The following is a 72,089-nucleotide window of genomic DNA, read 5'->3' as shown; positions in this document are numbered from 1 at the left end:
TGGTACCTCACCCAGGAGAGCATGATATTCAATAACTTTTTAAAAACCACCATGTTGGGTTTAAAAGGAGACCACAGAAGAAAGGAAAAAGCTTTTCTTTATCTCACAAGGAGCCCTATGTTTATATTTTGCCCTGGACCCTACATTTTATGTAGCTGGCCCTGACTGGAGGTTTCCAGAGCTAACAAAGGAAGACCACAGACGAAGGGCAATGAGAGAGGACTACAGAGAGGGGACATCAGTGGGACTCGAGGGCAGGAAGGACGGGAAGGATGTATGGATTGACAGCAGGGGATGATGGGCTTTGCATTTGGAGTGGTGGCCAAGGAAAAGATTGTGAGAGAGAAGGAAATTACCCTGTCAAAGATCCAAACGGAACGCTGACAGAAGTTCGAGTGAGAGGGCACTGAACTCGAGCGCTTACCTTTATTGCTTATGGCCTCTGCTCAGGACGCCAATCAGAACATTAGGAGGGTTTCATAAGTTGGTTCAATAAATCCTTTCCCAGCGGCTACCGACACAAACCACTTCAAATTTAAAAGAGGTCCTCCTGCTGAATACAGTGGTACACCGTGGGGGAGGTGGAGGCCAAGGGAAGGCAGGAGGGGCAGGATTTGAGTCTCACTGCACAGAGCTGGATGTAGCCAAAACCTATTGAGCTTACAAAGGAAAAATGAAAGGCTTGGAGACCTGGCTTTTTCAGTTGCCAATTTTTACCCCGATCATAGACCCTAATTTCTTCGAGCTTTACCTGTAAAATGGGGATGGTGATCATTCTTGCTTTCTAACTCCCTGAGTTTGTTAAAAGTGTCAAAATATATTTTTTTAAAAATGTGAAATTCCCTTGCAAGCAGCTACATAAATATTAATTGGTACTTTAAGTCTATATTCTTTTTTTTTTTTCTTTAGGTGGATTATTGTTTCCTCCAAATTACTCTGTGACAGCATTTAGGAGAGAGAAACCTGAGTCCTGCTTCATTGCTGTCAGCCTCACATCTCTGGAAGATTCAAGCCTTAGGGTGGAGCTCTGAAGATTTTAAGTACAAACAAAGCTAAAGTAAAAGGGGAGGTTCCAAAGCCGTGGAAAGCAAAGTCCATAGAAACAAATGTTATGTGTGAATGGATGAAAGTCTTAGAAGATATATATTAGATTAAAAAGGTGGGAAGAAAAAGAAAAGGTCTTATCTTTCTGAATTTAGGGTACTTTTTACTCTATACCATTTATCTACGTCAAGGGAGTCTCTTTTTCTGAATTATTGTCTCTTTTTCTTTTCCATATATTATGGAAGCGTCTAAAATGTAAGTGGGCTTAGCACCACTTACCCTCTTTTCCTTATTTATCAGTGAAATAGCCACAAAAGAGCAATTGTGGGCAGTGTGGATAAAACCCATTAATAATCTAAACAGATCTACGAACCATCGCATTCAATAATAATGTCAGGGTTTTAGAAAAGGACTTAACGATGGTCCAGAAATTAACACTTCAGTAAAATGTTTCAGTCACCTCTTAATAAATCAACATCTTAGCTTAATTCAAACAAATGTTTTTGAAACCTCTTTTCTCAAACAGTTATTTAAAATTGTAAAGTAGATAATGTCCATCTCTTCAATTTTGTTAGATTTTGGAGACAGAATTTAAAATCATAATGTGTCCCAAACTGCATTTTTTTTTCCCCTTCTGGGAAGATTAAAATAGTGAGTAAGGTGTAAACATTAGGTGCGGACACTAGCTCATCCCTCAGGTGGTGGTGCTGGCATCGCTTCTTTGGAAAGATCGCCACCTAGGGGAAATTATGAGTCAAAGCAACATCTACAATGCACCACACAAGCCGCGTAATACCTAATGACATATATAAGAGGAAAAGCATGTATTTCAGTGAATGAGGTGCGCCGCCTAGGAAACACAGATGAAGTCGCGTGCCTAGTATGTGTGTTTTTGCACGATTTATTTAATTTTGTTCCTAAGTACCATTAAAACTGCATATACCTTTTTTTTTTATGCATTAGGGCTTGACTTCTAATTTTTTTCCTCCATATCTGGAAATACTTTTAGAAAATAGAGAGCCTGATATTTGACCTTTGCGGAAGATTCTTCAATTTAAAATAATCAGTCATTTCATTAGTACCCCGAAAATGTTTAAAAGCCCCACATACTAAGGAATTCTATCTCAATTAAGTCTTAGAAATTAACAAAAAACAAGGTTCCTTAAACCCCTTTGTTTCTGAGCATTTTTGACTAGGTTCTCAATCACAGCAAGTAGGATAGGAGATAGTGTAGTTGGTTGATTTGGATAGAAATGGGCTAATTTTCTTTGCTTCAGTTTCTGGATGGTTTTCGATCACAGACATTTCCAAAAGCATATTTAACATGAAATATAATCCAAGCAGTAATCTTGCTGTGCTATGTAACAAGTATGCAAACTTGAAAGAAAGCAACAGATTTTTTAAATATTTTATTTATTTATTTGACCCACAGAGATCACAAGTAGGCAGAGAGGCAGGCAGAGGGAGGGAGAGAGGAGGAAGCAGGCTCCCTGCTGAGCAGAGAGCCTGATCTGGGGTTCGATCCCAGGACTCTGGGATCGTGACCTGAGCCAAAGGCAGAGGCTTTAACCCACTGAGCCACCCAGGCACCCCAAAAGCAACAGATCTTTAAGTTAGGTTTAAATGGATAATTTAGCAGCTATGAGAAACGTATATCCTGTTTTGTTTTGTTTTGTTTTGTTTTTAAGGAAAAGCTGCCAATCTCAAAAGTTAACTCTTAAAAAAGTCCCTAAAAATGATTTTACATTAAATCATGTTCCGAAGATAACAACTTTTGGTTGATTGGATTCTTCCGGGTTATCAATTTTCAATGTGTCTAGACTTACGGTGTAGGTAAGAGTCTAAATAGGTAAAAGGCAACTCCTGGGTTATTTGAAGAAGTTGTATTGTCCTGTGTTTACCCTCATTAGATCTGTTTTCATACTGTTTGCCTATTAACTCATCAGTCTTCCTCAAGAAATGATAAGCCCCTTGGAGGCAGAGACTATCTTTTACATGCAGTCATTTCTAGAATGCCATTTGATTAGTGTCTGTTCTGATTAACTGATACCCATACTACCTACTGGTGGTTAAATATTTTGGATACAACCCTTAGATTTACCTATAGCACTAGAGTAGTCCCTAACATTTTAGGAAGTACACAAAACACAATGGGTGAGCGAATGAATGAATGGCTTCCCAAAATGGACCTACCTTCTGTGTTTTTTTTTTTTTTTGAGGGGGTTCCTTTTTTTTTTTTTTTAATATAGTGCCTTGTTTCTTTTTTTTTTAATTTAAATATTTTTTTAAACATACAATATATTTTTATCCCCAGGGGTACAGGTCTGTGAATCGCCAGGTTTACACATTTCATAGCACTCACCATAGCACATACCCTCCCCAATGTCCATAAGTGTACGTTAATTGAATGTATCACTCTCCCCCACATGCAAATACTCCTTGATTAAGTCAATCTACTGTAGAAGGTATGATTAATATTTGTAAGGCAAAGGCAGACATAAATTATTCTTATCCTTTTTTAGATGATCACTAGCCTCTATAGCCTGCTATAAAGCATTTTATAGGTAATCAATCAGTAATGGCACACCAAAGGGAAAGTGTCGTATGAAATTATAAATGTGTATATAAGTATTTATAAATATATATATTTGTACATGTGCATATAAATATAGTCTTAGGAGTAAGTAGCATATTTGGAATGGGAATAGAAAAAAATTCTTGGGGAGCTTGGGTAGCTCAGTCAGTTAAGCATCTGACTCTTGGTCGCAGCTCCAGGCTTGATCTCAGAGTTATGGGTTCAAACCTCACATTGAGCTCCACGCTGGGTGTGGAGCCTACTTAAAAAAAAAAAATTCTTAGGTGCATTAACATGAATAAGTTGTTAATCTACCTGGATAAGTAAACTGGACATCTGTTCATTGCCTAATGAAATTATTTAAATGACCTGACAGCCCGTGTGTAAGATATGTAATAGATGTTCAATTTAGTGAGTTCTGATTCTCTTCTGCTTGCAAAGTAGCTGTGTTCTGAGTCTAAACTTTAGCATCCTATAGTTTTCGTATAAAAATGGCTAAGAATAATTAACCTAAATGATGAAAATGCTGCATTCTTTTTTTTATAAAGATATATATTTTTTAATTTTTATTTTTTATAAACATATAATATATTTTTATCCCCAGGGGTACAGGTCTGTGAATCACCAGGTTTATACACTTCACAGCACTCACCTTAACACATACCCTCCCCAATGTCCATAACCCCACCCCCCTTCTCCCAAACCCCCTCCCCCCAGCAACCCTCAGTTTGTTTTGTGAGATTACGAGTCACTTATGGTTTGTCTCCCTCCCAATCCCATCTTGTTTCATTTATTCTTCTCCTACCCCCTTAACCCCCCATGTTGCATCTCCACTTCCTCATATCAGGGAGATCATATGATAGTTGTCTTTCTCCGATTGACTTATTTCACTAAGCATGATACCCTCTAGTTCCATCCATGTCATCGCAAATGGCAAGATTTCATTTCTTTTGATGGCTGCATAGTATTCCATTGTGTATATATACCACTTCTTCTTTATCCATTCATCTGTTGATGGACATCTAGGTTCTTTCCATAGTTTGGCTATTGTAGACATTGCTGCTATAAACATTCGGGTGCACGTGCCCCTTTGGATCACTACGTTTGTATCTTTAGGGTAAATACCCAGTAGTGCAATTGCTGGGTCATAGGGTAGCTCTATTTTCAACATTTTGAGGAACCTCCATGCTGTTTTCCAGAGTGGTTGCACCAGCTTACATTCCCACCAACAGTGTAGGAGGGTTCCCCTTTCTCCGCATCCTTGCCAGCATCTGTCATTTCCTGACTTGTTAATTTTAGCCATTCTGACTGGTGTGAGGTGATATCTCATTGTGGTTTTGGTTTATATTTCCCTGATGCCGAGTGATGTGGAGCATTTTTTCATGTGTCTGTTGGCCATCTGGATGTCTTCTTTGCAGAAATGTCTGTTCATATCTTCTGCCCATTTCTTGATTGGATTATTTGTTCTTTGGGTGTTGAGTTTGCTAAGTTCTTTATAGATTTTGGACACTAGCCCTTTATCTGATATGTCGTTTGCAAATATCTTCTCCCATTCTGTCAGTTGTCTTTTGGTTTTGTTAACTGTTTCCTTTGCTATGCAAAAGAAAATGCTGCATTCTAAAACACACTTGACCTCAAGGATTTTAGTAAAATCCTTGTGAATCTGTCTGGTGTATATAATCTAGACTTATCAGCTTTCTCCCTCCAGCCCCCATCAGCAAGGCATCACCACGTATAATCCCCCTCAAATCTTACCTCTCTTCTGTTTGCACAGACCTTCTTTTCTTCTAAGTCAACAGCTTTGCTAAGCGGGACAAACTAATCCATGCTAATATATTCATTCCGTATTATTCATTGTCAACTCTCTCCTGATAAGTGCAGAATGTAAAAGTTGATTTATAAAGAAAAAAAATCATCTCAAACTGAAGGAGTGGTGAGGTTTAAGGAAGGGTGTTTAAGCTAAAGAAAACATAATTATGACATTGACTGATAGAAACTATTTTGGAAAAAGAATTTTGAAGCACAGTCAAATTGAAATTCCCTGTCTGTTGCCTTACTTAGGGCCTGGTCTGATGGTAATGAGTAGCAGAGGAGTTGTGACACTTCACATAGTATTATTCCTAGCTAAGTCCTTATTTTCTGTGACGTTTCATCCACATTTCCCATTTCAATTCTTGCCTCCTCTAATTCCTGATACTCTCTCCTTACGGTGAACATTTCTCAGCTTTTACACTTGGACTCTTCATTATACGCAAAGCTTTCAACTGACCTCCTGACATTGGCTACGGCTTTTATTTTTTATACTGTGTTTTGTATTTCCCCCCTACCAGTGACAGCCCTCGCATTCTTACCCCGCCAGCCGCTGACAACTTTCCATTCCCACCCACTTCCATTAGTGACAGCTGATTCCTCATTTAGAGAATTAAGAATTCTGCCATCAGAATGTGCTTTCTACTTTCACCTTAGAAGAAAGGGGAAAGGGGCCAGGAAACTGCTCTAATGATGTGAATATTCCAACACGGTTTGGCACTCTGCTGCTTGTCTCTCTTTAAAAACATCTCATCCCATAAATAATTTATCACAGAACCTCTGGACATCAATTACAGAGACTCAGCGTTTTTTCAGGGCAGGATTACAATATTGCAGTGTGACTGCCAGAGTTTGACTTTGGATATTTATTCCGAAGGATGTCCTTGAATCATCAGAACTGAAATTGAAATTTCATCATACTCAACCCCCCCGCCTTCCCCATTTCATGGAGCAGAGCAGTGACACAAGAAAAACAGTGCGGGGCTTCCAACTTCAGTCGTCTGTTAGCTTTGCCCCCCAGACTACGATGGTTCCCCGTTCAGGAGCAGCCTGCTTCAGCTTCCTCGCTGTGCTAAACTAATTGGGCGTGTGGTCCTGACACCAGATAAGGACTAAGCCAGCGCTTCTTTACAAGTGGCATAGAATTAGTGTTTGTTTGTTTGTTTTTTAAAGATTTTATTTATTTATTTGACAGACAGAGATCATAATTAGGCAGAGAGGCAGGCAGAGAGAGGAAAGGAAGCAGGCTCCCCGCTGAGAAGAGAGCCCCATGCAGGGCTTGATCCCAGGACCCTTGGATCATGACCTGAGCAGAAGGCAGAGGCTTTAACCCACTGAGCCATCCAGGCACCCTTAGTGTTTGTTTTTTTAAAAATATTTATTTATTTGAGAGAAACAGACCGAGATAGCAAGGGAGCATGAAGGGGGAAGGGAGGGAGAAGCAGGCTCCCCGCCAAGCAGGGAGCCTGATGTGAGGCTTGATCTCAGGACCCCAGGATCCTGACCTGAGCAGATGTAAAACTGTTTTGAGCCACCCAGGCTGCCCTAAATGAAGTGTTGAAATTTCCAAACCAGGTACTTTAAACTGCAGAATTATGAGACGCTTCAAATGTAGTTGCAGGTGCACTTTAAGAGAATTGTTGCTGTGAATGTTATCAAGGTGGTTCCCATTCATGATTCTGTGGCCTGACAAGCTAGAGCCATGAGCTTCCTTGTTACATTAAAGGACTTTGTGTTCAGTTCCTATGAGGATCTATCTGTCCACAAGGACCTGCCCATCGGATGACGCGGAGCTCCGGGTGCAAGAGATGATCTCCAGGCTTCCTGCTGAAAATGGTTTTATTACACACATCATGAATAAGTCGCTATGCTTCCCTATGAGGACTACCTAATCACCAGAGATCATTTCATAGATTTCGTTTTATTTTTTTCATAGTATTAAAAACATGCCTGGAGGGCTTCCTATATACAAGAATCTGCACTGAAAATAGAAAATCAATTCTTTGCCCTGGTGGGGAGGGGGATTCCCTAGGCAGAAGAGAACTATAGAAGACTAACTATAACTTTAAGATGGTAATAGAATTATCAGTGAAGAGAGTATGAAGGAAGTAGAAAGCAGGAGTACCTGCTCTTCGTGGAGGTGCTCTGGGCATTACATAATGAATGCATTACTATGGAAGCTGCGAATGTGGAAATGGCTTCTCAGGCTAAGGCAGAGCCAATCCTTAACACTGAGTTATGCTCCCAGTACAAGTGGTGAAGCAGCTGGAAAGAACTGGAAATGGGACAATAATAAAAATATTAATTATACTCTGGATGCTGGAAAAAGAGCAGGTTTGTCTCTTTCCCTAATAAGTTGTACTCTAATTATTGTCTGTGATCATTAATAAATTAAGTGATGCTCAAGTCCCAGGAGGGAACGGACTATCACAAGTCTTTCACTTATAACTAGGCCAAAATAACACTGTACGTCAGCTAATAGAACTTAAAAAAAAAAACTTTAAACTTCTTATATATATATAAATATAAAACTAGGCCAATGGACACATACGCTTATTTTTATTTCTCGGGATTAAGGTATTAAGAATTGTTTACTTCAGCAATTTGGATTTATAATTTAAGCATAAAGGTCAATTCCAGGGGCGCCTTCATGGCTCAGTTGGTTAAGCAACTGCCTTCAGCTCAGGTCATGATCCCAGGATCCTGGGATAGAGCCTCGTGTCAGGCTCCTAGCTCAGCAGGGAGCCTGCTTCCCCCTCTTCCTCTGCCTCCTACTCCACCTGCTTGTGCTCTCTCTGTGTCAAATAAATAAAATTAAAAAAAAAAAACTAACCTAAAAAAAAGAAAAAGATAAAGATCAATTCCAAATTTGTTGTCTTTTCTGCTGTGTATTAAAATCAAAACAAACTGCTACATAAAATAGTGTTAAATGTCAAAGGGAGGGCACCTGGGTGGCTCAGTCAGTTAAGTGTCTGTTTTCAGCTCAGGTTATGATCCCAGGGTCCTGGGATCAAGCCCCACATCAGGCTCCCTGCTCACTGGGGAGGCTGCTTCTCCCTCTCTCTCTGCCTGCTACTTGCCTGCTTGTGCTCTCTCTCTCTCTGCCAAATAAATAAATAAAATCTTTAAAAAAGTGTCAAAAGGAATTCAAAATAGATTGTAATAATACATTTAGATAAAATTTTTTTATCACTATCAGATAATAATCCATGGGAATCCAAGAGTGTTGTGGGTCTGTTTTCCTTCTTTTACAAACTTTGATAGTTTATATTTATGGCTTAGTTTCATGAGTGAGTCATACGACTCACGACTCACTTAGTCGTGAGACTAAGTCATACTTGGTGACATATTCAAATAAGTTATACAAATATCTTAATATGGTGCTTCGTGCCAACATCTCTTCTCTATGTATTAATATATACGTGTCCCCCCAAAATGCATCTGTAAACACAACAGAAACACCCTGATCATTAGTTCACATCTAGAAGCATTTTCCTTGCCACTAGGTGGCGCCAACATATTAATAGTAGGAAGAACATATGTTCTGAAAGAAGGCAAAACAGAGTAAAGAAAAGAAAGTTTAACTTGTTTTTGTATTTAAATATTTGTCCTGCTATATACTTTGAGGTGATGAGTTTATTGCAGGGAATAGTGTGGAATTCACCAGTTTTTTAAGAAAAGGAAAGTATGCTTTATTTTTATTTTTTAAAAAAGATCTATTTTTAGTTATTTTAGAGAGAAAGAGAGCACGAGCAAGGGGAGGGGCAGTGGGAGAGGGAAGAGTGGAGAGTGGAGCCCGATGTGGGGCTTGATTTCATGACCCTGAGATCATGATCTGAGCCCAAATGAAGAGTTGGTCGCCTAACCTGCTGAGCCACCCAGAGTCCCCTGATATTTTTTTTAATTTTAAGGAATAAATAAAAGATGAACATTGACTTTGGAAAGTCCACGGGGGGTGAGAGAATGTAGATCCACTCAGTCCTGACCTCAGCTTGCCATTTTTTATTATCTCCCAGGGAATGTTACAATCGAAAGAAAGTTACAATAGCAAAAAAATACAATTATATTTAGCAGCATTATAATTTCGCTTTTGGTAGTGCTATTAATGGTAAGTATCATATAAAGTCTAATAGTGGTTTTGGTGAGAACTGGTAAATTAAATTAACCCCAGTAAAAAGCCTTGAATTACTAGAACTAAAAGTAACATGCTAAAAAATCTAAATCTATTTATAGGAGAGAATCCCCAAAATTTCATGATAACAGAAGTATCAAGCATTATAAAAAGTTCAAATGCCACATGAAAACAACAGAAGATGCTAATATTAATAGCTAAAGACAGAACCTTCAATAATGTCGTAGTATGATGAATGATACCCAGGGATCTTAGAGCCCTACAAAATTACCTACCATTCTGGGGCGCCTGGGTGGCTCAGTGGGTTAAAGCCTCTGCCTTCGGCTCAGGTCATGATTCCAGGGTCCTGGGATGGAGCCCTGCATTGGGCTTTCTGCTCAGCAGGGAGCCTGCTTCCTCCTCTCTCTCTGCCTGCCTCTCTGTCTACTTGTGATCTCTGTCTGTCTAATAAATAAATAAAATCTTTAAAAAAAAACTACCTACCATTCTTGTGAATATTTTCCTAACATAAAATTTTGATTGTAATTTAATTATAGGTGAGAAGCAGCACAACATCTAAAACTATAAATTAGCCCAATCAGGTGTTTTGTTTCTCATCAACTATGTGTATATTGACACATATATAAAATTATTAACAGTTTCTAAGATTGTCATCATATGACTTATATAAACTATTAAAGTACCACTAAGAATTATAATTGAGACAGGGTATCGGTATCGGTATCTCTTCCTTAGGTAGGTACCATTATTACCAACCCTGCACTGAAGAGACTCTAATCCTTTCTCCTATCCTTCAAACTCAGGTCAAGCTTATAAAAGGAAATTTTGTTCCCACACAGGCCGTCTTAAATAAGATAATGGGGAGAGATGTTGCAATAATAAAATGGGCCCATAACTTTAAACTCAGAACAGAGGACTTGGGTCCTGAAACAACTACTTTGAATTTCAGGTCCTTCGTCTGTATTAGGGAAATTAAGCATTAGTTCCCAGTGTGGCTATATGCTTAAATGCGATAATGCATGTTAAGAATCTTGCATATGCTTACATGGTTTTTGAAGTATTAAGATTTCTGTTCTGAATAGCTGACGTGTTCCATGCAGGTATTTAATATTTATTGGACTCTCCACTGTCTTTAGGCTTAGCGTAAGATAGAACCTTCTTTAAGCATTACATCAAAACACAGGTTGAAAAGACGCATTGGCTGTATGAAAAAGAATGAGCCTGACTTGAGTGGATAATTCTTGGTACTAGCTATTAAAGTATTAATGTCAGCCATAAGAAAGAAAGAGACATCACTGAGCTGGCATTAGGGGGGAGATGATAAAGAACAGAAGTTCCAGCTGTGGAGATTTAACTGATTTTCATAGCCCCGCCCAATGGCAAGTGCAGCTCAAAGAAATGTATCTGATTAGTTATCCACGGGGGAAATGAGACAGTTAATGTGTGACTTCAGTATTTATCTTGTGAGACTTTACATTTATAGTTGCTCCGATTACTTAACAAGTGACTTCTAGACAACCCATAATATGTCAGTGGTCTCATCTGAACCTGAACGTTTATTCTGATAACCAGTAGTTATTGAGTATCGCTGTCCTGAGTGTTTGAGTATTGACCCACGTCCTCTTCAAAATCTCATTCAATCTCATGAGGTAGGGGAAGGATACTACAGGGGAAGAAAACCAGAAGCCAGAATTTCAGGAACATGCCTAAGGTCACACAAGTAGGAAATGATAGAAGTTTCGGAGCCCCAGACTGCGATCTTGATCATTGGCTTCCCATGAGGGTTCTGCGATGGCACAAACCCCTCCACCGCAGAACTTCTAGGTCCCTCATGAGCATGCATAGCACTTAAAGGTCTTGCTATGGAGCAGATTCCAACTCAATAGGTGTGGGTGGAGGCTGATTGGTGGAGGTTAGCTCTAACAAGATCTCGGGTGATTCCAATACCCTGTGGTCCATGGACTACACTTTCAATATCCAGGCACCAGACCACTACATCTACACACTGCTTTAGCAGGAGCCCAAGCCAAATGTCTAGGGCAAGTTGGTTCATGCTTAGTTTAGTGCTCACAACTAAAATATCTAGATATCTCAGTCCAACAGAATTGCCATGAGATGACGTTTCCTGAGCCTCGTTAATGAACCTGAGCTGATCTAATGTTCAGAAATTGACATGATCTTGATTACAAGGTGTGCTTTAGCATATAATGATTAACAGTGATAGACAGTCTATACTGCACTTATTTATTTATTTTTTAAGATTTTATTTGTCAGAGAGAGAGACAGAGCACAAGCAGAGGGAGCAACAAGCAGGAGGAGGAGTAGACTCTCCGCTGAAAAAGGAGACTGATGTGGGACTCCATCCCAGGACGCTGGGATCATGACCTGAGCCGAAGGCAGAATCTTAACCCACTGAGCCCCCAGTCTCTATACTGCACTTCTTAAATATTGGGTTATTTAGTCTTCAAGGTAGGTCTGAGTGGTAATGGAGTATGACAGGTATTTTTGAGGAAAGAAACCCAAGGCAAGTGATGACTGCCATGAGTCTCTTTTGCAGCTATGACCACACAAAGATGCCCAAATTCTTCTCTTCTGTCAGCTGATCTTGATGTTTGGCTATGTTCCATTAACTGATTAAAAGTAAATAGATGCAAAAATAAATAAAAAGCAAAGAGACGCAAAATGATAGAACTGAAACAGGTAAGATGCAGCCACATCCTGATTTTGCTTTAAATACACAGATAACCAAGGCCGAAGGAATTTGAAAGCATCAAGGGTAATTTTCTATGGTTATTACATTAATAAAAACCTATCTAATACAAACAGCAAAGCTGTATATATAATTTTATTATGCTGCTAAAATCAAAACTTAGTCTTATTCACTCCCAGGCCCTGAGGCCACCTGTGAGATAATTGTACCATTTTTTCCCCAGACTCTCCAGGTTTGGTGTGGCAGGCAGGAAACTGGTTATTTCACCTCTTGTGTCTATTTTAATGGAACTAAATATGTGGGAATTCCTTTTTTTCATATGTAGATACTAAAAGTTTTATGAAACCATACTCAGAATTCAGAGTTGATCTCTAAATGTCAAATGGTAAACTATCCTTAGAAGACTAATATTTTCACAGAAAAAAAAATCCTTTTGAGTTACTGTGGAGACAATGAAGATAAATCAAGAAATGTTGTCAGTCACTAGGAAAGGAAAATTACCAAAGTCTCTATATTTAAAAACACTCGAGGAGAGACAGCAAAACTTACCAAACCTGGGCTTTCCAAACATATTTGTGATTTATAATGTTATTTTTCTCCTCATTGACAAAGGAAAGAATACCTCCGTTCTTGACAGAAATGGCTACATGGCCCCTCTTTATCACACTGTGTTCACTCATCAAGCTTGAACTGACTTTAAGAATAATAGGCTTATGGGGTGCCTGGGCAGCTCAGTGCTGCCTTCAGCTCAGGTCATGATCTCAGGGTCCTGGGATCGAGCCCTGCATAGGGCTTTCTGCTTGGTGGGAGTTTGCTTCTCCTTCTCCTCCCCATCCATGCTCTCTTTCGCTATCTCTGTCTCTCTTGAATAACTTAAATCTTTTTTAAAAATTAAAAAAATAATGAGCTTACTTTGAAAAATCATGTTTTCTTCAAGTGTACACTTACGGCTCAAACTAAAGACTGGGTTTATTCTGAGTTCATACCAATACTCCTGAATGATCCACTTGTACTGAACGTTCTGTGCAGAGATTCTCCATGGGAATACTCCAAGCGTACTAAGCAACAATCCCTAGGACCCTGTCATTAGATGGTCGTGGGTGGGAAGGTGTCTGAAAGTGTTGATGGGTGCACTGGGACGACTATCCTCCCCCACCCCAACATTATTTATTTCATATTGAAGGGACCATCACAATATCTGGCTAATAAAACAAAGTTCAGACAGAATTATCAGGGACTAAATCATTTTCTTCCTTCATTAAGTTTTGCCGGTATCTTTCAGAAGATAGAGGTAGCACAGAAATGAACAGATAATAGAGCTTTGGCCTACCTGCTTCACTTTCATCAGCTGCTCCTCCGGGACACTGGTAGTTCCCTCCTCAGTTCCTTAAAGACACCAAGCTCCTCCCAGCTCTTGGCCTCCAGATTCGTGCACGGTTCCCTCCGCCCACAGTTAATATCCCCAGCTTTACTCTTGGGTTTCTTTGTGATTTATGCTTTCATAGTGATGCATTTCCTTGGCATTGCTTGCACTGACTAATTTGTCTACCTCATTTAACGTGTCTTTTCTACTAAACTATAAGCAACGTGAGAGTAGGAATTTTGTTTTTTCACCACTGTATCCTTATCACAATTCACAATGCTTGGCCCCTAGTAGTGCAGTAACTATTTGTTGAAGAATGGGGTTGGGGAAGTAGAGGAAATTGCTGAGGCACTGCTCAGGTTTATATCCTTTACAAGGGCTAGCGAAGAATGCCTTGTGCCTGTGGAGGCAATTAATGTGTTAAATCTTTTGAAGGCAAAAGTAGAATCTTTCGTAATAAACTGAGAATTGTCTGATGTGATTAGGAAGAAATTAAATCCTAAATGAAAGCCTAAATCCTTAATGAGAACACACTTACGACTTAGTGAATATTTGAATGTCTTGGATAAAGTATTTATGAGCTATGATTTGCTGGGATTTGTGGACCAGTCCCAAGAGCGGGCCTCTTGGCTCCCCCCTACATATATACACTAGAATAGTGAGAGTACTATGGAAACCTAGCTGTACAGGTCACTCAAATTGCCTCTCGTAGAAAGTCATGATCTTTTAGAGTATTATTAAATATTTGGTTATCCACTGCTGTAGTTTGGAGTGTACAGCACCATTTTAAAATTCCTACAATGTGTTAGTTGTTGCTTCTGTCCATCCTGTTGACCACGGAAGTATTGCTGAAGAGATTTCTGGTGTTTAAATTATAATAAGTGAAAAACAGAGTACTTTCATTTAACACTTTAATTTTTATTTCTTTTTATTTTCCAAGAGCTTAAGCTGATTCCCCCCAAAGCTGCAGTACCCTGGGATATAAGAGTAAAAGGCAACATCCAGGTAAGATACCACCATACGGTCTCCACCAAATAAATACTAAAATGTGGCTCAAACTATACTTAGAAGTACAGTTGGTCAAAAAAGGTAATTTCTGAGAAAGCAGGTTTAAATTCTTCATCTAGGGATATTCTGGAAATATGCTATGGATGGAACTTTTTATTAAGTTATGAGAATTAAAGGCCCAGGAGGAAATGTAGTATTACTTCCTAAAAATGTCTGAATAAAAGCTATTACTTCGAATAATGTGTTCATAGATAATTGTTTAGACATTAAAAACAAGCTCACACAGGCTTGCACTTACACATCTTTTTTTTTACTCTCCTTTATGAAGGAAGACAAACCGGGAAAGAAATAAGATATTCCACCCCCAAAAGGCCAGTAATCCTTAAAAAAAAAATCCACTGTGCAAAAACTATTTTTATGGTTCCTGTGAACTTATGACAAGGAATATATCCAGGAACAAGGCTTTGAAATCTAAGCTATGTTCCATTGTTTGCAGTTACCTTGGATTTTAACTAGATGTACAAGTTGACTTCTGACCATGGGGAATCCTCTCCATGCATGGATTTATGGATTGTTGAGGCCATGGCAGATAACCAGTTCCACAGAAGCAACTTCATGCTCTTCTGAGGAAGATCCATAGCACTGTGGAACAAGGAATATAAGTGAGCGATGCCACAAGAGACTGCAAATGGGGTTATCAAAATACAACCAGCAAAAATGAACTCTGAAGGTGGAGAATCTACAAGGAAAAATACTTCTCAGTGGTTTCACTCTTATGTGAAGAGCACTGACATTCAGTAGCCATGGCATGTACTTCTTAAGCATGTAAACAGCCAACCTATCTGTGGATTCCAAGCTCATTAAGTAGACAGTTGAATAAATTTGTAAAAAAAAAAAAAAAAAAAAAGAAAAAAAAAGAAAAAAAAAAAAAAAAAAAAATAAGCAATGCCAAAATGAAAAAAAAAAAAAAAAAAAAAAGTCTCCGGTGTCTAGAGGGGGAAAACACCAAATGAAACTATTCAAACTGCAGTAATAAAATATTTGGCCTTTAATCATGTCCAAATAAATTGCATTTGAAAGCTCCCCCTCCCCCACCCGTAGTCATAAAGAAACACACCAATTTTTCAACATTTTATAATGGCCAAAGAAGGGGTTTACATAGGTATGTTTATTAGTGGAACTCACTTTTTAATTAGTTTTTAATAGGTTGCTAATCCATTTTAGCCTTAAATCAGTTCCATCCCATTCTCAATCCCTTTCCTGAGGTCTAACAGTTAATGTCGTCTACCATGAGGAGAGCTTCCTGGGGCACTTTGGGAATCATCTGCTTGGGGCTTAAATAAGTACAGTTTATAAAGTTCTCTCTCTCTTCCTCAGCCCCCACTAGGAATGAAAAAGGCATTTCTAGAGGTAAAGGATTCTCTTCCTCTCTCGGCTCCTCTTCCTCCACCCCCTCCTCTTCCTCTTCTATATCCTCCTCTTCCTCTTCTTCCTCATCCTCCTCTTCCTCTTCTTCCTCTTCCTCCTCTTCGTCCTCCTCCCCTTCCTCCGCGCAGTCAGCGTCTTCGACCTCCTCTTCATCTCCGGCCTCGGCCTCCTCCTCCTCCTCGCTCTCCTCCTCCCTCCCGTCACACTCCTCGTCACACTCCTCCTCGTCACACTCCTCCTCCTCCCTTCTCTCGTCGTCGTCGTCCTCCTCCTCTCCAGACTGTGCGGTGGGAAACCGGTGCTCCTCGTCGCGGTCGGGACTGAAGCCCAGAGAGGGATTCTGCGCAAAGGCGTACAAGCTCTCCCGCGGCTCCGTCTCTTCCTCGCCGCCGCTGGGGGGCGCGTCGTTCCCGGAGGAGCCCCCGGGGGAGGCCGCGCCGCGCGCCTGCGCCTGCTGCGCCCGCTGCGCCCGCAGCGCCTCCTGCTGGCGCTCCAGCTTCTCCTGCTGCCGCATGTCCTCGTAGATCTGGTTCATGATGAACTGGGTGGTGTTGCGCGGTGCCCGCATGCCCGGTGCCCGCCACCCGTACAGGTTGACCGGCCTCAGCAGCGTGCTCAGATCCACGGGCGGGCTCCTCGGGAAGGAGCGGCGAGGGTGGCGGCGCAGGCCGCGGCCCCTGCGGCCCCAGCGCTTCTTCCTGCCGGGGGGCCTCGCCCAGCCGGGATTCCAGGGCCCGCGCCAGCAGGAGCAGCAGCAGAGGCAGAGCGGGTGCACACCAAACACCCGGATCACTTGCACTTGGCCGGGAGGCTTCCAGAATCCGGCCGGTGGTGGGCGCCAGGGCTCTCCCCAGCGCCCCCAGTTGGAGTACACTGCCCAGTAGGGCCGTCGGGGTGGTTGGAACCAAGGGCCCGGACCGTGCTGTTGCTTTGGCTGTTTCCTGGGGGGCTCAAACTCCGACTTGGGACCATAGCGGTGGCGCCGCTTGTTTATGGGAGCGCCCCTGCGCCTTCGGTGGCAGGTAGACCAGGTACGCAAGGGGGCGGAGGACGCCCAGCCGCCGCCCAGGTTGAGAGGGTCCTCCCTGTTGTCGAGGGTCTGGGTCATCGTCCAAGGAGCTCCCAGAGGTCTAAACAGAAGCGTCCTAGAAGCCGTCGTCGGTTGGCCTGATCTGAAGGTCTGCAGAGCCTCGTCCGTCTGGGCAGCACCACGTGCCTGCTACCGGGAGGGCACCTTTCTCTCCAAGAGGACCCCCTTCTCCCTCTTCTCTGCTTGCTGGATCGCTCTTCCTTCGTAATCTCTTGTCTTTCGCACCCAAGTTGTCTCGCCCAGGTGGGTTGGGCGGGACTGGGGCTGGGTAAGGATGGTGGGGGAGGAAGGTGTTGGTGGGCGACGCACGGTGAGACCCGCTCCCGGATCCCACACACACCCGCCTCGGCTGAGGCGCGGGCTGGGAACCGGGGAGGCAGGGGTTGCGCGTTACCTTGCTGCTCCCTCCCAACCCAGGTGCTACACCGTCGCTGTCCAGGCGGGACTGAGCCGGCGCGGGTGGCTCCGGCCTTTAAATACCGGCCAGAGGCCCCCCGCGTGCCCACCGCGTCCTCGGTTGCCCAGGGCGATAGCCAATTGGGGTCGAGGTCGTTCTCGCTGTGCGAGGAGGGGGTTCCGGGTGGAACGAGGTGCCCGGTTAATGTTCGCAGGGGGCTTGTGACGCAGGTTTTGAAAGCGGGAAAAAGGGCCCTAGGCTGGGGTTGTGCTTCCCAACTCAGACAACGTTTGGGGCAGTTAATTTGAAACTTTTGTACCACCCGGAGGTGCGGGGATAAAGATGGACCTTGAGCTGATGAACCCCTTGGAAGGGGGAAATCTTGTATATCGGAAAACTCATCTCTTACACCTTTGGAAGTCGAGGAGATAGAGGGAAAGTGCCTAGAGTCAGAAAACGGGACCCCACTCCTTACCTTAGGGCCTGTGCACACTCTTCTGACTCTTGGGCGTTCTAGTGCATCACACGTGAAACATGACCACCACCATTTATTGCGTGTGCTTGCAGCAAGCATGAGCTCACCGCATGTAGTCCTCATACCTGTAGGCTCTGTGAGGTGGGTATTGTTACGGCGCCTCACAGATCAGGAAATTGAGAGGTTAACTTACTCAAGCTCGTGGGCATAAGGAGCTTTGGGGCTAGTATTTAAATCTAAGCCAGGTTGGCCCCTAAACCAAAGTCTTAACCACATGGCTGCACTCTACTGCCCATCCACCTTAAGTAGGACTCTTTTGAGGAGTACACGAAATCCTTCGGGGAAATGCTTTGCTAATTGTCATACAACATGCGCTTGTCCACTAATGAAATCAATAGTACCAGGATGTATACAGTGGGTTTACTCTTGAGAATACAAATATGCCAGTTACGTCTTTTGGTAAGTCCCTTTGTCTACCAGACAACACAAACATTGGGAGTCTTTATAACATTATGGTTAATAATATGGGCTTTAATTTAAATTAGCACGAACCTACTCTGAGGGATACTGTAACGGTGGATATAGGTCATGGTCGTTAGGCATTCATCCAAATCCATAGAACGTACAATATCAAGACTGAACCCTAATGTGATCTATAGACTTTGGGTGATGATCATGTGTCAGTGTAGGTTCCTCAGCTGAAAGGCACCTACCATTCTGATGAGGGATGTTGGTCATGGGGGAAGCTCTGCATGAGTGGGGAGAGGGAGTATATAGGAAATCTCTTTATATGGGAAAGTATATGGGAAATCTACTGCATTTTAACATGAACTTAAAACTGCTTAAAAAATGAAATCTATTAAAGAAAATGTGCTTCAACTTCGATTCAGCAATGATGAACCTCTGTGAACCTCAGGCTCCTAACCCATATGGAGAGTAGAGTTATAAAATGCCTATTCCACGAAGCTGTGTTAAAGGTTAAGGTACTTCCTTAACGCAGCCAATGCAAGTACCCCAGGAGCGTGCAGTCGCTGTTGGCTCTCATCATTGTCATACTTAAATACTTTAGGACTTTAAAGTTGATACGGTGTATATAAAGATAACCAACCCTGTGCATGAATGCCAAAATCGGCATCCCTGCCCTTGTGCCCTTTTCTTGTCCCATTTATTAGAAACATCAAGGACTAGCTACCACGCTTGATCCTAGAGAAAACCACCCCAGAGTATATCTTTTTATTGCTTTCCTGTGGTGAGTGGAATTATGGAAAATGGAACATTGCCCAGTGGGAATCTGAGTCCATGCAAGCCTCCAGTAAATGATGGAGAAGTAAATGTGGGAAAGCCCCTGAAGCCTGCAAAGGTCATTTATGCCTTCCTGGTTGAAAATGGAGAACAGGGTGGGGGATCTTGGATCAGGACTCCAACCACTGCCGTGGGACCTGTAGACTCCAAAGGCTTCATTCAATTTGATTTGCTCTGTGGTTTGCTGGAGAATGGCCTGCTTGACTTCAAGTGCTGAATGCTGACACTTTGAGCCCCCAGTGTCCCTTTCTGGATATGGAACCACACATCTGGCTGTTACTCTGCCCTTACTCTGCTTAATTCAAATTGGAATGCTGATACTCCAGATTTATTTTTATGGGGACCTATGTGGTATACCTATTGGGTTTTAATTGGGAACTTTAGAAATTGACCATGTTGCTGTAGTGGATTTCTCATCAATTTCTTCTTTGTTTAAAAGAGATTAATTCACAGAAAATAAAAGCATTGTTCTTGTACAGTTTCTTCCATGGTGACATGCATTTCATATTAATTCTTCTTATTAAAGAACGTTAGCATGGTATTCTTGCCCCTTCCTTACTCTTAAGAGAAACAGAAAATTACGGTTTATGATTTGTAGTTTTTTTCAGTAGATTGCCATTGTAATTCAAATTGTTCATGTACTGGCAAATCACCCAGAGGATGTTAAACGTGACTTTAAGAAATGCAATTAAGGAATTTTTAAAGACCTCTTTTAATTGGCTCATATTCCTTAAATACTACAAAATAAACTGTTTTAATATGTAGTATTAGTTTTCTACTGCTGTGAAACAAATTCTCACAAACTTACTTAAAATAACATATATTTGTTATCTTGAATTTTCAGGTGTTGGGGGGCCCAGGAATAGCTTAGTTGGCTCCTCTGCTCAGGATCTCACCAGACTACAGTCAAGGCACCTGGCTGGCTTGGGTTCTCATGTGGGGTGCTCCATTTGGGAAAATGTTATGGCAGAATTTATTTCCATGTGGCTGTGTAAGTGAGGGCCCTCCCTTTTAGCTCTCTGTTTGCCTTCAGGTTGGAGGCCACCCACAGGTCCTGGAGGTTAACAGCCATTCCTAGAGATTATTCTCACTTCCTTGCCATGGGCTTTCTCAGTAGGGCTGCTCATTCCTTCAAGTCAGCAAAGCAGATCTCCCAAGTGCTTCCTAGCACAACGAATACACACACACACACATGCATATGTATCATAGTATGGGCTTGACATTGACATTAATGACATCTGCCATCTTTGTCATATTCTGTTGGTTAGAAGCAAGACCCAAGGTCTTACCAGCATTCAAGGGGAGAAGGTTACACAAAGCCATGAATAGCAAGAAGTGGAAGGTTCACTAGGGGATTACCTTAGAGGGTTCACCACACAGACCAAGTAAATTGAGTAAAATACGCCCTTCATATATCAACTAGTATGACTTTATTTGGGAGACTTGAATAGCATGCAGCATTCTGAAATTCCGTTAAATGCTGTATGACAGCGTAAGTTATGCTATGCTTTATGTTATGCAGGACGTTATACTGTTACGTTGAAAACACACTGCTATCTTGGTGTTATTTTTTGTGCATTTGTGTGAATTGAAAAGGATGAATGCTAACACTTGATGGCAGTAGTAACTCATTCAAAATCCAGTCAGTGAGAGCCCCCCGTATACAAAACAAACTATGAGAAGATAGGTATTTCATCTTTATATTTATCACAAATGGCATATTTAAATTATTCCAGGTTGCCAATATTAACTATCCTTTATTCTGGTGCAGTGTAATTGGGTATATTTATTAGATTTTAGCATTTTTCAATTGGCTTTTGGAAAGCAAGCCTCCGCTAATTAAACTTATAAATTAAAATTTTTTAGAGAGAATTTGGATATGCCTGAGAAATTTGGTCAGATAAATAAAACTCAACAAATATTTTTTAGATCCATCTTTGTCACCTATTAAGTTCTATGGGATATGAGAAAAAATAAATGGAACACATTTTATACACTCTCAAAAACTTGCCTTTTGCAACCCTGAAGAGATCCAAGCAGTCATTTCAAACCAAAAAGGTAAGCGCCATCTGTTGGTCATAGAAGCTAACTACAAGGTATTAAGTCTCCAGCCTTTCAAAAAGTGAGATGAAATTAACTCATTAACTAACGTAGTGGACTGATATGTGCTTTTCAGAATCAGTAGTGCTATACGTGCTGATATGGAAAAATTCTCAAGAAAATATTTTTAAGTGAAAGAAGCAAAATTTAGAATAGTGATTACCTCTGGTATTTAAAAATCCATGTTTGCATGTTAGATGCGTTCATAATGGTGATGTGTGTGTAGACCTGCACATGTATTTTTGTATAAAAAAGGGAAATTGCTCAGGGCACTTGGGTGGCTCAGTCAGGTGAGTGTCAAACACTTGGATTTTTAACTCAGATCATAATCTCAGGGTCATGATCTCAGGGGGCATTGAGCCCCGCGTTGAGCCCTGCTGAGCCCCGTGGGTTGGGCTGCATACTCAGTACAGAGTCTGCTCCAGATTCTTTCCCCTTTTTTCTCCCTTACACAGTGCTCTTCCCTTGCACTTCCCTTCAACAGAAAACTTCCCATTCCCTCCCTCTCTCTCTCTCTCTCAAATAAATAAATCTTAAAAAAAGGGGGGGTTGCTTATGTACAAGTTTTTGTTTCTCATGAAAACTTTTACAAAAGCATGCAAGAAACCATCGCCTAGTTATTTCTTGGGAGTGGAACTTGAGGTTTGCAGCAGGAAAGAAAATCACCTTTCATTGTATATTCCTCTGTCATTTTTTGGTTTGTAACCATGTCCCTGTGTTATGATCATACATTTCAGAAAGATCAACTTTCCTTAGCTTCTTCCCTAGTGTGGTGATCATATCATCATCTCTTTTCCATTTTCTAAATTTTATTTTGTTCACAGGCACAGAAATATACCAATAGGATGATTCGATTGTTATCCACTTGCGTTAGAGTGATAAGACAAGCCTAGGGTCCTCTACAGCACCATCAACTTATGAGATATAGCAATAAACTGCCATTTAAGCAAGGGTCTAAAATGAGTTCTCAGATCTTTAAGGTGAAAAAATGATTTTTTTTGAAGTTCATAATTTAATATTTTTCAAAAACTGAAGATATGTGATATTGTCAGATATGATTATTTGCATGTTGTGATTATAATGGATATTTTCCCACAAGGCCATTGTAAATTTCAAATTATTTTATTGTCTCCTTTATTCTCATGAATAAATTTGGAAACAGAAACATGCTTTAGTTAAAAAAAAAAGGAATAGAAAAGTTTAAAAAACATCTAAATCTTGGCAATGCACCTAAAGTGTTCATTTTTTTTCTTTATTATAGACTTAACTTGAAATTATATGGGAAATAAATCCTTAAAACTTGCAAGTTATATGGGATATACAAGAGTATCTATGAAATCAAAACTAATGTCATTTAGTTTTGCTCTTACTCTACATCATTTGGTTTTATTCCTGACTCACCTGGTGTTTGCTTAACATGCTAAGTGTCATGATACCTTAAAACTTTCAGTTGTACACCATGTTTTAGAACACAATTTGAAAGTATCGCGCTGAGTTTCTGTTTTTGAAGAGAGCGGTAAGAATTGTTCCATTATAGTGAGTGTCATAATGCTAACCATGATCTGAAATTAGACAAGACTTCCAATAGGCAAACGAGGTAGGCACAGGTAGGCTTGAGGAGTTTTGCTGAGATTGATAGGGTTTCCATCCAGTCGAATATCCTCCAGCGCCTTACGAATATAAGTTAAATTTTTAACATTGCAGAAGGTATCTTCATGCATCTCCAAGATGTTGTTATTCTAAAAGAGATGGCAATAAATGATAACACAAAATATAACATATGCTTATTATTGATTAATAACAAAGTCCATTTGGCTTCACCCCATTTTAATTCTTTTGTTCCTTCTCTTATCCAAAAATGCATGTTATGAGATCATTATGCCTTGAGCACTTTCTAGGCTGTGGGGATTAAATCACTGACGATTAAATCACTTGCACTTGAGTAGTAGGAATGTTAAGATAAGGAGGTGAGAAAGCAGAGGTAAAGAAAAAGGTATTTCTAAAACTGATGGGTCTTGTGAAGGAAGAATGGTAACTGTGGAAAGTTATCTTAAAGAGATAGCAGTGGAGCAGAGAATGGACTAACACAGCGGCAGGGAAAGAGCCAAGATAGGAGCATTGCAGGGAGAGAGAAGACCACGTTCAATTTGAGTAATTACCTTAGAATGTTCAAGAATGGGAAGAGAGTCAACATGGCTGAAGCAGAGTGAGGGAGAAAGTGAGCAACTATCAGGAAGATAAGCAGGGCCCAGAAAGACATATTTAAAAATACCTTTGTTGGGTATATTTCACATGCCATAAAATTCCTTCATTTTAAGTATACAGTTCAGTGGTTTTTAAGATAGAGAGTTGTACAACCATCATCATAATTTAATTATTTTTTAAAATTTTAATTAATATTTTAGCCATAATTTAATTTAAGAACATGTTAAACCCTATACATATTAGCAGTTATCCCCTCTTCCTATTTCCCCCTATCTTTAGCCCATGGTGACTTCAAATCTACTTTCTGTTTTTATGGATTTTCCTATTTTAGATATTTTCTATAAATGGAATCATAGTTCATCTTCTGTGACTGGGTCTTTTCACTTAGAACTGCATTTTCAAGGTTTATATATTTTGTATCATGTATCAGTACTTTGTATTTTATTGCCTGATAATATTCCATTGTGTGGATATGCCACATTTTTATCCATTCATCTGTCAATAGAAATTTGGATTTTTTTCTGCTTTTGGCTTTTATGAATAATGCTTCTATGAACATTTGCAAACAAGTTTTGTGTTGACATGTTTTCAGTTCTCCTGGGAGTTGAACTGTGGGTTTATACTAACTCTGTTTATACTAACTCTATGTTTAACACTTCAAGGAAGTGTCAAACTTCTCCAAAGTAGCCACACCATCTCAGATTCTTACGACAATGTATGTGTTCCAATTTTCTCTGAATCCTAACCAACACTTGTAATTATCCATCTTTTTTATTTTAGCCGACCAAGCGGGTGTAAGGTGGTATCTCGTTGTGGTTTAGTTCATGGCTAGTGTATTTAATACAACTGACATTTGGTATCAATTTTATAACCTGCCACATTGCTGAACTCATTTATTAGTTCAAATGATTCAGTGGATTTCTTGTGACTTTCTATATAAAAAAATCTGTAGATCAATTTGGGGCCTATTTCCATCTTAATATTAAATCTTCCAAACCATTAATATGGACTGTCTTTCCTTTATTTAGATCCCTTTCTCCCCAGATAAAATTATATACCTTTAAGGGGTACAGAATAATGTTTTGATATATGTATACATTGTGAAATGACTACCACAATCAAGCTAATTAACACTTCCATCACCTCCCATGGTTTCCTTTTGCATGTGTTTCTGATAAGAACACTTAAGATCAAAATTGAAAAAAAAAATTTTTGAAAAAAAAAAAAAAAAGGAATGCTTAAGATCTACTCTCAACAAATTTCAAGACCACGATAGGTATTCTTAACTATAGTCACTGTGCTGTATTACATCTCCAGAACTTATTCACCTTAAATAACTAAAACTTTATATTCTTTGACTAACGTGTTCCCATATCCCCCAGTCCCCATGTCCTGGCAACTGCCATTCTACTCTCTGCTTCTTTGAGTTTGACTTTTTTAGGTTCCACATATAAGTGAGATCTTACAATATGTGTCCATCTGCATCTGGCTTATTTCACTTAGCATAATGTTCTCACCCACCTTGTTGCAAATAGCAGAACTTCTTCTTTTTTTAAGATTGTTTTTCTTTCTTAAAAAATGAAAAATATCCCATTGTATATATATACCGCAATTTCTTTATCCAGTCACCCATTGATAGACCCATGGTTTGCTTCCATATCTTGTGAATAATGCTGCAGTGAACATGAGAGTGCAGATGTCTCTTTGAGATACTGATATTGATAAGTGATATTCATTTCACTTGGGTATATATTCAGAAGTGGGATGGCTGGATCATCTGGTGGTTCTGTTGAACTTTTTGAAGACCCTCCATACCATTTCCTTTAATGACTATACCCCTTACATTCCCACCAATAGTACACAAGGGTTCCACAACCTTGTCAACCTTGTTATCTTTGGTCTTTTTGATAATAGCTATGTAGTGAGATGACATCTCATTTTGGTTTTGATTTGCATTTCTCTTATGATTAGTGACATTGAACATCTTTTCATATACTGGTTGGCTACTTCTATGCTTTCTTTTAAGAAATGTCTACGTAGGTCTTTCGCCAATATTTTAATCGATTTTTTTGTTGAGTTATTTGAGTTCTGTATGTATTTCTGCTATTAACCCCTTACCAAATGTATGGTTTGTATATCTCCCACTTACAGGTTATCTCTTCTCTCTGTTGATTGTTTCCTTTGCTGTGCAGGAAGCTTTCAACAATATTATAGCATTCAGTCTACAAGTCTTGTACTTTTTTTGTTAAAATTATTCCTGGGTGATTTATTATTTTGTGATTAATATGAATAGAATTGTTTTCCTAATTTCACTTTCAGATTGTTCATTTGTAGTGTATACATACACAATATTTGTATATTGATTTTATTACCTACGACATTGCCTAAATCATTTATTAGATTTCTTTTTTTGACTCATTATTAGGTAAAGTGTTGTTTAATATCTTCATATTTGTGACTTTTCCAAATTTTCTTTGTGGTTAATTTCTATTTTAGTTCCATTGTAATCAGAAAAGTACTTTGCCTGATTTCAGTTCTTTTTAATTTGTTGTGGCTAGTTTTGTGGCCTAGTATATGACCTTTCCTGGGAAATGTTCACTGGACACTTGAGAACCATATATGTTTTGCTACTATTGGGCGGAATGTTCTATAGATGACTGTTAAGTCTAGTTGATTTTTTTGTGTTTTTAAGGTGTTCTTGAACTATTTCCTAGTTGATCTTATGACTGGTTGTTCTATCCATTATTGAAAGTGGAGTATTGGAAGCCCCAACTTATTGTTAAATTGTTTATTTCTCCTTTCAATCCTGACAGTTTATGCTTCACACATTTTGAGGCATATTGTTTATAATCATTAATATAATAATGCAGTAATGGTTAATGAGTGTATAATTATATATTGTTAGGTAAATATATGTTTATAATCATTGTATCTTTCTGATGGCTTAACCGTCTTCTCATCACAAAGTGTCTATAAGGAATAAAAGGTTTAGTGCCTATGTGCTGTACTACTCCTTTTGATAGGCAATAGGTATGCACCATTAATAATAACTATGCCTTACATATAAGTCCTTATCATATTCCCATAACTGTACCATTCACTTTATAAACTAAAACTGTGGTGCAGGGAGGCTCAGATATTTTGTCCAATCTTTAGAGAGGATTAGAAGTAGAATTTCAGTCTAGGGAATCTGCTTTTGCCAGAGCATTCATTCTTAATTACTATACTGTATTTTGACAAACTTTTTGAAATGAATCAAAATTGGGGATTTTTATATAAACATTAAAAATAAATACTGAAGACAACATAAGTTAAAAACAGCTAATACTGGATATTGATTAAGTGGTCATGAGAAGAGAGATGCTTTAAAGGTACACTTAATGCCTTTTTAAGCCTTAAAATAGGGAATATGAAGCCAATTACTTCTTGTTAAATGTTTTATTATATACACAAGCCCATTGTGTTTGAATACAACATCAGAGACACAGTTACTTTGTAGGGTCAATATTATCACAGACAACAGTAATAAAATTTAATTCAGAATTACAAAAACACATTGGAAACACATTTTCTTAACCCAGAGAGATGGAAGTCTGTCATCTCTCAGCAGATAGGAATGCCCTAGGATTGAGTTTAATTCAATACATGAAACTTAAAATTAAAAGCTAAAGTTGACATTTTTTTCTCTTCTGAAAGCTAGAAAATAAATTAGATTTCTCTTTCTCCCATTTTCTCTTCCACTTCCAAATCTTACACATTTCTTCAAGAAATGAAACTTTCAGTTTTGTTTGTATTTTTTTTCCGAAAGTAATTTTGGGTGCCAGAAAGATGCATTATGATTTGACAAAGACTGAAAATCTTTAAAGACTAAAAATCAGTATAGACAGAGGCATGAATGTACAAAGACCTTGCACTCCAATTGTGAGAGAGAGAGGAGAAAAAGAAGAAAAATGGTGACAGTGTGTCAACAGACCATTATAAAGACTTTCTGTGTCCTGACTTCCTCATCTTTACTTTTGTTTTCCATGGAGCTGTTGGGCATACGTTACTGGTGGAAACCTACCTGGAGGTGAAGGGCCCGTAGGTTTTCCGGGAGTGGCAGAGGGATGTGGTCCAAATTGTTATCAGTGAGGTAGAGGTGATGGAGATCAGACATATCCTGTAAACATTCCAAATGTAGGGACTTAGTGGAAATTAGCGGCACTGCAGTTGTGTTTTCCATTCCCTGTTCATGCAACTATTTGTAAAGTAACACACGCCTGTCAAGGTCTTGTTTTGCAAAGACGAAGCAGATCAGTTCCCCAGGTTACTAGACATAAGTCAAATGAGTTTTGGAAAAATTAATGGTAAGCGAATATTTCTTGATGAAAATGTAAAGAGCTTCTCAATCTCTACAAAGAACCTTGCTTTGCCCACTCTCACTTTCTCTGTTTAAGCAAGGCGGTGTCTTCCCATGGGAGACATTCTGCAGAGGGGTTTTGAGGATCTGGGTGAGGCAGAGGAAGAATGGCCTTTGTGTTACAGGGACAGAGAAAAGAGAGTTTCTCTCCAACAAAATCCTGTTCTCTCTAGTACAAGTACTAGGAAAAGGACAGCCTAGCAAGAAAAAACAAACAAACAAACAAAATTTAGACAATAATAGGTCTACTCTAGACAAACACCACAGAACAAACCATGACTCACCACCACCCATGCCAACAAAAGCTGAATGGGGAGACTGAACTTTGACCCTTGGCTGGCTACAGTGAGGTGTCCTAGCTCCCTCGCCAACCAGGGTTACAGGAGAGCTGGTGGAGAAACAGGACTCCGGTCCTTGCTTGGCAATAATGGGTCCACACCGCCCCCCGCACTCTCCCCGTGTCCCTTCAAACAGGATTTTAAATTTGTTTATCGGAGTTTAGAAGAGCAGCTTGAATACAGTAAGAGTGGGTAAGAGAGCTGGCTGGTGAGTGTTCTCATGCCCTATGCTGTTACTACTCTAAGCAAGACCCTCTGGCCCCAAATGTGCTTCCTTCACTTAGAAAACAAAATTTCTAAGATTAACCAAATCCATCCTTTTTGCAAGGTCATGTAATGGACTTCTACCTCAAGGCATCACCCACACCCTGCACAGGTAGTCGTCCTTTAAGCCACATAAAATATTGGCCTTGAGTGGAGTTCTTAGAAAGTACAAATGGCCTGGCTGACACCGTTTCCAGACGCTCCAGACTTCTCATGCAAGCTCTGCTCTCTGTCCCTCTTGTTCCACCAGCCTCAGAACTTAGCAAAACGCAGTATTTCCCAAAAGCTTGGTGAATAGTATTGTATAGTTTATTTTAGGAGATAAAAATCTCATCAAATTGAATCTGCTTACAGCAATAAAAATGCTAGTCATTGATGGCAAATGGGCTAGAAGGATGAGAAACTTCCATATCCAAACTTAAAACTCACTTTAAATGCTTCTTGCTTTATTCCTTTCCTTCCCAGCCTATTGCTGCTGATATCGATAAATGTCAAAGTGTTTGGCAGTTCGGGGAGCTGCCTTATTTTATTGTCACGCAGGACAAGCTCCCGGAGGCGAGGTAGCTTTCTGAATGCATCTTCATCAATTTCAGATATTAGATTCGATGTCAAATCGATCCTTCTTAAATCATCTAGAAGGAAAAATGAGGGAGGTGGTTAAATACTCTTAAATATGTTTTGTTCATATAAAAGTACGACGATAAATTTTCCCACATAAAAGCAAATAGAAATATGAAGTGAACTAGCAATAGACAACTAATGAAATAATTGTTTCTAACTACTTTTTATAAAAATGTAATTGTTTCCTCCCAATACTAGACATATTTATGTACTTGTAAGAAAGCATAATTTTAACAACGGTATTGACACATTATATTTATCTGGTCTTTTCTCTGAAGTCTTCATAAGCTTTGTCTAGATTTTACTATTTAAAAGGGTTTCCTCAGTGATGACAGATTGCTATATTTTCTCATCGTTATAGATACATTAGCATTAAAATACAAAGACATTCAAAAGAGATTTTCAAATGATTGAAACAGTTTATAAAGACAAGTTCCAAAATTCTTTGAAGTTGGCAACAATTATAAAGTCAGAATGTAGCTTGTATGCATCGATCATAAAGCAGTTGTGCCTTAATGGAAGTTATTCAAACAACCCAAATCCTAGTGATTATATGACCACAACATTTTACTCAATGTTATGACATGATAATGAGATCTAGTCTATAAAATATACATATTTATGATTCTATTTCTTGAAAATTTTATTTGAAAATATATAGTTTCTTAATGACCTTTCACTCTTCCTCACTTTTTCCCCACATAATTAAAGCAAACCTTCAAATATTTAAATAAGGAAAAATAGTTGATTTATGAGCCATATTTTCATATTCAAGTTTCATTTTATAGTGCAATAATTTTAGGAAAAGTCTGTAAAGAAGACAAGGAAATTAGTGCTGTCATCCATACTTAGGCTTGCAAAATCATTTTTGTTGATCTTTTTAATTCTGTTGAAGCGGGAATAGAAATAAGCAGTGTTCCTGGGCAGCGGAGGGATAGCATCAAGTTCACGGTCATCACAGTATACAGTGGTACTTATACACGTACACAGAAGGCAGGTTGGAAAGTCTGAAAGGTAGAGGCAAATAATTACATGTAAGTAACAAAAACAGCTGCTAAGAGATAATGTGATTAGATGTTTGTTAAATAAGTTTACAGTCTCATACAGACCATCCTGGTATATTTCATATTTTCTTATATAGTTTTCTATAAATGGAGATTAAAATCAAATGTACCAATTAAAGCAGCCATAATAACTAGTACATTCTTTGTACTGTTTTAAATTTTATTTTAAATGACCCAGTGGCTATAGTGTGGTTGTTGCTTTTATACTCATTAGAAATTCTCTCTTCGAATATAAATATTAAGACTGGTTTTTGTAAAGTTAAAACATCGCACATAATATTTTTATTAGGTCTTTGGTTCAATATTTAAACACCCCACTGAAACAATCTGCTTCAAGAAAAAGGGTAATAATCCTTTATATGAATTCACTCAATATGTAAGTATTGAATCCTTTCTAGGGAGACACAAATCTATTTTATGACCTTCTATGAAAGATAAATGTGAATCACACAATAAAATGATAAATCTGCAAAATGTCATGAAATAATGAGCATAAAATAAGGGAATTTGACTCAGTTTGACAGTCATGGTTCTCTGAGGCGGTGATAACTGAGTTGGGATCTGCAGGAACAGCAGCTGACCATGTACTTCCCATAGTGAAGAGTGCACAGGTAGAGGAAGCAGCATGGGCCAAGGCCTTTCCCTTTGGAAGGACTAAAAGATGGTCCATGCGGCTATAGCACAGAGAACATTGAAATGTATGGGACATACCATCCAGAGGCCTTATCGGCTGTTGTTACAGATGTCTCGTCTTATCCTAAGGATGGGCAGGGTATTTTGTGATCAGATTTGCGTATTAGGAAATCACTCTGCTTGAAGGTGTGGTAGAGGACTGAGGGAGGGCCAGTGGGCAGAGTGGAGATGAGTTGTTACCTGGATCAAAGATGACGGTTGCTTGGCTGCGGTCATAATGACATAGCAAAAAGGCAGCAGATCAAAAGATATTTGTAAGGCTGGGTTATATCTCAACATCTCGGTCAGTCTCTACCACGCTCACATGCACACACATATACCTCTCCTTCACTTTCTGTTTAGAGGTCCTGCAGAGGACAGTAAGCTTCTAAGGAAGATAGAAAAGCAATGACCAGAAGGAAAGGAAGAAAAGAGAATGGAAAGATGTATCAGAGGCCAGATGGAGAGGGAGAAGGAAAAGGGAATAGAAAACCTTCTATGCCTGCTGAGATGTCAGGTGAGTTAAGGACTGAAAATATCTCTTGGATTAGTCATTGGGGTGGTTATAGGCAACTTCCATAAGAGCTGTGGAGTGAGGCTGGAAGCCAGATTAACTGCCAGTTGAGGAGGGGAGTAGGGGGATAGTTACAGCAAATATAGACAATGCTATCGAGATGTTTGTGAAGGAAGAGAGGGGGGTGGTCATAGGCATAAGCAGATATATTTGCAGTGTGTAAATTGAGTGAAGCACGATCCACTTGTGGTTTGTGATCAAGAACTGTGATGTGCTTACGAAGGTCTTTTTGCTGTCATTAAGTAGGAAAGTTAATTACAATAATAGCTTCAGGAATGAAAACCATTTTAAGATTGGAAATCTGAGAACGACAATTTAAGGGGAAGCTATAAAGTATTTAACACTTGCCGATTTTTCACATTATTATAAATTAATATTTGCCACTTATAAAATTTTAAAAAGTAAGGCATTTGAGTCTTCTATGTATTCATGGCTTTGCTTTAGCAATAATTGCTTAGGATAATTCATACTATATATGTATATGCTATATACATATATATGTGTATATATTCACACCAGTTATAATTTAATTCTCTCTTCTTCCACTCATAACCCAAGTCTACTTTATATGGCTTCAGAATATTGTTTTTAGAAATCTGTATTAATCATAAAAAATGATATTTTGATTACTAATGATTTAATATTTCTTTCCAAGCTATTTAACTTTGATGAGTATATAAGATTTAAATTTAAGGGCACCTGGGTGGCTCAGTAGGTTGAGCATCTGCCTTTGGCCCAGGTCCTGATCTCAGGGTCCTGGGATTGATAGCCCCACATCTGGCTCCCTGCTCAGTGGGGAGTCTGCTTATCCCTCTCCCCCTACTCATGCTCTCTCGCTCTCTCTTGGTGCTCACTCACTCTCTCGAGTGAATAAAGAAAATCTTTATTAAAAAGATTTAAATTTGGGGCACCTGGGTGGCTCAGTGGGTTAAAGCCTCTGCCTTCGGCTCGGGTGATGATCTCAGGGTCCTCGGACTGAGCCCCGCATTGGGCTCTCTGCTCAGCAGGGAGCCTACTTCCTCCTCTCTCTCTCTCTCTCTGCCTACTTATGATCTCTATCTGTCAAATAAATAAATAAAATCTTAAAAAAAGATTTAAATTTAATTTTAAAGTTTAGAATTTCTGGTGATGCTTCACCTGTGGAAATGAAAATGTTAAAGTTTTAACTTCATTACTCACCCTCACTCTACTTTGGAGATAACTCCCCACCGTCCCCAAAGTCATAGATGTTTTATATAGTTTCAAAGCTGACATTCTTGAGCCATAATTTTGACAAAAGCTTTTGAAAAGATTAGGCATTATGTTTTTCTGTTGTGCTTGGCTTGGCTGAAAGACCTGAGTATATGGGTAATGATGCCAGATAGTCAACTTTTGAAGGATCTGAAATTACTTAAAAGTAAATCATGTTCTAGATATATTTACTTTCCCTATTGGAAACTTTCTTCTGGGTACTCCTATTGTATGTGCATCTCCTTGGGTTTATTTGGAGAGTGTTCTACTACTCCCTAGAATAGTAACTATGTGGAAAGAATATGATGTATTCTTCAGAGATACTGGCTTAGAATTTAATGATATCTCTTCAAATTTCAACACCACTATGTACCACCTCAATGATCTTCGACAACTTTTACACTATGTTGGGGTTTTAGTTTTCTATTATAAAGTGGAAACAACAATACCTAATATGTAGTAGCATTCCGACTCTTCAAAGAGTTCATATACATAAAACACTTTAGTGGTTGGCATATCCACAGCATTTTACAAAAGCCAACTTTTTACATTACTTATTGGTGAACAGTTTAAGACTGGTAGATGCAGAGAGTAGATGGGGGGTTACCAGGGGCTGGGTGGGGACCGATGAGGTCTGGTTGGTCAACAGCTGTAAAGTTTCAGTTATGCAAAATGATTAGGTTCTGGAGATCTGTTGTACAACATAATGCCTAAAGTTAAAAAAACTGTATTGTACACTGAAGCATTTGTTGAGAGTAGAAAAATAAACTCTTCTATCAATAACAGAGTTATGAGAATAACTAACATTTATTATGTTCACGATGGGTCAGGCACGAGATTCATTCATTTAATTCTTACAACAATTCTATGAAGTAAGATCTATTATTTATCATCCCATATTTTAAATGAGGAAACCAAGACAAAAAGTATTGAATGGCTTGATCCAGACTGCATATCCAGGAAGTCCCAAAGCTGGCATTTGAATGCCTTCCCTCTCTTGTTCTCTCAGTATGCTCTGTACGGAGTTTTGTTGTATGACTTGGAACACATTATTGTTTCTACATTTGTTTGCATGTCTGTGTCCCTGTACTAGACAAAAATATCCATGATAACAGTAGTCGTTTTGAGATAAGTATTATATCTCCAGAACTTAGAGTACAGAGACACTCCAACTCTATACTCTTAAACTTTTGAAATGGGAATTCTACTCATTTTTCTACACCCCCTCGCTCTACCATTCTCCATGTGGGAAAACCTTCTGGTGTGAGTCCGTCTGAGTGCCCCCAAGGATGACATGGACACATTCTAAGAAGAAATATAGACAGATCATAGAATTGTATTTAGCAACAGGAACTCTTCCTCATTAACTAAAAGGCTCTGGTTTAGATCACCTTCAGGCTGTACAAGATACAGTCCAGTGTTACGGAATGCTTTCCACTCGGCTTCTCCCAAGGACTGAATGAGAAGAAGCCCATGTTCCAATAAGTACACAGACAAGAATCAGAACAGGCTCGCTTAAGGGGCGTCTGGGTGGCTCAGTGGGTTAAAGCCTCTGCCTTCAGCCTTTAGGGTTCTGGGATCAAGCCCCACATCGGGCTTTCTCCTCAGCAAGGAGTCTGCTTCCCCCTCTCTCTCTGCCTGCCTCTCTGCCTACTTGTGATCTCTGTCTGTCAAATAAATAAATAAATAAAAATCTTTAAAAAAAATAAAAAAGAATAGGCTCCCTTGAAATCCAGGGTGTGGGGGCGCCTGGGTGGCTCAGTAGGTTAAAGCCTCTACCTTCAGCTCAGGTCATGTTTCCAGGATCCTGGGATCAAGCCCCGCATCCGGCTTCCTGCTCAGTAGGGAGCCTGCTTCCCTTCCTCTCTCTCTGCCTGCCTCTCTGCCTACTTGTGATCTCTGTCTGTCAAATAAATAAATAAAATCTTTAAAAAAAAAAAAAAAAAAGAAATCCAGGGTGCGCAACCAACAGCTATGAGATCTCTTAACAAGTTCCTACCATTTTTTTGAGCTCGTTTCCTCAATAAGGAAGACCTACGACCTTTACACAGAGGTTGTAGTAGTCAAATGAGAGAATGTGAGGCAAGCATTGTGACCCACAGATCACCTGCGCCCAGTCAGTGTAAAATATTATTACTATTGCCATCATTACCATCAGCCATCACCACCTTATCCCCCTAAACTGCTGTGGCCTGCTCTGTCAGACCTGGATTCTCGTCTTGCTCTAATATGTAGTGGATTCTTTGTTCTAGAAATGCGTTCTACCACAATGGTTTAGAGTAATGATGCTAAATAAATAGTTTTGTCCCAAATCTTTGTTTATTTGATAATTTCCATCATGCCAAAGCTGAATTCTTAAAACTGTTTAATATTTGAATATAAAATATATGTGTATCTCCTGCTTCAAACCCAGCCTATGGCAAAACTTTCTCTGTGGGTCATGTGGGTTGCCTGTGGCATTGGAGTTGGCAGCTTTGAGGTATGACCAAGTGGACTTAATTCAGATCAGCCTTGATGGACCTGACCTTCATTGGTGTGTGGGCCCAGGACCCCGGTGAATTCAGGCTCCTGTGGAGAGGAGCCATCGATCAGTCTGGGGGTGGACTCCTCTTCTTCCTCCTCTTCAGCCTCCTCCGGCGGTGGGGGTGGGGTGAGGAGCTCTCTGTTCCCAGAAGGCATCACTGTGGCTGTTTCAATCTGAAAAAGAAACAGAATTTCATCAGGCAACTTTCTTAATCACCCACGCTGTGTGGCACGACACAAATTTTACACATATCCATTTTTGCCACAAGAGGTCGCTGGTGTTCTGAAATTAGACACTGCAGGGCCGTCTCGCCTGGCTTAGCACATGTGGTTCTAGTTACTGTTGGTTTTAATTAATTTTGCTTTTCAAATCTTAGTATAATTTCCAATGCCCATGGGTTTTTTTTTTTTGTTTTTGGTGGGTTTTTTTTTTTTTTTGGTCATCCTGCTCTTTCAAACATTCTCACATGTTTATTCATTTTTTTTTTTAAAGCCTCATTTATTGTTTTCTAAATACATAGCATTGCAAGAATGCATTATTGCTGGGGAAGTTTCAAATTAATCCAGAAGTGTGCAGAATAAAATCCCAAAGTCCCCTTCACCCTGAAGCCCAGATTCCATTCCTTTTGAAGATAATAACCATTAAGAAATTAAGGTGTATGCTCCAGTCCTTTTAATCCTTGTTTTCCTAGATTCAAATATTCTGGGCTTGTTTGTCTGTTTGTTTTACAGTTTACACTTCTCCAATTGTTTTACTGTAAAACAGTAAAAAGAAAAGAAAAATATATATGGAGTTTACCAAAAGAAAAATATATATGGAGTTATGAAAACTATAGATTTGGTTATGATGTGAGTAACAGGTATTACCGACAATATTTGGGTTTGTTAAATTGACCTTTTCAAGAGCTTTGACAATAGAGGGAACTTACTAAAATGGAAAAAAAGATGCTCAAATATTTTTCTTAGATAATACTTGGTTTTCTCTTCTTGCATATTTTGGGTGATGAGTAACTGCTCTTAGCAGCACCGCTTGCATTTAAAATAACTCCTTTCTCTCAAATCCCTTCCCATGCCTCAGTGTCTGTTCCTCTGTATTACTTAGTAAACGTCTACCTCCCTGACAACTTTGTCACTTTAGGCAGGAAATCCGTCCAAGATAGTTTGTTGGCAACAGGCAGGGCCCACCGTTGGGCACATACTTTCTTCATGGAAGCCCCAGAAATCCCAGATTCTCCTTTTTCAACCCTCATAGGGCTGCTTGATTCTTTCTGCCCTTCTTTATTTGCATTTATTAAACAAGCAAACACACACACACACACACACACACACACAAATTACCTTCTAACTTTAATGTCAAAATGACATGCACAGTATTACTTTTATGCGTAAAATCAGTACATAACTAGGGCAGATATTTTCTGAGTATTTTAGATAGATATTTTAGATAATCACAATATTTTAAAGATACATTTATTATTTAGTATTTTTTTCATAAATTTGAATACATTGCCTCACAAATGAAAATCATACCTTTGAAGGAACACTAAACTCTTTTGTCAGTTCACACTTTTGAATTGTGTCTCTTTCTGTGTTTCTCTAGGGTCTCCCCACTTCTGCCTTTCCTACACTGTATTGAAATGACTCCATCAGTTTTCCGCCTATCCAAGCCCACTAGTTGGTACACTCTAAGTTACATGCTTTATCTTTGTAACTCAAACCTATAGCATGATAGGTGATCAACAAGTACTTCTTAAATATAATTTTAAAATTGCTTGTGCAGAATATATCTATTTCACAGCTCTACATTTAATTTTAGAGATTTTACTGATAAGAGTCACGAATGTGGGTGCCTGGGTGGCTCAGTGGGTTAAGCCTCTGCCTTCAGCTCAGGTCATGATCTCAGGGTCCTGGGATCGAGGCCCGCATCGGGCTCTCTGCTCAGCAGGGAGCCTGCTTCCTCCTCTCTCTCTGCCTGCCTCTCTGCCTACTTGTGATCTCTGTCAAATAAATAAATAAATAAAATCTTTAAAAAAAAAAAAAGTCACGAATGTGTTCATGTTCACTTTAAATGTACTTAAAGCATGAAATCAAACAAAAACAACTCATACTGTCTTTGGTGCATTAGGAAGCCATACACGAAGATTTTGTAAAACTTGGCCAGGAATCTCCACTTGAGAAGATTGGGCACACTTCCTTAAACAAGGAGACATACGGTTTCCATCTGCAGGATCAGAATGAAGCAGATTTAGAAGGAATAGACCTGCAGAGACCAAAAGGAGGCTCCAGGAAGAGCGGAAATTGAGACAGATGTTTCATGGAAGGGAGGGAGCCTTAAGGGAGAAACACATTCCAGACACGTTGCCTTGAATCTTTAGCTTTGCAGGAAAAATGTTTGCACATACTTTCTACAGATAATTGTTTTTCCACTCATCTGATGTGACGCTGTAAGCTCTCACTTGTCATCCAGTATAATGAGGCAAAAACAGCTTTTGTGTTTATCGGAACCTGTTTTGTTCACGCTTCCTTGCTAATAAAATGTGAATGTTGAACAATTTTGAAGACCGAGGGAAAGGAGCGCTTTTGCAGCTCAGCAAAATCCCAGAACTATTCACTCAAAATGCTGTTCCTGGGAAGCTTTTGCATTGCAGACACATTTATTCTCACTATTGAATAGACATGGTTTAGGCTTCTGTCATTTTCTTCTTCTTCTTTTAACTATGTCCATACTGTGATACAAAGTTGTGAGGCAATGCATGCAGAGAAAGGAAGCCGGGGAAGCATGAGCACCTGGCTGGCCATGTGGCTGACTTTTATGCTTACGCTACAGAAACCTAAATTTGGGAATAAACACAAATGGCCAGAAAACATCCCTGCTCTTTTTCCTCAAGCTACCACAGGCAACTCTCAAATGCAAGTATAATCGAGGCTCCCACATAAAAATTCATCCTTCTTGTATTTTCCTCCATTATTTTTCCTCGTTTGACTCTGAACTGCTCCCTACTAAACTGTTTTAACCTCTTAATTATATTTACCTGAATTTTACGAACACTGTAAATACCAAGGATCACTCCTGCCTACGGCCTTGGACTTAGCCATCCCTGTGCTTGCATATTCTTCCCGGCGTGGGACCAGCAGGGCACATCTCTGAGTGGACTGGTTTGTAGTACGTTGTCAATTTCTATCCCCCTTTTCACTGGGCTTTAGAGCTATAGATAGTTTATGTCGTGGTGGACTGTATTTAGGCATACTTTCCATGCTCATGAAAGAGGATGTCTGTACCAGAGAGGACAGTTGCTTAGCCAACCGACAGTGACCTGGGTAGAGGGAAGTGTCAGCAGATGTCAGGTTGGAATGTAACAGTGCCGGGAAGGGTCCCCAGGGCTGCGTCAGCCTCTGCACCCACACAGCCTTGACTCCATGTAAGTAATCCAGCACCCCAATACAGTCTCAGGGAAAAGGGAGTTGACATGACCCTCAGGTGTCTTAGATGAAGTCTCTGCTCCCTGGAGACGTCAGGACTCTAAGTAGAAAAATGATTCAGTTACCTTCCTTGTAGCAGATGATGTGTTCCGAGATTTACCAGCAATATTTATATCGTTAAGAATACTGCAAAAGATTTGAGACTTTCGTTCTCCAATCATCAGAGGAGTTATCCACAGAAAAGCCTTTCTACAAAAGTACTCAGCACCATTTTAAGTGGTAACATTTGGTTATAAATAATTTTAATCAAATCCATTTGTCTCTTAGCAGAAAGCACATCTAAATGACCTGTAGGACTATATTGCTCCCACTGGGTCTGCTTAATATGTTTGTCTTAATTTCAGAGTAAAAATATGAAAAAAATAGTGCATTTGGAAACAACAGTCCTACTTCTTCCTGACTGCCTTCCCTTGCCAGGGAACCCTGTCAGTCCTGAGTTCTTGTTGAACATGTTCCTTATACCTGCTGAGGATGGTCACAAGCCATTTGCTGTGGCTAAGAATGTGTTCCGACTAATAAAACATACCGTGTGGTTTTTTTCCTAATATTTTGATACCTTTTGATCTCAGCACTTAAGTGGCAGCTGAATTTCCAATGAGGAACTTTATGAAAATGTCACATATGCATGATAGAAAGAATGTTACAAAAGTGTTCAGGATACTCAGATTTGATTACTACCTTCGTGAATGAATGCAAAGATCACTGAATGAAAGAGTGAAATTGTAAATGTTGTAGATGAAATTGTAAATGATGTAAATGGAAGGTTTGCCAGTCTTTATAATTATCTAATCAACCAGAAAGAATGTGCCAAGCATTACACTTAAATTAGGATCATTATGTTCACTTTACCTGTCAGTATTATTTTCAAACATCTATCAATACTTTCTTTTTTCTTTTTTTTCTCTCTGTGTCCACCACCATTACTATAATGTAAGTCACTATCCTGGGAATACAATAGTTGACTTACAGGAAGTTGTTGCCTCCTCCGTTATATATTCACTCTGTAATGAGAATAAGCTCTTAAAAAGACAAAGCTGATCATGCCAAGCTCTGCTTAAAATCCTTAGATGAATGTTTACTCTTTTTTTTTAAAGATTTTATTTATTTATTTGACAGACAGAGATCACAAGTAGGCAGAGAGGCAGGCAGAGAGAGCGAGGAGGAAGCAGGCTCCCTGAGGAGTAGAGAGCCTGATGTGGGGCTCAATCCCAGGACTCTGGGATCATGACCTGAGCCAAAGGCAGAGGCTTAACCCACTGAGCTACCCAGGCACCCCTGAATGTTGTTTACTCTTAATAGCCACAAGAACAGTGCCATGCAGGAGCACAGAAACATACTGGTTAAGTAGAAGGATTCTGAGGAGGTGAGCTTGACTCTAGCTTACCTCTGAGACTTTGGGTGAGTTACTTTATCTTATGAGCCTCAGTTTCTCTATCTATAAAATTCTGGTATGCATAGTAGATAGTACAGTTGTGTTAGGATGAAAATGTTTATATAGTAAGTACCATGGAAATTTACCATTATTTGCTCTTTTTATTTTTGCTATTTTTTATTTTATGTTTGCTATGATTACTAAAATAAATTCAAAACTCTTTGACTTACAAGGTCTTGCATGGCTTGACCTGACTAGTGTCCCCTTTCCTCCTTTCATGTCAGTTTACTCTTCTGCTATACTGGCCATCTTTAATTTATTATGCTCCTTGTTCTATAAGACATTTCCATGTAGGAGTTGTTCTGCTTAGAATTCATCCCATTCCTCATCTTTTTTTCCCCAATCTTATTCTATTTTTTAACAGCTTTATTGACAATACAGTAAATCCATGAAGAAAAAGAAAGTAAAACATGTATACACTGAGATCCTTGTTGACTCCTTGATAGTCACTTAAGGATGAAGATATAATTGTTCCTATTAGCATACAAAAAAATAAAGCAGATTTTAGTATAAATACTAATAGAGTCTGGGATGGAGTCACAGTGAGGTCTCCATCCTAAGAAATTGAAGTGACTTTCGCTTGTTCCATGATATAAAACTGACCTTAAAAATGCGCGCACACACACACACACACACATACACAAAACTATTCCTCCCAAGCTTTTGGGAGTAGCTTCCTGACTCTTGACTTACTCGTGATAAAAGTACAGCTAAAGAAAGAAAAAAGTAAAATGAAGAGGGTGGCAGCCTAAAAAAAACAAAAAAACAAAACAAAACAAAAAAACCCAAGTTCAGGAAAGAATGGTTTATTTTTATGATCAGCATTGTTTGGAGGATAGAAATATGAAATTTGTTGAATATACACAAAAGTCACTAAAGAGATCATCTCTGGTATCAAAAGAAGTTTTACTGGATCTCCTCAGGGTCTAGATGAAAATAACTAGCACAGATTGAATATTCACTGTGTGAACATCTGTTATGTTCTTTCCAGTGATTCACATGTAATTATCAGAATCACAGAAGGTGCAATAATTATACACATTTAATAGATTTGTAAACTGAGAATCAGGGATGGGAGGATCAAGTAAATTGTCAGAGGTTACATGATTTCTAAATACTAAGTCCAGGATTTGAATCTAATTAGTACTGCCACAAGACTGTTTGATTTACTTAATTGTGATTCTGTACCCAATCAAATCAATTTCTGCTGAATAATCTAGCTTCTTAGGCACTGGCACTCTGAAAAAGAGGGGTTCCAGATCATGGAAGTGAGCCTTATCATCACGGGGAAATGCCTTCACATTTTAAATTCGTAAATGGACTTTCTTGTACAGATTTTAAGCCTCATATAATTTTTGCTTGGCATCATTCATCAGCCTACAATCGGATTTGATCATCACTGATTATGTTAGTCGCTGATCCTGAAGGCTGAAGACCATACTAAGGCCATGTTGCCCTGTGGGAGCACTTGACAGTCATTCAGTCTTCCCCTGATATTGACACGTACGAAAAATATCATATAACATCGATGTAGGTGGATTATAACATTCCAGTAGCGTTTATTGTAATTCTCACTTTTGTGGGAAATAAATATTATGTCAGAACGAAACTTTAGTCTGGTTAAACATGATGGCTAAGACAACTCCCGTGTATTCACCACAGTTTCATTTTCCTCCTGGGCATTCAGCTCAAGTACATTTCCACTTTCTATAACGCCGGCTTAGGTCATGTGGCCAGTTTTAGCCAACAGAATGGGAAAGGAAGTAACGCAGCACATCTGGTCCAAATTAGTGAGGAGAAAGGATACTTTCTCAGTCTGTCAACAGAAGATACCAGTGTGACCTTGAAGTCCCAAGGTGAAGATGGTGAAGTTCTAGCATGAAAGAAGTTTGAATCCCTAAACAACTGCCTGGAGGACTGTAACCTGTTGACCTCTATGGGACAGTCCCGTCAGCAAGATATGAATTTTTATTGTGTAAAGCCATGGGGATTTTGGAATTGTTTGTTACAGCTGCTAATGTAACTTGTCCTAATAGACATCTTTTCAATTTTTGTTTTCTTATCCATTTCTTAGTCACTCTGATGGAACAATTTTTAATATTTTAATACTAGGTTGATTTACCTAGCATGTATCATTGACACTAGAAAAAAAAATACCTATTTTTTTGCCACTCTGTTCTCTGATTTCTTTTTTTTTTACAAACAACTCTTCTTTGATCTTGCTTATTTGATGGAGTACTTACTGAAAGAGTATACCCCCACATTTGAGTGAATTTACCATTATTTCAATTTATTTACTTTTAAAGCTCAGTATTTTATTAACTAGATTAAATCAGAGTTAATAAATATGTATAAAAAGCAAATGTCAAATATCAGAATTAGTTAATGGATTTCTATTTACTTCAAAAATCATAAAATCATAATATTTGATATTGACTTGCTAGGATGTATTTATGAAAACGTGAATTCTTTTATGTTTTTAAAAATTTATCCTAAGAGATGGTGATTCATCATAAATTTATAAATCTAATTGGTAATGCTTCTTTGTATTTAATGCAATGAAATGAAATAATGCAATAAAATGAAAAATTTTAATGCAAAAGAAAAGAGCTGATGATTTGAAGATTTCATTTAATCCTGCCTTCTCTAGTCTGTGTCCCTTCTGGGACCACAGTATTTTGTTGTTCACATGTTTATTTTCTCATTTCCTTTCCTTTTTGTCAGAAAGCGGCAATATTCCAGTTTTAGTTGCCAGGAAAAATTCTACTTCAGTCAGTTTTATCCCAGTTTATTGAGGTCTCCATTCACCATCATCCTGTTAGGCTCCAGAAACTTAATAGATTTTCAATATCTTAGTTCTCGCAAAATGTATCATCTAGTTCTAATTGAATGTCTCCAAATAATATTGGTAGAGAACTTTGGCAAAGGCTTTAGAAACCTTATCTAATAGCAAAGCCAGTTCACATTCCTTTTCCCCTTACTGCCCTTGTTCCCCAAGTAAGGATGCCAGAAAGATAATTTAGTATAGGCTGAAATCAGTAATCTCATGAGGATAGGGGTAGGGGGAGAGTCAATCGCAGTAATTGAAACAAGAAGTTGGACTGAAAACCAAGAGTTTGGAACCTTATAACCTCTAATTTTTTTTTTTTTAAATGATGGAGTAATTTAGTATTTTTTTTGTTTCAATCTTTCCTATTCCAACACAAAATAAACTGTTCCTCCTAATACATACTTTATTGATCCACGAAGCATAATAAGCCATGTCTTTTAGTATCTAAAACTTTTATGCATAAAATTGCTATCACTCATGGTGATGATGAGGAGGAGGAGGATGTATATATTATCAGATGGTAATAACAACATTTAAAATAGGGAAACGTGCATTTTTTAGAGGATGTCCCAGGGAAGACCAGCTAAAGTCAAATTCCTGTGAAAGAGATAATTAGCATGTTTATTTGTTTCTACTGTCCAATTTTAGTGGTAAAGCCTTACAAAACTTTACAAATTTAGAAACCCGACTTGAACTTTTAGGGGCAGAATTACCCAAAAACTGTACTAAACCCAAAATCTAACCTGAATCCTTCTACGGTCACCAATATTTTATCTGTAGCCTCTGTAGTCTCACTTGGGAAGCTAATTATGATCATAAGAGTATTGATAACTGAAGACCCAGAACAAAGGACTCAGGTAAGTCAGCTCTTTAATAGCATGAGGCAAAGGAAGAGCTGTTTCCAAAGGGATCAGAATCTTTAAATTTGTTGATGACCATAAGTTTTTGCTATCACTAAGGCTGGATCATCTTGCCAGTAGAAGGCTGCTGAATGGTAGTTAATTGGCCTTGAAACCTTTGATTTTATGATTTACTTTTTTTCTCTCAATACCAAAATGTACCAGTTCCCTCCAACTTCCTTTATGTCTTTATATATGTTAGAGAGTCAATATAGTTTTAGTGGAAGGATTTTTATCTTAATTGTGCTGGATTTGATTTCTTTCATATTTATGTCTTTAATCAGAGTTTTGATATCGTAACTCCAAAGAGAACACACTCATGAGAAATTTGATCCAGCCTCAATATTTTTTATATATATTTTCTTTGTCCTTCTCATATATGTTAAGAAATGGAGTCGTAATACGTATTTTCAACCATACCCTATACTTCGTTAAAGCCCACATTGAATGTGAGCAGAGAGACTGGCATGATGTCACGGTGATTATCCTTTAGCGCTCATCTAGCCGCATCTCATATTGGCTGCATTGACATCAAAAGCCAGTGATTGTACAACCTGATGGGTGACATTACCAAGTAATAACCCTTGCACTATTTCCATGCCTGTGTGTGGATGTTAACAAACACAGGGTAAGTCTGTCTATTCCTGGCAGACTCAAGACAAGATTAACCATAACTTGTCCTGGGAGAATTAAAATGCTGAATTTGTGGAACTGGGGAAGATCCAGTGAAAGGCTTATTAAAGGAGAGTTAGGCAGGAAAATAACAGGTCAATTTCAATCTTAAGTTAGATATTATTAGTGTGATGGGAGAACATGTCCAGGATAGGATTACCCAACTCAAAACTACAAAGAGTTCCAAAAATTTTTTGAACAATGTTACTTCTGGAAGATTTATAATTTACTAGCCTTTAATTTTTTTTTAAAGATTTTGTTTATTTATTTATTTTAGAGATGGAGGAGGGGTAGAGAGAGAGGGAGAGTGAGAATCCCAAGCAGATTCTGTGCTGAGTGCAGAGGTTCAGTCCCAGGACCCTAAGATCATGACCTGAGCTGAAATTAAGAGTTGGATGCTTAACAAACTGAGCCACCCAGGTGCACTTAGTTTACTAATTTTTTAGAAGATTGATTTATTTATCTGAGAGAGAGTGAGTGTGAGTGGGGAAAGCTGCAGAGAGGGAGAATCTCAAGCAGACTCCCTGCTGAGCAAGGAGACAGCTCAGGCTTGATCTCATCACCGATGAGGTTGTGACTGAGCAGAAATCACAAGTCAGCCACTTAACCAACTGAGCCACCCAGATGTCCCTATTTTTTTTTTTTTTATCTATTCCTATGTTAGATGCCACAAGACAAAATCTACAGGACTATATTAGAAAAACAAAAGTCTACACCAGAAAGAAATAAGAAGGCATACATCTAGCACACAGTCTTGGGCACTAAGTATGTTGACCAAATTAAATGCAGATTAAAATAATTCAGAAAAAAAATTGCAACTGACACTAAAAGAAGAGCTGAGGGAAGTCAAACACCTGATCTGGGCCCATCCCAAGAGATTCTGATCTCAATAGTCTGAGGTGTGGCCAAGGCATTAGGATTTCTAAAAACTCTAGAGATGATTCAAATATGCGGGCAAAGCTGAGAACCACCACCCTAGAGAGGAAATGTACTCCCCTGAGTAGGATGTAGAAGACAGAAATGCTAATTAAGCCCTGGAACTTTGAAAGGTTAGTAAAGTCTTGATGACAATGTGGTAGGATTGTTTTACCCTAGGCTCCCAGGGGCCAAAGGCTTCACAAACATTCATGACAGCTTCGGTTTAAGAATCTGCTGAAGTTGATGCTCTTGCTGGGGGGAAAAAAAATGGGGAAGAAGGGAAAGCTCCCTGGGAGGTAGATTTCTTGGATTCCAGAGCAGGAAACCAAGGAGAAGCCACTGGCATAGCTTTCAGGCTGAAGAACCCCATGGGCTGAAAATTCTTGCTTACAAGATCATCTGTCATCTCAGAGAATACACAGGGAGCATCAGGTGCCAGAAACCCAGGGTTTCCAGGAAAATAGGCATTCAAAGGCTTTGTGTTGAGTATGCAAAAAGAGGAGGAAACTTCTGATTGACCTGGTGACCAGGCTGGCTGCCATCATATGTTTTAAAAACATTCTGAAAACAGGACTATCCCATATGCTACTCTAAGAGTCCTTATACTAGGGGATGTTTCCTAGGTCAGTGCTGTTCAAACCACTGAAGGGAACTACACGTGTATCTCAAAGAATCCACTCATGTCGTAACTGAGAGAGTCCAATTTTACCCAGGCAAGATGAAGAGAAAGCAAGAAGAATTAGGAAAAGGAGGTTTAGGACTGTCTATTCTTTGGGTTTTTAAATCAAAGTCAAGCAATTCTGAGTTTGTACTATAATCTCTTTGGATTTAAACAAGTTCAGATTTTAACATGCAGGAGAAGTTAATCTGTAGTCTTTTATTTGTCCTCAAAAACCTCATAGAAGTAGGGGAAATATATACATATTTGTGTCATCTTTATGTTTCTGGAATTTTTTTTTTTGGAGTATATTTACTTAGCATTTATTTTCCTTTCAGAGTCTTTCCTAAGCTCTATTATTAATGTGGCTTGATATAATTTGAGGTAGAACACAGAACTGAGGGTAAAATATCAATCTCAGGTATAGGAAGGCCTTTGAGATAAATTTATTGATGCCCTCAGATCCATTTAGAGCTTCTAAGAGCAAAATCTACATTCTGTCAGAGGACGCCTACTAGCGCTGGTTGGCAAGGGGGTACGTCTCATAAAGGTGGGAGCATGATTGCCCTAAAACCAGGATGTTTTCTGTAGAAGGGAAGAGCTATATTGAACTTCATAGTTAAGCTTAACAGGTTAAAAGTCGCCATCTTAGAGGGGGTGCATTCTCTGTTGATCCCTTTACTAACTCTTCCTGAGGAAGAAAGACTGGGCTAATTGGTGGGTGGGAGAAGATACTAGGCTTGAGTGGTTCAACCTCTTTTTTGGGGGGGGAATTTCCTGCCTGTCAAGAAATCTGATTTAATCCCTCCATGCACTAAGATTTACTGGATCAGACACTCATCTGAGAACTGTGGTTAACCTCCGTTGCCTCAGATTGATGGCATACTTACTTCTGGAAATTTATATTAGGATGCTCATAATTGCTTCATACCTAAATTGTAAATTTCAACCTAGCCTTTATCAGTAGTAAAGGAGATATTTTGAACTCTATTTGTCTGAGTCTCATTTCTGTTACTCAACTGGGTCTGAAGGTAGGCAGTGCATTAGGAGGAGTTTTTATGGGTCCCTTGAAATCTAACACCTACTGCCCAGAAAAAATTCAGTATTATATGTATCTATACGTGTTATAAGACAAAATAATATGCATTTTGATATACATACCTGCCTCCTGGTTTCATATTATGTTCACAACTCTTGTTTTCTGTATTTGCTTCACCTTCTTTATTTATATTTTTATGCCATAATGTAAAATAATACATAATTAACAATATATAATACAGGATGTGATATTGTGGAGAACATAACACAATAGACACTGTATTATATAGTTTTAGAAATTATTTTATGAGGTGATACTGATGCGTACAGATTACATTTTATCTATATTTACATTTATATTTACTGTGTGTGTATATATATATATGTATATATCTATTGCTGTACACATTGTAACTTTTGTTCATGTAAGCAGCCTTAAATACTGCTGGTGTGGTAGATAAGCACACAAGTAAAGTAACATGTCTCAGATTTGCTGTCAGGGCTGAAACTGAGAACAGATTTGGAGAAATAATTTCTCAGCATATATATTTTGTGACAGAATTCATAGAAGCCTTATGTCTCACTAGATAACTACAGATCTGTGTGTGTGTATATATGTGTGTGTGTGTGTGTGTGTGTGTGTATATATATGATATCTGTTTTCACTTCCTCTATTGTGTTGAAGACACATATTTATAAGATGAGTAGACTGGGAGGTACTGAAGGAGAGAGAAGAGCTGGTGTGATCTACTTGGCCCAATTCTTGGCTCTCAGCAAAAGACTGGGAGGCAGATCTGAAGTGAACTCATGCCTGGTGCAGTGAGTCTTAGTTACAGCTGAAATCCCGTCCCTTTCATGAAGGCTTCCCTGACCACTGAATGGTGGATCAGCTTTTGTCGATATTGACTGAAGGAGTCATTTGATGATAGAGCTACTCACATTTATGAAACACTTACCATGGATCAAGCTCTAAGGTAAGCAGTTAACAAGTGTATCTTACCTCATGCTCAAAAGGTAGCATATAAACAGGAGGCTGAAGCTCAGAAGGGTTGTATGATTTTCCAAGGCTGTACAGTTGGTGTTCAGGCCTGGGACTCACACGCAGGGAGTCTGACTCCAGAATCCAGTCACTCAAACTGCCTCTTAAGGGTGAAACAGGTGTATATATGAGAAACACCCAAAGTCGGTGGTTTCCTTCATTATGCTTTGTAGTGGGTGGTTTCATAGTTTAAATGCCCCGGCAAAGTCAGGGTGGGAAACAGGTCCTCACCGATATATTCACTTGGATTGGATGCTCACTGTGTAAGTCACTTCCTAACCAGGAACCCCAGGCCTTCAGCAGATAATATTTAAATTATAGGTCTGTGTCTTCTTAAAAAAAAAAAATGGAAATCCAGAATGTTATTTGGATTTTCACTGTAACACAGACTAAGGTGTTTGTTAAACAGAATGGAATTTTAAATTTCTCTTTTTCCAAAATTGTCCAACACAGTTGATAATAAATCTTGAAGCTATTCCTTGTCGTTACCATCATGTCAACATTTGGCTTCTGAAGGTGTTAAAAGGCTCTGAGAAATATTCAGCCTGGTTACTAAAGATGTATTCTTAAGGGTTTCATAGACTGGGATGTGGATATCTTAAGTGCAATGGAATTTCACTCAAAACATGAGCCTAGTGCTCAAATTGATTTAAGCGATCCATATAATTATCTCAAAGAATGTGACCACAAAGACTGGCAATGAAAGCTGTTTCTTATTTTCTATTTTATCTTGAAAATGGGTGAGGAAGAAATGTGTTTGGCAAAGATTGTCCAATCCCCACACTGCTCACAAAGTAGCTTTCAGTTCGGAAGGATTGTCTTACCTCTTGCTCCCTTAAATACTTTGACAGCTAAGACAGATGCTTAGATATTTTGTTAATTATCATCACTTGAAAATTCTTGCATTTCTGATTCCTAACAATCAAATTTCTTAATTTCAGAGGAAAGAAAGCTCCATATTGGGCACAGCTAAAAGAAGTAAAGATTAAAGAGAAAGAAAATAATGGAATATTTTAATGCTCAAGTCTCTCTGGTTTGGCATTAAAACAATCTGGTTTAAATTTTACTCTGAAACTTACTAGCTGAATAACCTTGGGCAAAATTCTGATCCTTAGTTGATCTTAATAATAATAATAATAATAGGATAATTTATCATTTCAAGGGGAAGTTATAAGAATTAACTTATGTTTGTGTTCTCGTAAATAAGGTATAATATAAACAAGTCACTGATAAAGACCATCAATGTTCTTCTGTTTCCTGATGAGCCTATATGAGTGCATATGTTTGTTGCTACATTTTTCAGAAATTTCCAATAGTTTTAAAATAACATTCAAACAGTTTAACACTGTTTTTAAAAGAAGCATATGGTAAGTCAATCAGACAACCATATTAAAAGCTCATAGTAAAATTCTTCCCTCCCTTCCTCCAAAGTGTCTTTGGTGAAGAGGGAGAGTGAAGAGGAAGATAAGCTTTTATTTGTTGCCAAGTTCTGAAAAGAACATTTAACTCGGGTCGAGTTTAAGTTACTTCTTCCAATAAGAAGTGTTTTATATGCAAACCGTAAGTTTGAAACTTTAAAATGTATAAACTGGTCAAAGTGAGACATCACTTCAAATATAAGGATAAAAGTATCCCATGCCTTCATCACCAGAAGAAATAAATAGTAAAAATATTACTAATCTGATTACTTTTTGTTTAGAAAATACAGAGATGGTTTTTTAAATTAGCTACATGTCAGCATGACCAAAGTGCTATGACAATTTATCATACTTAGCTAACCTAATTAAAAATACTTTTTTTAGAAAGATTTTATTTATTTATTTCACAGAGAGAGAGAGAGAGATCACAAGTAGGCAGAGAGGCAGGCAGAGAGCCCGATGTGGGGCTCGATTCCAGGACCCTGAGATCATGACCTGAGCCGAAGGCAGAGGCTTAACCCACTGAGCCACCCAGGTGCCCCTAAAAATACTTTTTATATATCATTATGTATAGTGGACATTCATTCTGTAAGTGGCCCCCAATTAATTTGATTCTCCTTAAGCACTTTCTAGTGTTACAGGACATCAACATTTATTCTAAAACTATTTACATGGCACCATATTACCATGATGGAAACTGAAAAGAAACCATTGTTCAACTGTTACTGGATGAACTCCCTTCATTGAGTTTTTGTCCATTTCTACAACCTCACTAAATTTAATTTTCATTCCTTTGATGAATCTTACCCGTTCTTCATCTCTGAAAGCTATTTTTGAAGCTTAATGAATTTGTTTCAATAGAGGTTTTCCTCATAAAGATGATTTAAAACAACTTAGCTACTTGTTCTTTTAATGAAAGAGCAAAAAAAAAATGGGCTAATTTTAAGATCAATGGAGTGTAAGAGCAAGCAAACCATCTCTTATTCAAAAAACTTCCTATTGGTCAATTCTTACTGATATCCCTTTATTACTTGTTATTGTTATTTATTTATGAAAGTATGAGGCAGTTCTAAAAGCATTGTGGTAATGCTTCAATCTATACGAGGGCATTAGGATGATTAGAAAGTAATATAAAATAAGGAGTGGTGCCTGGGTGGCTCAGTCAGGTAAGCAACCAACTCTTGGTTTCAGCTCAGGTCATGATCTCATGGGTCCTGAGATAGAAGCCTGCCTGGGGCTCCTGGCTCAGTGGGAAGTCTGCTTGAAGATTCTCTCCCTCCACCCCTTCCCCCACTTATTCTTTCTCTCTCTCTCAAATAAATAAATCTAAATAAATAAATAAATAAATAAATAAAATGAGGGAAGAGTAAGGCAAAAAGTTTGCCCAGATTTCTGAGCAAAATGGCAAGCACAATTAGTTATAAGATGTAGAGCCCCCAGAATAAGCAACTTCCTTAAAATTTACAATCCACTTGGACACTGAGACCTTAGAGAAATTTCTATTCCACATCCTCTTGAAGAGCTTTGTATGCCATCATTGTAAATGCCCTTTGTACTGTCCCACATTAAACAGAATGAAGTCTCCACAGGGCTCTGTATTATAACATTCCTGGAGTCTATTGAAGATTAAGTGAAAGTAATTATATAAAGATAAAGTAAGGTAGCATAAGACAGGATCAGTCTCGGGGCACCTGGGTGGCTCAGTGGATTAAGCCTTTGCTTTCAGCTCAGGTCATGATCTCAGGGTCCTTGGTTTGAACCCCACATCGAGCTTTCTGCTCAGCAGGGAGCCTGCTTCTCTCTCTCTCCCCCACTGTCTCTCTGCCTGCTTGTGATCTCTGTCAAATAAATAAATAAATATCTTAAAAAAAAAAAAGAAAAGGATCGTCTGATTAGATGGAGTCAAAGAGAACTTACTGCAGGAATGGTAGTTTCTATCCTCCATAAATATTAATATAGCTACTGAGTACTTTTCTGGGCAAAAGAAACAACTCATGGGCAGGGCCAGTGTTTATCTTAGACCTAAGAGAAATGAAAAAATCAGTAACTGCAAAACTCTATGATGAAAATGGAAGCATCAAATGCCTGCCTTAGTCAAAAACACAGTCTCAATTTAAGTCAGTCAGAGAATACCAAATTTTGAACTGTGTTCAGATGAAATCTATAAGGCAAATAGTTAAATGTTTCCCTGAATTCCAAGCCACCAAATATTTTTATATCCACATCTATATAGAGATTAGATAGGGTAGATAGATAGATAGCTGGCCAGCCCATAACATAGATATAACATGTTGGAGGATGCGTATCTACAGTTATTCTTTGAAATAGTTAGGCATAAGCCATTCTCTCTTACAGTAATTACATAAGTAAACTGTCTATACAGGGGACTTCTAGTTTACATTATTCACCCATAGAACAATGCTTTCTCTCTCTTTTAGCAATGTGGGAGCACAAGCATTCAGTTCAACTAAAACAAATATCAGGTTAAAAGGACAATTTGGAAAATGGTAGAAAACAGAGGGAGGATAATGTAATTTTTTACTAACCTGCTAGGAATTATTTTTTGATATGAGAAGATAATGCAATTATGTGTCATTAATAACTATAATCTTAGGCAAGTTACTTACCTGCTCTTTTTCTCAATATTCTCACCTGTTCAATGAAAATAACAATAGCACTTCCAAGTTTTGTTGACAAAAATGAGATACTGCACATGATAGGCCTAGAATAGTGCTCAGCATGTAATAAGTGCTCAACCAAGCATAATTAATATTCATCAGAAAGCAAAAAGTTCGTATTTTGGTCTTAAGGCTTATATCCAGTTCTTGCTAATACCATTAAAGTAAAATAAAAGCTAAGTAAAAAACTGCAAAAATGTTATGCTGTACTAGCAAATCTATCCATTATCTGCTGGGTAGCATAAAGCACCATGACGGATTTGCCAGGCCTACAATCTGCTCCTAACATAGAATCCAGCCGATCCTGGGTATTCGAAATGATCAGAAATCACCTAAGTCAGCAGTCTGGAGTACTGTTACTGCATAAGATCTTCAAAACCAGAAATTCTTCCACGATGCTTTCCTATCACCAGGGAGGATATGAATATTCTATCACCAGTAGAAATCAACAAAGCTCTATTGAGATACTGACTCCGGGGGAGGGTGACTGGGCTCACTGCTAGCGAAATCACTGGATTCATAAATGCAAACCTTGCAGCAGCATAAGTCAAATTTGGTTTTTGGAAAAAAAGTACATTATTGCATATTGTATTAGTTTTCTTTTTTTTTGTTGTTAAGATTTTATTTATTTATTTGACAGACAGAGATCACAAGTAGGCCGAGGGGGCAGGCAGAGAGAGAGGATGAAGGAGGCTCCCCGCTGAGCAGAGAGCCTGATGCAGGGCTCCATCCCAGGACCCTGGGATCATGACCTGAGCTGAAGGCAGAGGCTTAACCCACTGAGCCACCCAGGCGCCCTAGTTTTCTATAGCAGCATGACAAATTGTCATACATTTAGCAGCTTAAAACTAGACTCATTTTTAATTGACAGTGTCTGTGGGTCCAGGGATGGCCTGACTGAGTTCTCTGCTCAGAGTCTCACAAGGCCAAAATCAAGGTTAATGGCCAGGGCTGTAATCTCATATGGAGCTTTGAGTTCCCGGTATCTACAGTGCTGTGGTTTCCATATACTCACTGGCTGTCAGCTTCTCTCAAAATTTAGAGACTTCCTGCATTCCTTGGTATGTGGACCGATCCATTTTTATTTTTATTTTTATTTTTTAAGTTATTTTTATTTTTTTTTTTTAATTTCTTTTCAGTGTCACAGAATTCATTGTTTATGCACCACACCCAATGCTCCATGTAATACATGCCCTCCATAATACCCACCACCAGGCTCACCCAACCTCCCACTCCCCTCCCCTCCAAAACCCTCAAAGCCAGCAACAGATCGTTTCCCTTGCCTTGAATTTCTCTTATGCTTTATAATTTGTCCCTGACCTCAAGACACTGTTTTAAAGGGAGCAGAAGTATAGGTCAAGACAACCAAGATAATTTCCCTTTTAAAATTTCAGTTGTGCCATATAAAATAACCTAATTATAGAAGTGATATCCCAATATATCGATGATGTTAAGAATTATAGAGGCCATGAAAAGACCAGTGGATGGGTCATTTAGGGGAGATGTTAGAATTCTACTTACCTCATAGTCATACACACACACACACACACACACACACACATAGAGCTTAAGGATTAATCATTCAAATTCTAGAGGTTCTACTATATTGGCTTATGATGCCAGGTCTTACAATTTGGAAGAAAGAAACTGGCATATGTTTCAGAAGCAATATCCAGTTATTCTATAAATTTGCAATTTTAAAATACAAGGTTACCTTTTCTATAGATGATAAATAAGTTGTAGGCTAAGATAGACAGACCCACAATTGGCATTAAGGACAAAAACTAAAGAACCTGATCCCACCACTCTCCATGTGCTTTGTTTACCATGAATTTTTTCATCAACTGACCCCTAGATGGTTGTGTTACCAGCATTCATACAAAGAATATCACATAGGATCAAGAGCATATAAAACAACTGGTCTTAATTTATAAAGATGAGACAAATAAGGTCATGGGGAGTTGCCAGAATCTGAACGTCTAAGACTAAATTGAAGAAACTTCTATCATGAGTAACTGTATTCTAGAATCCACTCACCTGACTAGGTCTATTGGCTTTATTTCACATCTTTCTATAATGAATTGCATATTCTTTTTTTGTAAAGCAGTTTACATGAATGATTTGTTAAGATCTGAACTGATGTTCCGAATTTTGTTCTTCATCTCATTTTATGTATTATCTTGTTTTTGTTTGTTTCTGTATTTTTTTTTTTTTATTGTTTCATAGGCAGTGGATGAGTGGGTTGGCTGATTGACTTTTGGTACTGGATCAACTGGGTAAAGTTAAAAAATATGCATAGTTTGCTTTCACATGTATTATGTTTTCATTATAGAACAGGTATATGTATAAGTATACATGTATATCATGTGTCTATAAACTGGTTTTCTGATGATGACTCCTCACAATAGATGATTAAATCAGGGATGACTTACCTATTTCCATCAGCAACAAGAAATTATTTAGTAGCTCTCTGGAGCCCTCAGTTGTTAAGGATGCTGAGTTTGCCTAGGCTAGTATGAAAATTAAGGATGTTTGAATGAGGTAAGGGGATACAATGCCACATATTTGGTGCCTTACCAAAAGGGTTGCTCTTTCAGAATAAGCAAATACCGAGGAAGGGTTGTATACTAAATCATCTTTATATAGATTAAATTTTTTAGCTTAAATTTCTTCATGTCAGAAGGAACTTCAGAATCTCTGAGAATATGCAGTAAAAAGGGGTTCTGACAGCAAGGGATGGCTTTAAAGAAGTTTGCAGATAAAGCTCCTCTCCTTCAAGAGATTGTCTAGGGCAGCCTTGAGCTCTCCCTAGAGTCTTCTCCCCAGGCCTGTTAAAAACAGAGGATTTACTTTTGGTACTCACCAAAGCTCTTGATCCCATAAAATATCTTTTGGAGGCATGACAAGTAAATTTAAACTACAATATTTAGTTCAGTAGATAATGGCACATACATATGCAGCCTTTCTTTTTTTTAATTAATATTTATGGCAGATGAGTTAAGCACTGAAAAAGCTTCTCCTTATACTCTCCACTGATGATTAGATTGGAGATGCAGAGACCACGTACAGCAAGACTGGTGTTAGTGACCATAAACTCCACAGAAAATGCTTTTAACATAACGGAAGACATATAGCAAACTGAATCAAACAGTGAATACGGACTTGGAAAATAAAGTCACAATTTTGCGGAAGAAAAATGGTCTTCTGATAACCTAAAACTTTACTGAAATGAGGGAAAGAGAAAGAGGGAGAAAGAGAATAGAAGGAGAAAGAGAAGGAGGGGAGATGGGGAGTGGAGGGAGATGGAAGCCAAAAGAGAGGGAGATGGAAAGGAAAAGGGAGTTGTGGAGAAGATGTGAAAACTATTGTATTGTGCAAATTTGATCCTTGAATTTCATCAGGCAGCATAAACAATAATGAGAGCATTTATCTCTTAAGAAAGATATAGCTCAGTACCATTAAATACATGCTTTTGTCTAAATATTTTATTTTCCTAGTTATCAAAAGTAACTATTCTAAGAAGATTTACACTTGAGTGACTGGCCAAAATGTTATGATCCTGTAGGTGATGTAATTTCCCTTTTGGTTGATTTCTTCTTAATTAGTTTTTGTCAATGTTGTACATTAATTACACTCCAACATTTCAAGGTCTGTTTGTTTTCTGATTCAGAAAAATTAGTCTGTATCCTTTAGTTATGTAAAAAGTCTAACATTTAATTAGAAACATGTCACATCAGATTTATGTAAAGGGCTGTAACCTTGCCAATGCCTACATTACTGCTGAGAGATAATCAGTCATTTTGGAAAGCACAGTCACTCTTGGAATACAATGGAGCTCCAAATCACTGTCCGTTCTTTGCATGATTTTAATTTTCTTCCAACTTATTTTAACCTCACATCTTTTCCCTTTGCCCCAAACTTTCCCAGCTTCCTCATCATTGCATGTGTATTATTTCCACTCTTCCTTACCGACTCCTTTTTCCTTCTATTTTCTCTTGTCCTAACATGATAGAGACTCTTTTTCATTGTTGTTGCTTTAATTTTGTGAGAAGATATAAAGGAAATGAAGTGAACTGTGAGAAAGCACAAGTGTGTCCCCATGTTAACCTCCTGCAGACTGAACACATTTCAAAGGAAAGGTTCATATGAAATTATTGAGAGAACATATCTTTTGATACATAACCAAGAATCTCTTTGAAAGGAACGTATCTCAGTAATTCCTGATATCATGCTTCTAGAAGTCTCAGGAATGAGAGGAATCCGTTACCTCAGCTTGACCAATAGGTATGTTTTCATAGTTGTATAAATTATCCAGGTCCTCCAAGACAGTGTCATATGTTTCTGAGTCATAGTTGATGGGTTCCAGAGTTGGAGCGGTCCCAGCAGCATCAAAGATGACAAGTCCCAGAATGAGTCTTGCCAAAATTTTCATTTTTCAAGCTTTCCTAATCAAAAAAGGCCAAAAGGTATAAATATTTAATTGATGATAACTTATGAATACTTTTCACTAAATAGGCATGATAAATCAAAGTCAATGCCGTGGGACTCAAGCCAGTAGCTCTCCTGACACGGATCATTTGTAAACATAACACAGGATATTGTATGGATTCTGAAGACTATTGATACTGATGTTCAAATTAATCACAAACCCATCCACGTTTTTACAGTAGATAGTGTAATTACAGTGAAATTGAGTTTACTTCATAGAGAAACACGGAGAAAATGGGATGTGGAAATATTGCTGTGCACTTATTCAGAAAAGCTTTTGCATCAGAGTTTTACCTTTTACTAAGCATTAAGTTTCTTTCATCAGCTCTGGGAGTAGGAAGGAGGAGGAGGAGGATATGGAAGAGGAGGAGGACTATAACTGTTACTCCATTTTACAGAAGAGGAAACCAAAACAGGGTTGGCTAGTGACCTAACTAGGACTCGTAACTGTTTCTTGCACATTCAAGCTTATGGATTTTTCTAGACAAAATAATGAAAGATTCCCCCCCCACTTTTACTGCCTTGTTGCCTCTGGGTATCATTAATGTATACATACATAATTTAATATATGTACACATTAACATTTCATGCAATACTTTTCAAAAGTTATTCTTAACTAAATATAGCAGAAAAGAAAACTATTTTTCCTTTAGTCCTTAGTGTTTTCTTTCAATTCTTAATAGTCATCTAAGCTTTAAACTCAGAATCAATAAGAATCCATGTCTAAAAGATATCATTTGGCAAGATTTCCTTAGAGGAAGATTTCCACACACATAAGATTAAAAAGTCTCTTGTTTTGTAATTCTTTGTTAAGCATGATTCGTATTTTCCATGATCACATCCTGCTTTTGGGGAGGATTCATTCAAAATCTTATTATTTTAATTATATTTATAACATATGTAGGATATGTTATACATGTATATATATATGTATAATAGATGTTTAACATTTATAATTTTAATTATTTTTGTTCTGTATATACTCCTTTGAATACATTTTACTTTAGAAAAAAATTTCCTATTTAATTTTAAACATCTAAGTTGGGTCTATCAAAAATGTTACTTGGTGGTCATTTATTGAGGAAGCAAAGCCTTTGTAGAACTTTTTATCAAGTATGTCTAATTTTAAAGGTTTTGTATTTTGGATACACTTCTTAAGTCTACTTCAAGAACAGAACCTCTGCTGTTTGTACCTATGCACACAAGTAAAAGGGAATTCATGATAAATATTACTTTTAAACTTGAAAGCACTGACAGACAAACCGACCTTCAGTTACTTGAAAGAAAGTCTTTATGAAGCAGGTTTAGGCAGAGGGATATGAAATCCCTCTGAGAATGAGAAGCAGGACAAGGAGCTCCTTTTTATTCCCTCCTATGCTTTCTTCGAATCATTTTTTTTATTCACACTGGATAAACGAAGCCTCTATGTTACCTGCCTTTGCAAGGCTCTTTGCAGGATTGGGGATTTGGAACTGCTGGACACAGTCACCAACAAAGTCCTGTTTAATCAAATGGTGTGATTTACAAATCTTTCAGGAACCATTCTTCCCTTTTCAAGTGGGAGGCATTCAGAGGGACCAGTACTAACCTCGAAAGAGTATTTTCCTTCTCCATTTCTGGCCACTGTAATTGTTCAGAGCAATTAGGCACTGGCTGGTTATTTTTCTCACTTCATACTCTGTATTTGATTAGAAGTGTCTACGTTCTTCGAGTTTACTTGCATGGTGCATAACACCTAGAGCTATCAGCAGTAAGAAAGTCTGTGCAAAGCCTGGAACTACGAAGAACACCTCTCTATGTTCAGTTTTAAAAGGATGTTTCTTCCTTCAAGTAACTATACTAGTATTTAACATAGTGTCTTTGTTGAGACTGAATTTGTTGTGCACTTCACACCATGTTATGAGATTTTGCAAATTATGCTTATATAAAACCTTAAAATATAGACCTTAAAAAGACACTCCAAATGCCTAATTCCCATATGCTCATCAGTATATATTTAAACACCTGAAATCTCCCCCTTTTCTTCTTTTGACTAATATGTCAATCAATACTGATCAATAGTGCCTGGTTATCCTGGCAAGAAACATGATCTATGTCAGGGCACTTGCTTTAAGGAACACATTGGAAACTACTGTAATTTTATTGGCATCTCTCCTATTAAGATCAACTATTTTACTGTCAGCTATTAATCCTGAGCTAATTCAAAATTTTGGATTTTCCAAGAATAACATAAATATAAAATAGCAAACTTAAACCCAATCCATTGCATCAATGTTCACCATGAGATATTAAAGCAAACTGAATTATTTTTTAAAATGTTATTAGAGTAGAAAAAAAAAGTCTCTGACCCAAGAAGAAAGCAAGTGTAAAAACTTACCTTTGGCTCCTACTTGGTGAAATGGCACGGAGTGACTGGAGACGCAGAGCTGGTAGTATTTGCCCTTGACCAATGGTTGTGAATTCTGGTCTGTGGGAGGTGGAATTTATAACACTCAATTTTCTGTTTGGAAAAGCTAACCTTGAGAAATGCTTCTCAGTCTTTAGAAACCCCAAATTACTTTAGAGTCCCTCAAAATAATCAGTAGAATCCAAATGACACAGCGTACAGAGCTCTTGAAATTATGTTAAGGGAGTAATCATTGCCAATGTGTCCCCCTAAACATTTTAAATGGAAAAAGTAGCTTTTACTATATTTCATCTCTAACAAGTTCACCAGTTAAGAAAAAGTTAATGTATACAGTAATACTATAGGTGAGTATTTTAGAATTGTTCTAATAAGAAATAATTTTCCTTGCATGTCTTAAATTGCTTTCTTCCCTTTTCATTAATGTTAACTGAAATTCAGTAAATGTTGCAAAAGTCTTACCTGTTTAATGTCGGGTAAGTTAAAAAAAATCCAAATTATTTTGATTGTTTGGAATGCTCTGAGAGCAATGAAACAATAAAGCCTCTGCATGCCCACTAAAAAAAAAATCCTGAAACAATGCATAAATATGATCTGAGCATTTTGGAAAAAAAAAAAAAGGCTCCTTTTTTCTCTCTTTTATCTATCAGAGCCAAACAAATCAAATTACATAAAAACACTTTCCCCCAGCATACAAGATTTGTTGTAGGCTCCTGGTATCTGATATGGTTTGTGAAACTCAGCTTTATTACAGGTTTGGAGAGAAAATATGTTTGTATTAAACTCGTATTCTTTGCCTCCATTCACACTGCAAAAGTTCTAGAGGAAGATGAAACTTGTGTCATGTATTCTGGCTTCTGGTGTGCTTTCCATAAATCCAGGAGTCTGGTTCTAACCTGTGCATCAGGATTCCTTTTTCCTTGACCAGAAGTGAAGAGCCATATTAGATTTTGAAAGTGCATTAGGGCACACTGATGGAGGAGAAACTCTGTCTTGAGGACGCTAACGCCTCCTTCTGCCTTCCCTGCCGTCTTCCCTCCCCACCCCAAACTCCTTTGCTTATGGATTCAGGGCTACCTCAGCCCTTAGTCTCATCACCCACACCTGCTTCTGCACTTCTATGTGATTTGAGCTCAGCGTGCATTATTTTTCTTGGGACCAGTTTTATTTGTAATGGAAGCAGTGATTCTGGGTGAAGTGCAGAATCTATCAAGCCCTCTCCGACAGCAGAGAAGCCATCCTGGGGGGTAGGGACGCCCTCCCTGCCTCCTTGCTGTGTCACATGATATGGACGCTACTTTCAGAAGCACTTCTGGAAAGAGGACTGAATCCGAGTTTCCACCCTGGCGCTGTCACAGCAATGCCCCCCACTGTGTGATAGAGGAGTTTATATATGTCTCTCAACACATTCTCCATCAGAGAAGTTCCCCATTCACAGATGGGCGACACTCAAACATTAAGTTATCCAGTGTCACATGTGACACAAAGAGAAAAGCAAATTGGGTCAAGTTCCCAGATGTTAGTGAGGTCATCTGAGGGATGCCGGTGACGGTAGAAATGCAGTGGCATCTCTCAGTTTTTTAGATTCTGAGACTATTTGCCTGTCACTAGGTCTTAGGGTCTTTTAAGTGCTTTAGGATAAATAGAGTTGGATAGGATATCCATGAAAATACCTAATATTTCTTCTTCTTCCTCCATGATTTAATCTAATACTCTGCACACATTGTCAGGTGACAAAGGTGGCATCTATGTAGTCCCTTCTATTCTCGAAGGCTCTGGCTGAACCTGTAAGATTCTATTTGCGGAAATAATGTTTTCACACTCTCCTTTAGTGACCTGTTGGTTTACGTGACACTGTTCTTAGGCTTCAGAACGTTGTCTACTAATGCAGTCGTTTCATGACAATTTAATAACTAAATTCTTTGTCCTAATACAGAATTGGAAGCAGAAATGATCATTCCTGAGTCTTTTTCCAAATAGATGAAACTTTCACTGTTCCTTATAAAATGTGGAGAATTTTTAAGTCATTTCTCTTGGTCTTATCTGGACTCTCTCCAATATTTTCAAAATCTAGGTTGAACTGTGGGAGCTCAAATTTGTAACAATCTCATGAGGACCTAATCGCTATATAGTAGGGAGAAGGATTAATTACCGGGTCCAGCCTCTCTTATCCTTGGTAAATATCTTTTAGTTTCTTGATAATTTTCTTAATAGAGCCTGAGCTTGGTTATCCGAAACCCTCAGCAGATCAGTTATTAAGACTAGTTGCATTATCTAGTAGTTGAGGCTTTCTGGTTTTATCTCTTTAAGCCCCCAAATGGTTTACAAATCTTTATGGCTACAATTCTTAACAAAATTAATTAAACATCATCCTGCTTGCCTAAATGGAATTAATTTTAAACGAGATGGTCTTCTCTCAGTGATGATCTTTGCTCTGTAGAGAACAGAGAGGAGCCCTCTGACAATCACATATGGCAGTCCATCCTTGTCCTCTGCCCCAAAAGGCCACATTGGTAAGAGCAACAGGAGGGTGTAGATATCCCACCCCACCAAGTATAAGGAATAAAACCATCCCCTGAAATGATTAGCTGCCTTCCTCTAAAGAATCCCCATGTTGCCTTACAGACTTTGTACTCATCAGTAGGGGTCCTGGAGTTTTGGACCATAAACCCATATACACTCTTCTGCCTGTTTACCCTAATCTGATCCTATCACCTCCTCCAGAATCTTTCAAGGCTGATCTGCAATCTGCAAATTCTCCGTTGCCCTCAGTTTCTTTTTGGAAAACTTCCCTTTGCTCCTTCGATCTTAAAAGAACATGGCTGTCTCCCGACAAAGTTTTCTGCTTCTGTGGTGGGTTTGATATTTTTCTTTTTCCTTCTTCACTCACATAATTCAAAGATGGAGCAATTTTTCTTGTTTTACACTTTTTCTTCCAAATTATTTGTCCTCTTTACTCTTTCAAAATTTTTGCCCATTCCGAAACTCATGGCATGCGGCTGAACCACCTGTCATCTCTCCCGGTCATCAACTCTTTGATCTCCCAGCCAAACCTCTTGTTGCTAACTTTAGCTCGTGGCTCACTCATACCCTCTATTATTTCTATTATACCCTGTCATTATTTCCAAGGATGCCAGCCTCCGTGTACATGACCCATCTATCGTGGTGGCTCCTTTAGCTTCACAGGCACAGTCAAGCTACCGCGTTCCTACCCAGCCACTCGCCATCACTCTCATGCCTTCTAGCTCCATCATCACCTAATGGGGCACTATTATCATTTTCTTTTTGCCTAATGAGACCCTCATGCCATAGCCGCCACCACTTTTCCACAATTCATCACATCTCTTATTTTTACATCTCTCTTTATCTTTAGATAGGAAGCTCCATTATCATATTTATACCTTTTCAAGCACTCCCTGCTTTCTTCTTTTTTTTCTTTCTCTTCCATTGGACTTACCTGGAAAACCTCAACTTTAACTGACTACCCCCAACTTTCTTCTCTCCTGCCTCTGAGCAGCTGTATTTTACCAGTGAAAATCACACACAATGATTGGTGTCACTTTAAATTCCTTAAACTGATCTTCAACCCTGGCCAACAGATCTACTATTCTAACAGGTCTATTTTATAACATTTTTTCTCTTCTCAAACCTCCCATGTTCCTTTTCTATTCACTGGAAGTCATTAGAGTGATGGTAGAAGTCATCAGAAAAATACTTTATTAAACTTTTGCCCTCTAGTTCACTGCACTTATATACATCCTCTGTGTTTTCTCCTTCTGTGACAGAGATCTGTGTTTCTTTAAATATCTTCTCCCTCCCAGCATCTCCCTTTCAGTAGGTCATTTCTACATACAGACACATATGCTCTGGCCAAAACTCAGCCAGGAATTCCCTCTAACACTAGTGAACTGAATGAAGGTAAAAAATGGCAGCTACAGAATGGAGAGGGGTGGGGGAACGAGGTAACCAAGAAATGGGTATTAAGGAGGGTACGTGTTGTGATGAGCATTGGGTGTTATATGCAACCAATAAATCCTTGAGCATTACATCAAAAACTGGTGATGTACTCTATGTTGGCTAACTGAACATAATAAAAAAATATAAATGCAAAAAAAATGGTGGCTACAGCAATGTCTTTGAGAACATGTGTAAGTCTAACGACATTCAGAGTCCAATTATTTTAAAACACCGCAGAGTCTTAAACTTTATCTGCAGACTTGATTCATTCTGTATCTGAAATTATGTTTCAGTTTTATAAAATACATTTTCATCTTACCACTGTCCTATTTTTTATGACCCCTTTTACAAAAAAAATTCCCAGACAAATGGTGTTTATTGGCTGTTTCCCCTTGCTCTGTTCTTATTCACTCTCCATTCTCCTGCAGTTTGGGCTCTGTACGGGTAATTTTCTGGCTTTGTCTTAACTGCTGTCCTAGCTGCCAACTTTGGGTTTACTGTGGTTTTCTTCTCACCCCACTGGCTATGCCTGGTCTCTTCCTTCATCAGCCACCTCTTTCTCTACCCAGCCTTTAAATTTTGGAGCACCTCTGGTTTTAGTTCAATGAGTCATCTTTTCTCAATTTATCCTTTTCCCTTGAGGGCTTTATCCTTTTCCCTTGAGGGCCCTCCACTATTTTCATGCTATAATTACAACAGAACAAGAAGAACGTCAATACTAACTGACATGTTCAAGGTTCACTCTGCACCTGGCATTGTTGATCATGCTCACTTGCTGAGGTCCAGGGAGGTTAAGTGACTTCAACCAGTGAGAGGCGGAACCAAAATCAAAGCTGAAGCCATCCGGCAGCCAAGTCCAAGTTCTTCACCACAACACGGAACCACCACCTTCTGCTTAAATCCTCCAGCGTTCCATCCCCGGTCCTCACCGTTCTCTCTGAGCTGCTGATCCTTATATGCTGTTGACTACTTTGAACTTGACATCTGCATTTAGATCGGTCATCGGGCCATCGTGGTGTGCCCGAGATAACTGATCTGGACCCACCCTGGACTTCGTTCTTTTCCTCTTTGTGTTTAATTAAATGATATCACGTCCCTCTCAGTTGGCTCCAGTCCAGAGCCTTAAAGTCATTGTAGATTTCTTCCATTTCCCGACTTTCCCCCTATCTAAGCTATCAGAAGAAGTTGGTTCTACTTCCCGTGTATGTCATTCCACCATCCTTTCTCATCTGGAAGATCAAAAAAGCCTGTTACCAAGTCTCCCTGCTTCCTTTTTTGTGCTTCTATCATTCGCTCTCCAAACCCCTGCCAGAGGCCATCTAAAATATAAATATGTGAAACTCCAAGTTTTTTTCATTGAAACATTCAGTAGCTTCCTATTTCTCTTTGAATGAAATTAAAACTCTTATGCCATGTCCCCCAAAGCTCCCTATCAACTACAGCCTACCTACTTCTCCAAGCTTGGATCAAGCACCACTCCCTCTGTCACTTTCTACAGGCATATGAATGGCCTTTCTGTTCTTGAATCAGGCCTGATTATGGCTTCCTCAAAGGGTTGCACTTAATGTCACCCCTTATGTTAGAATGGCTAGATAGTTTTTTAAACTGTTCATGTTTTTGCATAAATAACACGTGAAAGGACCTTTCCTGCTTCAGCCCCTCCCCATCAGAGTGGACCACCTTCCTTTCCATCACACTCTAATGAGATGCTACAACTCTAATGTCTATGCTACAATTGCGGGTTTTTTTCATAGCACTTGCCACAACTTGTTATTATATTTTTCTGTTATATATAATATATATATATTATATATATAAAATATAGATAGGTAGATAGATAGATAGATCTTCTCCCAGGTTAATGGATAGATAGATAGATAGATAGATACATAGATACATAGATACATCTTCCCCCAGGTTAATATAAGCACCCTGATGCATAAATTTACCAGTCATATTCACAATTATATCCTTAGTGTCTAAAATAGTCCTTGGCCCCACAATTCATGCTGAGTATTATTTGATTGAATCAATCAATTAATGATTGCCTGCATGAATCAAATGCATAGCAATTCAAAGCAACAAATAATTACTTAATAAACTACTATGGGGGTGCCTGAGTGGCTCTGGTCATGTTAAGGGTCTGTTAAGGGTCTGCCTTCTGCTCAGATCAAGATCCCAGGGCCCTGGGATAGAGTCCTGCATGAGGCTCCCTGCTCAGCAGGGAGTCTGCATCTCGCTCTGCCCCTCATTCCACTCGTGTTTGTGTTCAATCTCTCTCTCAAATAAATAAATAAAATCTTTTAAAAAATAAACTACTATAATTTGCTTGGGCTATTCTAAAATATATAGGATTACTTGCATTTATGATAAATGGTTTTTAGCTTTCCTCTTCTTTCATTTTCTTTTTTCTTTTCTTTCTTTTTTTTTTTTTTTGAATTGCATCTTTCTGTTTGGCTAACCGTCAAGCTGTCTCTTAACACTTTCTAAGCCACTGCCCATGGGCTTCATGGAGCAAGTTTTGCATTTGCTTTCTGCTAAGACTTTCTTGTGTCACATACAAAAATATAAGGTACAGACTTTTGATGAGAATCTGAGAGTTTCCATACCAGTTAGGACTCCCTCCAAAAAGAAATATAGAAAACCCTAAATCAAACTCATTTAGGAAGCAGGGAATTCACTGACCCAAGTACCTGAAAAGTACAAATTTCTCTCTTCTTCTGTTTGTTGACATCATTCTCAAGTGAGTCCAAACAAAGGCAGTGACTATGTCTGTTCCATATCTTATATCCTTCTGGGTTAAAATCCAGGGGAAAAGAGGGGAGGTCTCTGTTCTAGTAGCATAAATTGCATGCCCAAAATTAAGAATAATAATTAATAATATTTAGTAATTTAATTAATAATTATTAATAATTTAATAATTATTAATTAATCACTTTTTAAAGAAGATATTATTTATTCATTTGAGAGAGAGAGAGAGAGCAGAAGCAGAGGGAGAGACGGAGGGAGAGGGAGAAGCAGACTTCCCGCCAAGCTAGGAGCCCCACACAGGGCTAGATCCCAGGATGGGGCGATCATGTCCTGAGCCAAAGGGAGACACCCAACCATCTGAGCCACACAAGAGCCCCAATTAATCAATCACTTTAAAAAATGGAATTGAGAGAATTTAGTGTCTGTTCAGCTGAGTCCTGTTACCTGCTCAAATGTCACCTCTTCAGATCCTGCTGGCCACTCTGTGTAAAAGAGAACCAGCTTCCTTATAACCCTTATAACTATTTGACATTCCCATAGAGAGTGTTACCTTCTTTATTTTCTTTGCCAGAATGTGATGGTCACAACAACATGATATATCTGTTTTGTTTGTGGCTGCATTTCTAGTCCGTAAACACATAGAAAGTGGTCAATAAATATTTGTTGAATAAATTAATGAACCAACTTAGCTCTCTGGCCAAATGCTTTACCCCTGAGCCTGCAGTGAACTGAGAAAGGAGTGGTTTCCTGCAGGGACTAGTAAAAGAAGAGCAAATGAATCATGAGTGGTGAAAGTCTTTGAACGTTACTGTGGGACCTCCTGAAATCTTTTTTGTATGAGATGAGGGGTTTTCCTAAATATATTATTTTTATCTGTCTTCCCAAAGAATCAACATAAGGTATCAACAAGTTATTGACAAACAATATGTTAAAATAGTACCATTAAATCTCTGCTTCGTGTATAGTTTATGGAATACTATGTTTTCCGTATCATTTTCACATTACTCATGTTTAATAATAATTACAAAAACATTCATAGACACTGTTAATGTTTTTTCATTATAATTTGAACTGAATTATTACATTTTATTTGTCTTTTTCATGTTGCATCTTTTTAAAAAAAACATCATTTTGGTATAAACTATACACTTTCATCATTATAAAAATTCAAGGACTAATTACGTTTTGAGAAAAAGGGAAAATAACTATCCAAATGCTCATCACCCAAAATGCTATTATCTCTGTGTATCTACAGATAACATTTCTTTTAGCTAATCTGTTTCCAGATTTTTTTTTTCCCCAAAAACATTTCATATGTGCCAAATTCCCTGAGGCCTTGCATGTTTGAAAATGTCTGTGAACTTTTTACTCTGAGGACAAATTGTTTGGTAGGATATTCTTAGGTCACATTTTTCTTAGGATATTGAGACATTGCTTCATTGTCTTCTGGTTCTAAAGGTTCCAGTGGAAAACTCTGAAGCCAGCCTAATTATTTTCCACTGTTTAGGTTATTTTCTTTTCTCCTCTGGAGGCTTATAAGATGTTTTCCTCACCTTGAGCCTTGGTAACATCACCAATTATGGCTTGGCATTTATGGTTCTGTATCAGTCTTCCAAGAGAAGAATGCGTTTTCACTAGCAGATTAGTTACTATTCTTAATTTCAGCACAAATCTCTTCTAGCCTACCCTTGCATTTTGATTTCTATTTAATTCATTGTACTCATTTTTCTAAAATAACAATTATATCATACTGAACCTCATTTTGTTTTTTTCTATCACCAGCTCTTTTCACTCTAGTCAATGCTCTTATTTTTCCCTTTCCTGTGTATGTCCTTAAACTGACCACTCTTCTATTGTTTTTAGTAAGTATTTTGAAATATGCCCAAAGGAATATTAACAAAGCCCTGTTCTCCACGGGAAGCTACTTTTCCAGAGGCCTCTCTGACCTGACAGAAGGGCAATCAGCCAACTCCAGCTCCTGCTAGCCTTTTTGTCCCACATAGAGAGAGACAAAAAGCACTAAAGGCATATTTCCCAGGGATTAAGGTCTACTAAAAATCTGAGATTTAACTACAAAAATAAACACATAATGTTTACCCTCCCCAATACTTTATCAGCACATCAACAGGGCTTCAACATAAAAACAGGTTAGAACTGAGAAAGGTTCAAGAGACTGATTCTACATAAGAAAGAGTTCTTAGGGAAAACCCAAAGGCTATAGGAGCTGGGGGAAACATTCAACAAGGAAACTAGAGAAAATTAGAGCTTCTAGCACCTACTGCTATGGCCAACATTGAGCATACCCAACTCTTGGCCAGATTAACAGAAAACCTCACATTAAAAGCCTAAACCTCAGTGCCTATTACCACATACATCATGCCCAGCTTTCAATGAAAAATTACAAGGTATGCTAAAAAACAACAAAAATATAGTCTGAAGAGACAAAACAAGTATCAGAACATGAACCAGATATGACACAGATTTTGAAATGATTAGATGGAGAATCTAAAATAAATATAGTTAATATGTTAAGGACTCTATTGGAAAAAGCAGACAATGTGCATGGACAATGGGTAATGTAGTGTATAGAAAAGTAAAATGAGGGGTGCCTGGGTGGCTCAGTGGGTTAAGCCTCCGCCTTCAGCTCAGGTCATGATGTCAGGGTCCTGGGATCTAGCCCCACATTGGGCTCTCTGCTCAGCGGGGAGCCTGCTTCCCTTTCTCTCTCTGTCTACCTGCCTCTCTGCCTACTTGTGATCTCTGTCTGTCAAATAAATAAATAAAAATCTTAAAAAAAAATAAAGGAAAAGCAAAATGAATGACAGCATGCTGGACGGGATGGGAGGAAAGAGTTGGGAGCACTATGTTTATGGCATATCCATATTTATATATTTATATATTTATATATTCATACTCTCCAAAAACTGGAAGCATTCAAAATATCCTTCGAAGGTGAGTGGGTAAACTGTGGTACACCCATGCAAGGAATATTATTCAAATATGTATTTTTTTTAAAAATGAGTTATCAAGTCATAAAAAAAACTTGGATTAAAATTGAACATGCTAAATGAAAAAAGCCAATCTTTAAAGTTGACATATGGTATGACTCCAACCATATGACATTCTGGGAAAGGCAAAACTACAAAAACAGTAAAATGATCAGTGGTGGGTCGCATGCTTAGAGAGTATGTGCAGGGGTTAGTAGGTGAAACACAGGAGATTTTTGGGGCAGGGAAACTATTCTGTGTGCTGTAATGATTGATACATAACATTATGCATCTGTCAATTCCGTAGAACTGCACAGCACCAATAGCAAACTTTACTGTCAACTATGGACTTTAGTTAATAACAAGTGTATAGATACTGGTTCATTAATTATAATAAATGTCCCATATTAATGCAAGGTATTATAATAAAGGAGTACAAGGTTGATAATCTGGCAATCTCTGCTCTATCTGCTCAATTTTCCTGTAAGTCTAGTCTAAAAGTATTCTTCAAAAATTCAGTCTTTAAAGAAAACGCAGCCTTTTCATTTCACATACACAAAAAAATTAATATATTAATTTGCTCACTAATTTCACTTATTTTTGGAGTACCTACTGCAGACATACCTCATAATATTTCAAGGTTGGTTTCAGACCTCTGCAATAAAGCAAGGCAAAGAAATTTGTTTCCCAGTGCATGTGAAAGTTATGTTTTCCACTATACTATAGTCTACCAAGTGTGCATAGCATTACGTTTAAAAAACAATGGCATGCCTTAATCAAAAAAACACTTTATTACTAAAAACTGTTAGCCATTATCCAAGGTTTCAGTGACTAGTCATTGCTGATCACAGATCACCACAACAAATACAATAAGGAAGAAGTTTGAGATATTATGAGAATTACCAAAAGTGTGACGCAGAGACAGTAAATGAGAAAATATGTGGCTGGAAAAAAAATGGTGCCAATGGAGTCATTCAGGGCAGGGTGGCCACAGACCTTTAATTTGAGGGGGGGGAAAAAAAGGCAGTATCTGTGAAGCTCAACAAAACAAAGGACAATAAAATGATGTGTGCCTGTGTATCCCAGGCACTGTACTTGGGGGCATACACTTTAATGGAATTCTCCTGATGTAGTGAGAACCTAAATGAAAAATATGGTATCATACTGGATTAAGGATGGACCATATTTTATAAGGAGGTAAATCTTACTTTGACTGCCACTGCTCATACTGCTACTACCTTTAGTTATGGATGGGTCCCTGCATCAATCTGTAGGGATAACCCACACACTATGTACATTATATTATTTCTATATGTGTGTGTGTGTGTATGCATAAAAGTGTGTTTATATATTTGATATATGTATATATAATATATATATTCTATATATTTGAGAAATTTTGTCTCCTTCAACAAATATTTTCTTCTAAAGAAAAATATTTGAAATCAAAAGAGGCTTTTATCAGAGCTGAGAAGTGTAACACACAGTACAGTTATGGTGTTCTTACTACAGAATATTGCCTCACTTCTAACTATGTCTACACATGGATATAGATGCCAACAGTCTTAACACTTTGCTCCCTTGTTTACCAACTTCGATGTTTGTTGGCTCTGTTATAGTTCACATCTAGTCTTCTCTTGGCTGAGGCTACTTAATGTTGTCTAATTTGGTTAAATTACTTGTCCCCCGTTGCATAAGTTAACTCATGTGCTTGTTTACAAGAGGATGCATTTTTCATCTTGGCCTTTACAGCTGGTGTGGGTGATTGCCTTTTTGCTCCAAACTTGATCCTCATCCCAGAACATCATCCAAATTTCACTCTTTCCATGACTCAAACATTCATTTGACTCTGATCTTTGCAGTTTGAGATAACATTCAATACAGCTTTTATAAATTGCTACTGTTTTTCTCTCCTCATCAGTTCCCCCAGTTATAATCACATTTTAGCTTCAGTTTTTTAATATATCATTGCCAAAGCCATTAATAAAATGATAGATGTTAAAAGGAAAACTATACACCTAAGAAAGAGTTTAAATGGAATTTTAATAAGTTTATAAATAATTGGTGAAACTTTTATAAAAAAAAAAACAACTATATGGTATATTGGGTACTATGGATCCCAAACCTAAAAATTTAATTCTACTTAAACTTTTATTATTACTATTTTTTAAAGTCTTTATTTTAGGGGCGCCTGGGTGGCTCAGTGGGTTAAAGCCTTTGCCTTCAGCTCAGGTCATGATCCCAGGGTCCTGGGATTGAGCCCCACATTAGGCTCTCTGCTCAGCAGGGAGCCTGCTTCCTCCTCTCTCTCTCTCTCTCTCTCTCTCTCTGCCTGCCTCTCTGCCTACTTGTGATCTGGCAAATAAATAAATAAATAAAATCTTAAAAAAAAAATAAAGTCTTTATTTTAATTCCAGGTAGTTAACATACAGTGTAATATCTGTTTCAGGAGCATGATATAGTGATTCAACACTTCCATACAACACCCTGTGCTCATGACAAGTGCCCTCCTTAATCCCCATCACCTATTTCACCCATTCCCCACCTCTCTCCCTTCTGGTAAACATCAGTTTGTTCTCTAGAGTTAAGAACCTGTTTCTTGATTTGCTCTCTCTCTTTTTTATTTTGTTTCTTAAATTCTACATAGGAGTGAGATCATATGGTATTTTTCTTTCTCTGACTAACTTTTTCACTTAGCATTATACTCTCTAGCTCCATCCATGTCATTGCAAATGGCAAGATTTCATTCTTTTTATGGCTGAATAATATTCCATTGTCTGTGTGTGTGTGTGTGTGTATTCCACATCTTCTTTATCCGTTCATCAGTTGATGGACACTTGGGCTGTTTCCATAATTTGGCTATTGTAGATAATGCTGCTATAAACATGGGGGTGCACGTATCCCTTTGAACTAGTGGTTTTGTATTTTGGGGATAAATACCCAGTAGTGAGATTGCTAGATCATAGGGTAGTTCTACTTTTAACTTTTGGAGGAAACTTCACACTGTTTTCCACAGTGACTGTACCAGATGCAGTCCCACAAACAGTGCAATAGTTTCTTTTTCTCCACATCCTCCCAACATCAGCTGTTTCTTGTGTTGTTGATTTTAGCCATTCA

At 38.4% G+C, this 72,089-nt stretch overlaps 2 protein-coding genes across 2 annotated transcripts; both read right to left on the bottom strand.

Moving 5' to 3' along the window:
* Positions 1 to 15,908: 15,908 nt before the first annotated feature.
* LOC111141971 (coiled-coil glutamate rich protein 1) lies at positions 15,909 to 17,177 on the bottom strand. Its single transcript, XM_022494860.1, has one exon. The coding sequence runs from the start codon at positions 17,175 to 17,177 to the stop codon at positions 15,909 to 15,911; it is 1,269 nt and encodes a 422-aa protein (XP_022350568.1).
* A 5,824-nt stretch (positions 17,178 to 23,001) lies between these two features.
* LOC111142334 (epiphycan) lies at positions 23,002 to 56,817 on the bottom strand. The gene is made up of 6 exons (XM_022495369.1): positions 56,653 to 56,817; positions 35,326 to 35,497; positions 30,109 to 30,267; positions 29,069 to 29,271; positions 27,702 to 27,797; positions 23,002 to 23,172 (listed from the first exon to the last, which is right to left on the bottom strand). The coding sequence occupies exons 1-6, from the start codon at positions 56,815 to 56,817 to the stop codon at positions 23,002 to 23,004; spliced, it is 966 nt and encodes a 321-aa protein (XP_022351077.1).
* Positions 56,818 to 72,089: the final 15,272 nt, after the last annotated feature.

Source organism: Enhydra lutris, unplaced genomic scaffold (assembly GCF_002288905.1).
Source record: "Enhydra lutris kenyoni isolate GAN:26980312 unplaced genomic scaffold, ASM228890v2 scaffoldscaffold7, whole genome shotgun sequence".
Lineage (NCBI taxonomy): Eukaryota > Metazoa > Chordata > Mammalia > Carnivora > Mustelidae > Enhydra > Enhydra lutris.
The sequence above is the reverse complement of the archived record's forward strand: the minus strand, read 5'-3'. Positions and strand labels throughout refer to the sequence as shown.

What these genes read in the sequence shown, in the direction of transcription:
- LOC111141971 (XM_022494860.1), bottom strand. Translation starts at nt 17,177, where the DNA reads ATGACCCAGACCCTCGACAACAGGGAGGACCCTCTCAACCTGGGCGGC.
- LOC111142334 (XM_022495369.1), bottom strand. Translation starts at nt 56,817, where the DNA reads ATGAAAATTTTGGCAAGACTCATTCTGGGACTTGTCATCTTTGATGCT. An exon ending in TACCTATTGGTCAAGCTGAG is followed by an intron (nt 35,498 to 56,652) that starts GTAACGGATTCC and finishes TTTCTTTTTCAG; the next exon opens with ATTGAAACAGCCACAGTGAT. An exon ending in GGGCCCACACACCAATGAAG is followed by an intron (nt 30,268 to 35,325) that starts GTCAGGTCCATC and finishes TCTACCTTTCAG; the next exon opens with ACTTTCCAACCTGCCTTCTG.